This window comes from Cynocephalus volans, chromosome 4 (genome assembly GCF_027409185.1).
Source record: "Cynocephalus volans isolate mCynVol1 chromosome 4, mCynVol1.pri, whole genome shotgun sequence".
Classification (NCBI taxonomy): Eukaryota; Metazoa; Chordata; class Mammalia; order Dermoptera; family Cynocephalidae; genus Cynocephalus; species Cynocephalus volans.
This window is the reverse complement of record NC_084463.1, coordinates 57,171,395-57,243,483: the sequence shown is the minus strand read 5'-3', so window position 1 is coordinate 57,243,483 and position 72,089 is coordinate 57,171,395. Positions and strand designations below refer to the sequence as shown.

Below are 72,089 nucleotides of genomic sequence, written 5' to 3'. Positions count from 1 at the left end.
AGGGGTCTGGTGACCCAGCCTGGCGTGGAGGGGTCTGGGGACCCAGCCTGGCGTGTGAAGGATTTGTGACTCAGTCTGTGAATGGGCTTGAGGGGTCTGGGAGCTCCAGACCCAGCCCTAGTTCGACCATCGGCCCAGTGGGTGCAGGATGACCGGCAGGTAAAAGAGCCCCGACAACTAGCGTGGTCACCTTGCTTTATTGGCGTCATGAACAGGATTAAGAGCTAGACAATTGGTGCTGTGAGCAGGATTCGAGACATTAGCCTCGCAGTAGCCTTTGTTGTAGCAAGACAGCAGGGAATGTGTTATTTCAAATTTATACCTTGAAAAATGTAGGAAGTTAAATCTTGTCTCTATCCTGAACATGAAGTCAAGCTCACCCTGTAGGAAGACACCACCTACTGGTGAAGATTGATAATTGCACATTTTTAGAATACTGTCAAAAAAGTGTAGCAAACTTTTTTTGAGATATCAATGTGGATTTTGAGTCATTAAAACATGCTATTTCCTAAGCATTCTGACTGTATGATAAAAATAGAAAAAAAATATTTAATAAAATCTAAGTGGTAAAAATAATTTAAAAGATACAAATCACAGCCTCAAAATATTTATACTCTTCCTGACACCAGCCGAAATCTTTCTTGTAAAAGCTTCAGCCATATCTACAGGAGCACAGGATTTTTTTTCAGAGAAAATTGAAGTTGAAAGGGCTTCACATAATACCTGGAGTATATCAGAAGTCAAATAAATATTTACAGCATGACTGGAAGTCAATGGAATAAATATTAACCTTGCATATTTTAACTTTACAGGTAATGCTCTATTCCACAAAGCCAAAAATACATGCAGGTAAAATTACTTTACAAGGGACCTAATAAATATTCTGTTCTGGAACTTTCTGCCTCACTTTTATTATGATTTGATATGAAGTAGATCATTATTATATAGTGAAGATAAATGTGAAAAGTATACCCTACTGTACAAGCTCAAAGGGCATTTAAATGAGGTTAGCTTTGTAAACTATTTTAGAAATCATAATAGAATCATGATAGAAATAAAACATGTTTTGAGTTTGGCTTCAAGTATATCTACTTATCCCAGGAAATAGATAAATTAATTTTGACAATTGACATTAAATGGCTCTAAATAGCTCAAAACAAAACAAACAAACAAAAAAACCCTTAGTTCTATAGAGACAAGAGATTTTTACTGTTGATTTTTGAATGAGGATATGTTGCTTCAGATTTTTTGGAAAAAAAGTATTTTCTCACTAGACTCACTTGTTATCTTTACATGCTTAACAGTTAAGTCCTAACTGTTATAATATTGTGAAAATTTTTACTTTAGCAAATTATCTACCTCTGCCAACTCAGGAGAACCAAGAAGACCAAATTCTTCTACATCCCAGCTTGCAAACAAAATTGTTCTTCTAGGCCTCTATCCTAAAATATATGGGTGTATATGTAAATGCTGAAAAAAGCCATACTATACCCAAGATATCTCTAAGCCAAATTGGAAAAACAACAACAGCAACAACAACAAAAAAAAACTCTTTAGTGGTTGTTTGGGAAGAGCAAATTGTGGTAAGAATTTTTAATCATATAATTTCTTTTTGCAAGATTTTAAAGCCGATTTGACAGAACAAAACAGCGCAGTTAGATTAGAAGGGGAAAATGCAGACATAGTAAAAATCCTGCAAGTTTTATAAAATATTCTAACAGGCTTATAATGATTGGCTATGCATAGGAAGTCATTGGTGGTCTACAGCTACCTAGAATGAAAGAAAAAAAATGTGAGATGCAGTCAGTGTTGTGAGAGTAGATATAAATGAGAGAAAATCCTTTAGAACTCTTCCCTATTGTTCTGACATCACATGAACAGTTGTTCAAGCTCAGCTGGTTGAGTGATTTCACTCCATTCTCTGCCAGAACTGATCAACAGGGACTCAGTTAAATAGCAATGTCTGCTGCTGCTGCTGAAAACTATGTTAAGTCAATAGTGAGGGCGTAGGGTTTGAGGTTATAAACACTAACTTTGGAGTTAAAGAAAGATCTGGTTTCAAACCCTGGTTCTCTAACTTAGCACAAATGTGACTGAGAGAAAGTTATTCAAACTTATTTCTTCCATTTCTTCATCTCTATTCCTTGTGTACAGGGAATAACAGAGTAAAGATGAAGACACCACTTGATTATTGGGAGGATTAAATAAAATAATGTTTATAAATCACTTAGTCAGTGCTCCAAAAATTGTAAGTTGTCATTATTTTAGTAAATAGTTTATGTGTGCTTATTAAGACCATGTATCTTATAGCTGTTGACTCCAGTGTTCTATTTTTGCCTGGTTTAATAGTATTATTCAAATTTCCTATTCATTATTATTTATTATACCATTATTTTGTCATACTCTATAATTGTCACATGGATGTTTTGTATTTTCCACAGGAATTTTCTTGCAGAATCATAAAACTTTTTGTAATAAGTTTAAACACTACGTATTTCATGAACTATGTACATTCAGGTCTCCATTGTTTTGTTTTCTTAAGTATAAGATAGCTGTGGGGGAAAAAAATGAACACCTTTGCATTTTATTTTAAATGAACACATCATGCTTTGGTGGACTGGTAGCCAGAAATTTGAGTTTGGCCCTAATTCTCTTATTTCGCTACAGACTAGCTGTATACCCTTGAGCGAATAACTTGGTTCTCTAAACCATGGCTAATTTATCTATTAAATGAGAACAGCAATAACAAGGGAAACTTCTCACTGGTTGCTATGAGTTCAAAAGAGGTAACATATATGAAAAGACTGTTTCTTTGAGAAAATAAGTACCATGCAAACTTTACATTCTTTTACCATTGTTTTTATTGTTGCTAAAAATATATGGACTACGTTTTATAGCCTCCAGACACCTTGTTTGCAAGGCCAGCAAAGGGAATGGACTTTCTGTTCTCAATGTGTAACGATTATTTTAAAAACAACTGTTTGAACTAAATTTTGTTTTGGTTTTCATATAAAGATTCTAAAGTGACTAAAGTGATGATGCTAAGAGTATAAACCTAATTTCTTGAGAACAAACCAGGGTTGGGGGTGTGTGAACAGAGATACCAAACTTCTGACAGAATCTCACTGGACAACAAGATCAATATTTTTCTGAGTAGAGCACTTATCTCTTCAGTTACTTAGTACACTTGACCTGAGGTGTGAGGCTGGAAGAGCCTGAGGAACTTCTGCTTACAGTTCTCTAACTAGGAAGCTTTAAGTCCACTCTATCCTTTCCAGTGAGGAAACCTGTCTTCATCTCCTTAGTTGCCAAGAGCAACCAATAACAGTATAATTCCTTTAACATAGGTTAAAATTTAATATATAAATATCAATAATTAAATACTGTATAAATAAATACAAAAATAAATATGCAATATAATGAACTAACCAACATAAGTCATAGAGCCACTATTTACTGAAAACTACTTTGTGCTACAAAGTACTCGATCTACTAAAACGATATGGTTTACATGTTCTCTCAGTTGACCATTTACGCAGACCTATAAGGTAGTATTTTTACGCTCACTTTGCAGAAGACTAAACTAAGACTGAGAAGTTGGCCTTCTTACACTTCACATATATTGCCTTCCTTTTACAGTGTCCCAAAGCTCCTCACAATTTCATGAACAATATGCTAAAGAAAGAGCTCAATGCTAAAGAAAGAGCTCAATGTTGAACTCTATGACATTTTCCATTTTATTATTTCAAACACTGATAAATATATTACCACATATGTCTATGGTCATCCTTTACAAAACACTTTCACATCCATCTATTAGAAAGAGAGGAAGAGCAGAGGAAAGGATTTCACTTCAACTGACAGAAACTAACAACTTCATGCTATATATATGTTTATGTATTTACACACATATATATGTAAATATATATGCAAGACTCTGAATATATATGATATATATATCAATATATAGAATATATATTAAATATATAACTATAATATATACAGATATAATAATATATATATCAATGTATAGAATATTTATTAAACATATAACTATATAATATATACAAGTACAATTTATATATATACACACACACACACACACACTCACATACACACAGACATATACACATGCAAGACTCTAAAAGGTGGGGAGAAGAAAATAAATCAGCTAGGAACCTTAGGGCACAAGGAATGACACAGTAGTGAGTTCCCTGGGTTGTCTTTTGGCCCATATGTCTAGACTTGAAACTGATAAAGCAATCCAAAACTGCCAAGTGGCACATTTAGAACATTCTACCCAATGACAGACAAATCCATATTCTCAAGTGTGCATGGAACATTTGCACTAATACAGGATAGACCCTATATTAGGCCTTAAAACAAGTTTGAATATATTTAAAAGATTGAAATAATACAATCCCTCAATAAAAGGAGAAATCACAAGTGCAATTAAAAAATACTTTGAAATGAATGAAAATGGAGATACAATGTACCAAAACTTATGGGATGCATCTAAAGCAGTGCTTAGAAGGAAATATATAGTTGTAAACATCTATATTAGAAAAGCAGAAGGATCTCAAATCAATGAACTAATTTGTTACGTTAAGAAACTGGACAAAGAAGAGAAAGCTAAACCCATGAAGCATAAGAAAGGAAATAATAAAGATGTAAGAGAAATAATAATATATAAGACAAGGAAATAATGATATATAAGAGAAATAATCAAATAGATAATAGAAAAATAAAAGAGAGAAAATCAGTGAAACCAAAGTTGGTTCTTTAAAAAAGATTAATAAAATTGACAAACGATTAGTTACTGACCAAGTTAAAAAGATAAGATGTATTGCTAAAATCAAGAACGCAAGAGGAGATATTACTACTGATTGCACAGAAATAAAAAGGATTATAAAGGCATACTATAAACAATTATATATCAACAAATTAGATAACCTATGTGAAATGGATAAATTCCTAGAATGACACAAACTATCAAAATTGACTCAAGAAGAGAAAATGTGAGCAGATTATAATAAGCAAAGAGATTTAATAAGTAATAGAAACTTCTCAAAAAGACAAGGGAGAACAGTACCACATGGCTTCACTGTTTGAATTCTACCAAACATTTAAAGAATAAACATCAATCCTTTACACATTTTTCCAAAAAACAGAAGAGGAAACATTTTCAAACTATTCTATGTGGCAAACATTATCTTGATACCAAAATCAGATTAAAAACAAAATCCTAAGAAAATAGAACTACAGGCTAATATCCCTCATGAACATTGATGCAAAAATGTTCAACACAATATTAGCAAATGAAATCTGACAGCATATTAAAAGGATTGTACACCATGACCAAGTGGGATTTCATCTCAAGAATGCAAGGCTAGTACAACATACAAAAATCAATCAATCTAATATTCCATATTAAGAGGAGAAAGATGAAAACACACATGATATTAATTGATGCAATAAGTAAACAACAAAAAATTAACAAAATTCAACACCCATTTATGAAAATAACTGTAAGATAACTAGGAATACTGATAGAAAATACAAAATTATTCTTATATTTTGTGATGTCAGAACATAAGGAACTGCTTATAAAAGTGTTGGGAGAACTTATATTATTTGTATATTGCTAGTAGGATGTAAAATGGTACAACCACCGCAGAAATGGTGCTTGTCAGCATCTTATAAAAGTAAACATGCTATTATCATATTATCCAGCAACAGCACTCCAAAGAAATGAAGACCTATGCTTACACAGAAATCTGTCTACCATTATCCACAGCAGCTTTATTCATAACAATCACAATTTAGATACAATTCAGCTGTCCTTCAACTGTTAAATGGTTAAACAAACTGTGGTACCACCACACAATGTAATACTACTTGGCAATAAAAACAAGCAATTTACACACACAGCAACTTGAACAAATCTCCAGAGAATTATGCTGAGTAAAAAACTGCAACAAAAAAAGTCCGGGAAAGTTGATACATTATTCCATTTATATAACATTCTTGAAACGACAAAATTATAAAAACAGTGAACAGACTAGTAGTAGCTAGGGGATAATTCAGAGTATATAAATGGGGGGGTACAGGAGAGAAGTGGGTATGACTATAAAAGGGCAACATGAGAGATTCTCCTGGTGATGGAAAAGTTTTGTATAGTGACTGTATCAATATCAATCAATACCTTGGTTGTGATATTGCACTATATTTTGCAAGATGTTACCATTGGGGGAAACTTGGTAAATGGAATATGTAAACTTTCTGTATTATTTTTTGCAGCTGCATGTGAATCTGCAATTATTTCAAAATAATAAGTTTAAGATTTTGAAAAAGGATGTTGGAGCTAGATGGTGAAGGGCATACAATGATGTGCTAGAATTTTGCTATTTATCATGTAACCTCCATTAAGTCTGTGCTAAGTTGTGAGGCCCTTGAGAACAAAGCCTACATGCAACTCATACTTTTACTTCAGTGCTTGAAAGTCATTCCATGAATGCACCTTGAGTGAATGGGATCTGGGAAGCCATTAAAGGTCTCCAGTGCAGAGGCAAAAAATGAGACAATGCCATGACTGGCAGAGGTTCCTACTAAATGCTTGTGTTGTTGAGTAGAAAATAGGCAATGTTTAACAAAGCTGTCATTTGCATTGGTCCCAGCTCTATCACTGACTCTCCGAAATTTGGTTTCCTTATTTGTAAAATTAATATCACAATACTAACTCCTATCATTGTTTTATAGGTTAATTGAGAAAATGCATGTAAAGCATTTAGTATAATAGTAAGTGCTAGAACATAATTAGCTCTCCATGCATGATAGATGCTGTTACTAGTGCCATTGTTGCTACCGCTATTGTACCAAGTGTTACTCCAATAGGCAAATAAAAACCATATAATCACACTTCCTTCATTACAGATATAAAGAATATGAAAGAACATACATGGCATTCCCTTTTTCTTTCACCCAAGTCAACATGAAGTTTTATTTTACTATAACTCATCTTTTCTCAACTTTTTATTTATGTTCTCAGCATTCTTGGGCCATTGTCTGACTTTATATCTCTCCTCTTCATCTCACGTATTTATTAGGAAACTTTCATTTCATGGTATATCCAATTCATAAAACACTGTTAATTTTCTAATTAACACACAATGTTAAACTGCTAACTATTAGTGGGAATCTGAGATACAAAATATCCCATCTTCTCACATGGCTGCCTTGCGAATAATCCTTTTTTTTTTTTTTAATTAATACTCCAAAGACTGGTACTTTGGCAATTAGCTTTTGTTTTGCACAGGCAAGCAAACTCTACTTTGTTCAGTAACAGATGCTTGTCCTGGGCCGAGCCCGTGGCGCACTCGGGAGAGTGCGGCGCTGGGAGCTCAGCAACGCTCCCGCGGCGGGTTCGGATCCTATATAGGAATGGCCGGTGCACTCACTGGCTGAGAACCGGTCATGAAAAAGATTTAAAAAAAAAGAAAAAAAAAAAAGCAGATGCTTGTCCTGAAATCTGAAAAATGAACAGGATAAAGAGGATGGAGTCCTGTGGGGGAGAAGAGACAAGGGAATTTTAGGAAAAAAGAAGCAAACTAGTAAAGAACTTATTCTGTATCAGTCTCTGAGCAGTGAATACAAGGATGTGGGTGAGGGGGCAATACCAGGAAGAGTAAAATGCCTGTACAGAAGATTAAAATCCCCATGCTGACCTTGCCATGTCTAATTCCTATTTTTACACTTGAGAAAATGGAAACTCAATCTGAAATGTATCCTTGAGCATCTATCTTACTTAAGAATCACAATAACCCTAGGTGGTTACTAATAACCACACATGTTAGTTATGAGCTGAGTGTGTGACTCAAATGTCTTTTAATGATGTCAAGGTCATACAGCAAATTAGTAGAAGAGACTGAATTTGAGAAGACCAGCTGGTCCATGCCCTGGTCTTCTAAATCCCAGAGAGGGGATCTAGAAATCAGAGCAGGAGTGCACTACCCGGACTTACCTTAGGTTGATCCTGTGTATTAAAGTCCAATCAGGAGCATCTCCTCACCAAGAAGAAATAAAGTGCTAAATACCCCAGTACAGTGCCAGGAGCTGTACATGCTATTTCATTTGCTATTTCTAATAAGTTGCAGATAATATTATCTTCATCATAAAGACAGGGAAACTGAACTGAGACTTGGTAACTTGCTCAAGGCCACTGAGAAATGGCTAAATTTGCCCGTGCTGCTCTGATTTTCCAAGACAGTTGGGTTAAGTCTGCAAATCACTACACAGAGAACACAAAACACCTGCTGATAAAAATCTGGTAAGAGACTGACAATAATTCACCCAGTTCCCAAATGTGCCTGTTATTCTCAAGGAGTTAGGAACGGGAAGGGAAAAAGACTCCCTTTCAGCAATACCCTGAATTCTACCATACGCCTGAAGCAGCCCCAGGTACTGTCAACGACTAGATAAAAACCCCACGCAGGTAAGAGAGGCTTTTTGCAAAGCTCCCTGGGCGACCTGGTTTAACAGCCCGCAGGGATCTGCCGCTTGTACCGAAAGTGCAGTGTTTGGCAGCGTTCGAGGGGGCGAAACCTTTCTAAGTCCAGTTTCAGGTTCTCTCCATTCTACGCCTTGACCTGGGTGACGCCGTCCTACAAGCAGCCGGTGTAGAGCTCAACCCTGCACCGCCCCCCAGGCAACGCTGGCACCACCTAACTCGCGGGGGCTCCTCCCCAGCGGCCCGCGCCCAAAGCGCCGCCCCTCGGGGAGATCAGCTGCAGGACCGCGTCGGCAGCCGGCCCGCGAGTCCCAGGGCCGCGGAGCTGCTGGGGAGGCGCCGAGGACCGCGGGGAGCGCGCCCCTACCGCAGAGGAAGCCGAGGCTGAAGAGGCCACCGGCCAGCACCAGGGCCCCAGCGCAGAGCTGCCGCGGGCGGCGCCCGGCGACCGCGGCCGAGTCGGTCTCGGGCAGCAGGTTCCACATCCCGGCGCCCACCGAGCCTCCCGCGACCCGCGCCTCGCTGCGGCCCCACGGCGCGCCCTGGACCCGCGGCAACGTTCGCTCCAGCCCTGGGCTCTGGTTCCTCCGCTCTGATAGTCTTTCTAGCGGACTCTGAACCAATCCGAGAGAGAGAGGGAGGCAACATCTGCCCCCAGGAGAAAAGAACCCGGCCCATTTCGAGAGGCGCTTCCAAAAAAAGTTATTCTTGAAAACGTCTAGCTCTTGAGTACTTAAAAATGAGTACAGAAAGGGACAGAGAGAGGGACAGAGAGCGCGCTACTCTCATCTCTCCACTCCTGTAAATTAATAGAACGCTCCTCCTCTGTCTTCCTGGGAAAATACATAAGGACCCGGCGGAAGGCTAGTTAGGAAAATAGACTAAACCGTCTCTCAAAAACTTTTCTTCAGCTCTGAAATCCTATAAAATACAGTACTGTAAAATCGAACAGAAAAAGGTGGTGTTCAGCCCTACACTGTTTTGGATACTAAGGGAGGCTGGCATCAGTGTGAATTTCCATCATGTTCTTTCTCCTAATAAATATTATTGTTGTTCAAACAAACAAAAAATATGTAGGGTATTATCCTCTATTTACATAACAAAACTATTTTTAAAGGAATAATATTGGAACTTGTGGAAAGCAGACTCCATTTTCATATTTAAGCTGTGTTTGGCCTCTGTCTTCATAATAGATATAAAATCAATCTTTGTTGAATTAGTGAGAAGAATCAATCACACATAATTCTATCCCTGTTATAAATTCTTAATAATAATAACAAAGATATCTAGAGGGAGAGCATAATTATATGCTTTATCAAATCAAACGTGTTCTTACATCCATGAGGGGGACCATGCACTGACTAGGAGTGCTTTATGGAAGCAGTGATTTTGACAAGACAATGAAGTGCAGGTAGGATTTCAACCAGTGGAGATGTGCAGAAACATTAGGGGCTGTGGGCAAGCAGGGTAGACCAAGGCCCCAAACTCAGAGTATATTCACAGAAGAGCAAATAGTTTGCTTTGGGTAAGGGACAGAGCAAAATGAGAGTGGATAAAGATGGGTTATATTGCAGAGAGGCTTGGGTACTTTGATAAAGAATTTCTGAAAAAAGTGAAGAAATGTAGGAAAATTAGTGTCAGCAATAAACCAACACAACTCCTAGATGACCTGCGACAGGGAAAAAGGGAGTTTCTTAATTCTCTTCTAACAAAATTCTGTATTTATTATATCTTTTCCAGTGTTCCTATTTTCAAATCTAACCAAGAATGGCAGAATAATAATAAATGGCTAACATATATTGAGCTCTTATTATGATTTATGCTTTTATATATATTATCTCATTTAATCATTAATGGAACACTTCAGAGTTTGTATTATCACTCTTCCCATTTTGCACATGGAAATACTGAAGTTCAGTGAGATTAAGTAAATCATACAAAGTCACAAATATTATACATCTGCCTTACTATGTACCAATACGCAGCCTCCACTGAGCACAAGGTACATTTACTGATCTTGCTTATAGTATTGGAAGAAGCACTGGTCTTGGAGTCAGAAGACTCTCACTTAAATTTTGGATCTAGTCCTGTCCAAGCTGCATACCCTTGGTTGCCAAGCATTCAATTTACCTAGATATATATCCTCTTTTGTAAAAATATAAGATCACCTGATACCATTACCTGGTACAATTGGTTAATGTAAATGTTTTGAAGATCATATGAGACTATAAATGAAGCAAATTTTATTTAAAAATAAGGAAGAATGTTTGAGCAATGGTGGAATTATTTAATAATTGAATTAATAAACCTCTATGGTGAAGAGGATGCATTTGAAGAACTCAGAGAATGAACGTCTGTCAGATAGTGTAAACCTCGTGGAACTTACAGCTTAGAGGGAAAGGTATACCTTTAATAAGTAACCAATAACTAGTACTGTGAGCATTTTCTATATGATAGATACTATGCTATGTGCTTTATATGCATTATTGCATTTGATTCTCAGGACTTATCCTGAAAGAATTAAAAATATTTAACAAGAGATTATGCAAGCCACACTAGGTATTTTTGTTGTCACATTTATTATTATTTACCTTTTACAGGTAAGAATATAAAGGTTTAGAGAAATCGATTAACCTTCTGAAAAAAATAACTGGCAGATGTTTGTTTGCCAATTCTCCCCCACCCCCATACATATTAGGCCACACTATACTCCTACTTTAACTCCTGGGGAAAGATTGAAGATGGGTCTTTCTTCATATCACGATTGGCAGAAGTAAACATTAGCTAAATCAAAATATTACACTCATCAATATGGTCTATTCTTGGAAAAAATTAAAATAACTTAAGCTCCTCTTATTTCCAGCCTCTAACATGATATTTGCTTTTCAAAAATATTTTAACTTAGTCAAGAAATAAAAACATACTTTACTATTCCCTGGCTGCTTCTTAATCTGTAAACACAACATTCCTGAACTCGAAACTACACACTAAATAGCATAGCTCTAGAAAACAAGAATTCTAACTATCTTCTCCAAGTGATTTCATTTTTTTAATTATAATAATTTTAAATTGGGGGTGATTACATAAGCATATGCACTTATTGAACTCTTTGAGCTGTACCTTTAAAATCTGAGCATTTTATTGTATATGTTATAAATCAAGAAAATTGATGCAAATGAAAAGATAGAGACATAGATAAATGAGAATGTTCCTCAATGATATGTCTAACTTCTCTTTCAAAGTAATTAGTTGTCATTCTTCTTATGCTAACTTGACCTTTGTGGAGGAAATCTTCACAGACAAGCTTATTTGATTTGGAATTCTGAGAAATTGAAAACTTAGCAATATTCTTCCAATTTGATGATAGGATGGGATAATAAAAGGACATATTTTAAGGAAAAAATATGTAAAGTTTAGTAAAATGTACATTTTTTTCTATGTTAATTATTATTACTAAAATAAAAATCACTTATTATTTTTAAAAAACACATATAGAAGTATAGTAAGTAAGAAGCTCATGTACCATTTTACACTTTTTGTCCTTTTTCATACCATTATTACCTTCCACAGGTAAATACTGTAAATATGTTGGTACTAATTTTTCCAACTGATGATAGATTATGTTGGTTGTCACATTACAGTGGTGGAGTGGTTAGCTAACTGTTCTGGGTCTATCTAGTCCCAGGTTGGAGTCTTCCTGGCAGGGCAGGAACCAGTTGAGAAACTAGAGCCATTTGCTTACAGGGGGCACCGTGCGCCTGTGTAATTTGGGTCAAAGTCTCTTGGGTTCAGTTGGTTTCAATTTCTGGTTGGTGTGAGTTTAAAATTTCAAGGTGTTAGGTCAGCAAGATTCTGGTGGGGTCTCTTGCAGACATCTGTTAAAACAGGCTAGAATGATCTTAAAGAGGAGCCCAATGCTTAGTTATTATGAGGAGGATTATTAAAACTGCAAGACAGATGTACAAGGAAAACAATGCCAGAAGCAGCCAGCTGAAATATCTGGGAACTTGAAGTCTAACCAGGTGAAAGAGCCCTTTGAGGGTATTCCTTTTAGAGACTCAGCCAATTTAAAATTTTTGGAAGTTTCCAATTCAAACTGGCTGGAGGAATTTTACCCAAGTACAGCACGAGGTACTGGTGATGGAGCATATTCCTCTTTGGGTAGGAAGAGATAATCTAAAGCTATGTGGTTGTAGCAGTAGGGGTGAGATTCCTCATCCTCCTTTGATCAACTTCTCGCCCAACAGGGACTGGCCAAAATTAAGGGCAAGGGCAATGAAACCATTTTCTGTGACCATTGGAATGGATCTGCTTGATTTCAGTATAGAATTCACAATTTTACAATGTCAAATTATAGGGTTCATGTTTTACATTTTTGTAATTTCAATCATGAGACCTTATGATGTAAAAATGCAGTTGCATGTGTGCATTTAGTACTCTTAGATGAATACAACATAATGTCAAGACACTGAAATACATTTTTATCAAGAGTCTCCATAAATTAAATCAATCAAGATTGAAAAATGTAAAGTTCAGGCACTAAAGATAGTGCAACAGTGTCTGAGTTCCTTTGGTCATAGTCCTTGGTGATTGAGTACCATAGTACACTAAAAAGTGGCCCTATCTAAAGAGGTATTCAATTTTGCAGTTAGATTGATGATACAAGTCATAGTGATCTGCAGACCCACTTCAAGAAATGTAAAGATTAGGAAAGCTTGGAACAGTCAGGCTCACCATCTGTCATTCAGGATGCCCGCAAACCAACCACTAGCTGTTCCTGTGAACACATCATGTGTTCCTTTATGGAATAATTTTCTTAATGTGTTTTGAAATGGCCGTGTCTATAGAAATGCCAGTATCAGCAACTCTTTAATTAAGCTCTCCACAGTAATAAAATCAGTGATGTAATATTAGCAGTTCCTTTTATTCACATAAATAGCTCCCGTGTCTGAAATGTGTTTTACCTGGAAACATAATATACCTTGTGCAGGCATCAACCAAATAGGTTTTCTATATCTGACAGTAATTAGGCTACCAATTGGAAAGATTAGTGCATTACTTCCACCAAATGTAGGAAATTGATAAATGGTGAAGTTTAACATATCAAGGATAACTTCCTAGTCTCCCTTTGGGATTTCAGGGTATCTCTCATTGGGAGCAAAGACAGGTATTGGCATTAATGGAATGGTCTCTTGATTTTTTACATTAGCACACAATAACTCTGATTTCTTGCTAGAGCATTAGCTTATGTTGAAGCCATCTACAGATTATGGTACCATGGGGTTTTTCCTGTGAGGAAAGGGAAATGGTTATCATTGCAGGAAATGGGAAATAGAAAAGGAATAAGACTTTCATCATAGCAGAGAAATCTTGATTCACAATCTTGGGAAAGCTGTCTACATCTTAGGATGCCTCCTGTTTCTGGGGAAACTTTTTTCTGGTTAGCTTTACTTTAAAGTCTCCAACAGGTGTACAGTTAGTTTCAAGACCCCAGAGGTGTTCTTTTAAGTTGTAAGGAAGGACCAAGTTCCAAGGCCTGATGTTCCACTGTAGTATGGGTGTCGAGAAGAACTTGGTATGGTCTTCCCAACATGATTCAAGGGCAGTCTTTTTCTGATGTTCTCAAAAGACCTGTTTTAGTCCATTTGTGTTGCTATAACAGAATTACCTTAGACTGGGTACTTTATAAAAGAAAGAGGTTTATTTGGCTTACGATTCTGGGACAGCTGCATCTGGCACAGGCCTCAGGCTGCTTCTACTCGTGGTGGAAAAGCAGCAGGCAGCTGGCAGGTACGAGCAGATCACACAGTGAGAGAGGAAGCAAGAGAGAGAGAGAGGAGGTGCCAGGGTCTTATAAACAACAAGCTCTCGTGGGAACTAATAGAGTGAGAACTCACTCATTACTTCCCTCTCCCCCAGGGAGAGTATTAATCCATTCATAAGGGATCTGCCCCTGTGACTCAATCAGTTTCCAACACTGCCACATTGGGGATCAAATTTCCACGTGAGTTTTGAAGGGGACAATACATCCAAACTCCATCAAGACCCCATCTCTAGGTTTTAAATTGTGAAATGTTTGGCTGTCCTTGGTTGATTGATCATGGAAAGCCTCTTTTGCCTGATGGACATAAACTTGGCATAATGCATGAAAGCCTTATAATTTGTCCAGTAAAATGGGTTTGTTTCTCTATCACTGGGCATTTCTCCAGAGATATATCATAAAGAAAAAAAATTCTTAATAATTTCTGTCATAGCATCAGTTTTCTTATTTGGAAAAACTTCTGTTCAACCAGAAAACATATAAACTATCAGAAATATATACTGGTACGCTATTGAGTATGGCAACTGAATTAAGTTCGTCTATCAATGTTTAGACAGCAATTTAAAAACAGACACCCCACCAACATTTCTTTAAAAATAATTTGGATCATCTTGCTCAGTCACCGATGAATTATAGAGTGCAAGGCTTTTAACAATGGAAGCTTCAAAGACTCAGGGAGGATCAAGCAACTATCCAGCCCATCCATGAGTCCACACTTACATTGGATATGTATTCTATTAAATTCCAATTTTATTTTCCAATTCAAGTGCATAGCACTGTTTATAGAACATGCAATCGTAAGAAAGTTGGCCTTGAACAATCTTATAGAGTTCATTCAAATTGTGTATTTTAACACTTTCAGTACTGGTTGGCTTAGCATGAAAACTTCTCAAAGCATTTTCTTGGTATTCAATTAATTCTTGTTCTGCTCGATGTTGTGACGGCAGCTTTATAGAACCAATAAGTTTTTTATTAGAGTTCTGAGAATTCTTGCCTAGTCCAAGGGTATAATCAGATTTCTAGAAATTTTATCATAAGTGTACTTTTGATATTAATGCTCAATTTCTTAGAAAAACTTATAAATAATTTTCTTCCCATCTTAGCCAGTTTTTTCATACATAAATTTCCTTCTATAAACTTTGGATTTTGCAAGACTTTTACAACTTTATTACGCATTCAGTTTTGTCCTATTCTTTTCTTTACATTATGGGACAATCCAGTCATTCTACTTTGGAACAAAACTTTCTTTTCTTTTTCCCTTAAAACAAAATATCCTCAAACATTTAGCCTTTTCTTACTACAAACACATTTACCTTCATTGTATACTTGTACGTCATTCTAGTTACTCATATTAATTGGAATTCTTAACCCATAGTGAACTTTTGTGACCAGTCTGTCAAACTAGCAATCTTGTAGATTGGCAAATTTATGAATTATAATTTCTGGAGGTATGTGCTTTTTGTAGTACAATTTGTCAATGTGGCATATAACATCTTTATTAATGGTTCATCAGATACCGTTAGTCTCTCTGTAATAACTAATTTTAGAGGAGACAAATTTTTTTCTCTACCCCTTTAGGTTTTCCTTAATAAATTGTTTATATTCATTTCCCTCAATCCCAACTTTTTTTCTTGATAATAATGTTAAAACCTTCTAATATAGGAAGAACATCTTTTACATGGGAATTTTATCTTACATCTATTTAACCGTCGTGTTCTTAATAAGTCTGGATTATTTGTAAAGATAAGACATTAAACAGCTAGCCATCAAGTTAAGTCATTCTTCCTATTAACAACTTTTTGTAATATAGAGATAACATAGGCTTTTTTTAAATCAATAAACCTAGGTAAGAAAAGTGGCATACTAGTATTAGATATAATGCTGAAAATGTTGGAGTGAGCAGGACTGAAGCCATTTTGGGACCTAATACACAGGGGCTCTAAAGATTTTTAAAAGGGCACAGTTTTTTTTCTTGGCATGCATTTCTCTGAGTTCCCTCTTTTCTCGTGGTTATTTGATATATTGAACCTTGGTTATGGGGTAAGATGACATTATTTACATAAATGTGAAGTTGTTTTCCATCCAGTCTGAAATTACAAACTTGCAGATCCTGAGAAACTAAGAAAGACATCAGTAAAGCTATGCTGATTCCATCCCTTCAGCAGGATCGAGAGACAATGAGACCTTCCTGAGATCCACATGCCACTGCTCAACTCCTTCCTCTGCTTCTCTCTCCACAAACCTGGGATCTGAGTTTCTCTTTCTTGTGCTCAAGTGCAGATGCACAGTATCTATGCAGGAAAGCCCGAGCTACCTGCTGCAGCTAGGGCTGCCCTGACCTGAGTCAGGCAGAAGTTCTGTAAAATAAAGATGGCATAAGATTATGATAAAATAATTTCTCAGTCCATCATGCAGAAAGCACCATGGTGTATTCTTTCATTATTATTTTTTCTTTTTTCTTTTTTAAAAATTATACTTCAGGTATGAAAGAATGATGTGTGGAAAATTAGCTTACTAATTTAAAAAGTGTATATGAAGATTGCCTTGAATTTTTTTTAAAGCATAACCTTCATGTGAGAGTAAGCCTTCTGAGGTGACAGCATTCATAATGATAAAAATTTACAATGGATTCAGTTGAACCATTAAGTTCAGCAATATCCATATGTATTTATCTCTATTTCTATCTTAATCTGTATTTCAAAGGTTGTGCCTAAGCACCTTTTGCTAGTTAGATTTTTGCCCTTTAGTATTCATGTGTGTGTGGTTTGGAGACAGCTTTCATGATTCAGGAAGTTTACAATTAAGTCCCGCACTCAGTCATGGACTAGTAGCTAGGAGGTTCCCTGTCTGGTTACTTCTGAAACAGTGCATGGGCAAGTCTTACAGATCACAAAATATGACTGTCATTTAATTTTTAATCCCAGCTCTAGGCATCATCCCATGGAACAGAGTAGCTTATTGCTCACCCTGTGTTCACTCAGAAGTTGTGCTTTAGCTCTTACAGCCATTAGGAGTCAAGGCTTTTTGATGATGGATCAGTGGGTGGATAAATGAATATTTTCAAATCTGTCCACATCCCACTTTGATTGCTCTTGAGTGGGTGTAGCCTAGCACAGATGTAGTCTCCAAGGTCACCAGGAATGAATGAGATTCCAGGAGGGCTTTTCTTGGCTATATCTTTACCTGGTACTCTCTGTTAAAACTTCTGGCTGATCAGACATTTCACTTGTTCCTGCTACCCAAAAATGGAGATTCTAGGTTCCTCTTAGGTGCCTGTAACTGGGATCCTCATTATTTTTGACAATGCCCTTAAGAGTGCACTTCACCATGCTCCATTCAAAATCAGCCATTACTCTCAGGCAGTGAGCACAGCTCTCAGTGTTCATGACCTGCCACTTCTCCTTAACAGAATCCCTGTATCGTTGCACTGGAGTATATGGTGGGACAGTGGCCTGCTTCTCCAGCAGTCAAACACACTCTACAAGTCTGCATTGGGAGAAAGGGATGGTATCTCCTTGTCTTTTGTTTTATCCCTTGAAGCATGGAAGATACAAAACCTTAACCCTAGACTGGGAGTTGACGTTATTAGGAGACCCTGTCTTTGCCTCACAACTTAGAGAAAAGCTTCCATAATGTGGAGTTGTGGCTGACGGGAGCTGGTCATGGATCAAATGTCACACACTCTGTATCCTTGAGTTTTGCTATCGTTAGTTGAATAAATATTTCTTCATTTGCTATATGCCCTTATGATATGACAGTAGGGTTTTTTTGTTGTTGTTGTTTGTTTGTTTGTTTTTTACCTTGGCTGGCTGAGAAATCAAGTGAAAAGAAAAGACACAGCATAAATATTGCACAGTATTCTCAGAGAGAGATTATTTTTATTTAAAGAAAATTGAAACATTTATGCACTTAACAATATCAACACTTTTAAAAAGAGTAGAATCAATACATTTTATAAGGGTAGATGACACTGAAGACCATCAAGTAGGCACCAAGTCAGCTTTCTCAGGAGCTGGCATTCCAGATACATGTCGTCAGGTTTCAGACCTGTCTCTGATCATGTGGTTCCAGCGCAAAAGAAAGGTCGCAGAGAAGAAGAGAAGGAACAGGAGAAGAGACTACAGATGAGGGAACTATGGGCCGCATTAACAAAGCTCAGTGTACCACATTCATAATCCAGGAACACCCCTACGGGGCCGAGAGGCCTTTCCACGTAGTGAGGCAGGAGTGAGGAGGAGGTAAAGAGACGGCAGCAAGTCTCCTCCTTGACACAGAAAAGTAGAAAAATCCCCTCGGAGTTAACCATCATGTCATTCCTCTTTGTCCAGGAATCATTACAAAATCCAATGATCCAGTTCCCACACCCCCCCACATCCACCTCCCAGTAATGTCGGCCAGAAGTGAACGGCTGGGCTCCCCATGCGAGGAAACACTTTGACCTTGTTGGATTATGGACAACATCGAGAAGAGCAGGAGTAGAGCGCAAATGTCTCAGATCTTCAAACAGGGGCACGTGACAAGCGGCTATTTCATCTTCCCAGGAAATATATACTGCAGGAAGAAGAAAACAGAAATGGTAAAAAATAATGTTATAACTTCCTGGTAAACATGGGCTCTGTGAAATTTCTAGATGTGCTAGGTTATGAGTGGAAATATGAGTCAGGACAGCAAGAGAACTGTGGAAATTACTGATGTTCGTACTAGTCAGTATTTATAACAAGCGAATCCTTAATGAGACAAATGGAAAAAATTCATAAATATTCTTGGAATATGTGAAGAACAGGGATGTTGCCAAGCTTTTTTTCCTGGAACGTTGAAAATTGTGTGATTATTAATCATGCAAAGTCAGTAACAAAAGCAGCCTGCCCCTCTACTCAGAAAATTAGTAGTAATAATAATAATTCTTACTTAAAGAGTGATTACTTTGCCTCAGATTTAAGTATTTATTGCTAAAGCATGCACAGGTAAAATAAACTAAAAGAAACTTTACATATGCTTTTTTAAGGAAGATTTCACTGTGAGAATTTTCCACTAGAAGATCTTTTGAGAATGGGATAAATCCAGTGAAATAAAGTTGACAGTTTACTTTGTAGCTATTGTTTATTAATATTCATTTCATGCTTTTAATTAGATTGAAGATTATATGAGGTATATATATGTTATGTGAATAAAATATTCAGGGCAATAAATACATGTGAAAAACAAAAGTTAAAACACTTTATTAGTTATTAATATCCATGAGATAAGCATCTCACAATCCAACAATCAGCATTAACTAAAAGTTGAACTGAACAAAGATGGAAATTTTTGTGTTTCATAGGAACAGTTAACACTATATTGCAGCATGCTTCAGCCCATACAACCCTTTTTCCATTGTTACCTGTCTACAGTGTATGTGTATGTTACAGTGTATGTGTGTTATATAATATTTGGCTTTTATACAGGTTTCTGTTCATTTATTTTTACCTGTTTTCCTATTATGGCAAATGGGACATAAAAGTTATTGGGGGAAAAAAAACAGATTGTGCAGTGAGGAAACATTTCCCATAGGAGGACACCCATGAAGGGGGATTTACAGGTGTCCTGCCAAAGATCTGCCTGTTACCTTGGAATTGGTTGAGCCTGTCTATCAGTCCAGTGATGGGCCAGGAACTGAGCTCTGGGTTCACAGGCTGGGGCATGTTAAGCTGCACAGACTCACTCCTGCAAAGAAGAAGGCTCAGTTATTCTTTCCTGGCCCAAAGTTTTTATCACAATGATTATTCCTATGTTCCTCTGAAGATGTTTCATCAAAATCTTCAAAATTACGTGCAGGGGTATGAATGTAATTTCACGAACCAGGAAATGCATCCATTTATTTTATGGAAATCAAATTCAACCTAATCCCACCTCCTAACACTTTCATCCTGGCTCACAATTTCAACAAGCACAGCTGTATCTATTTCCTCTCTCCTCATCCCAGAGTTGTGCAAAATGGCCTGTATGCAAGGAAGATGTTCAATGACACTGGTTTCTAACCTACATCAATCACCACTGAAAAACTCAGTGTCTATAACCACTAGCTAGGGCTTGAGGATCTTAGCTTAGGCAGGGATCCTGCTTCTTGTACCCAGCTGCCCTAAGTGCACCATACAGCCTTTCCATTTGAAGTTGGAGGCTGCCATCTGCTACACTTGCAAGTCCAAAACCCTCAAGTGTCCTCCCTCTGATTCTGAACACCCTGCTTCCACTACACACTTGTTTGAAATACTTAACCTTCCCACATGAGTCTTGGAATAACTTTGGGCCATTATGTCAATTTCTTTATACACTTTGAATATTAAAATCAGGAAAGGTAATTTTCTTCATGAACTTCCACATAATCCCTTGCAAATAATACCCCTGCCCAAGTCCATCTTACACTGGATAACGAAAATCCCTTCCCAGAAGGGAAAAAATATACCACGAAAGAGGTCATATTATTATAATACATAAATTATGCTTTCATTTCAGCATCAATAGACTGATCATTGTTACAGTTCTCAAACCTTGAATGTAGAGCCAAGCTTACCTTTTCAACGTGGTTCCAAAATGCTGTAAAGACAAAAAGAGAAAGTCTTAGTATTCATCACAATATTCATAGTGGAGACTTCACTTCTTTGATTTCGAAGGATAGGTATTGCAATTGTTGTCAAAGTCATGGCAAGTCAGGCAATATATCACAAAATTTATTTTATATTCCCAGAATTCTAATTATCAAGATATGTTCAAATACAAATATCTTCCAAAAAACATTTCTGTTACATTTTTTCAGTAACTGGCCAGGCACAGAAAGAGAAATACGGAATGTCCTGACTCATGAATGGGAGGAAAGAAAGAAAGAGAGAAAGGAGGAAAGGAAGGAAGGAAGGAAGGAAGAAACTGAATTAAATTTTAGGAGAAAATTTCTCCTGGGGTAGCTACTCCTGTTTTCTCCAAAAAAGGTTGTTTTTTTTTTTTTTGCTCTTGGATGAGGTCATTATTTTCAAGCCGACCCTTGACTCTCCTTTCCTTGCTCCTTACCTGGAGCAGCTCCATGTCTGGTTTATGGCACATTTCCTTCAGTTCCTCATACATTCCTCTTAGGAGTTTCCCCTTTAGGGCCATACAGTCTTCACTTTCCATGAGTTGTTGAAAAATCTCTTTTCTTTCCTTTTCCAGTCTCTCTAAATAGTGTTGCTCTTCCCCATAGAGCAATTGGCACACTTTCCAGTACTCAGCACGAATCATCTTCCTCCGTAGATTCACGTAATCCTGAAGAAACAATGGAGTAATCGGAACACGTAGTAGGCTGTTCTCATTTATGTCTTTTTATGTATTGTGTTATCTTCTGATATTTACCAGTTTGTTACTATCATTGAACAAGAAATTTGCCGGCTTCTTTCTTTCTTTCTTTTTTTTTCTTCTCTCTTTTTCCCTCTTTTCCATTTATTTATTTGCACCAGAAGTCAAAATTATACTTCCAATACAGAAATAAGAATATTTTTCTTAAATATTCACATTTTTAAAAGAGTAATTTAGAATTTATTAATTGTCATATATAAAAACTTCCTTATGACTAGTCTCCTTTATCCTCAGCAGTCTTACCTACAGACTTTCTCATCAATTCCCAGGAAAAATAGCAGACATCTCTTCACAGAATAAAATAAGGGCTTTCTAAAGTTTTTACATTTAGCAGGTCCACAAACTACATGCAAACCACGACCTCTGTGTACCTAGAGGCCTCTTTGAGTGCAGCTTGTCTCTTTTGGTCTGAGGATTCTCACTGCACTTATCGGCTGACTTCCTCACTGTCCTTAAAGATACTGTTCAAGAGGTAACCTCCTTCCATTATCAATTCCCTCTGCCTCTTTTTCTCTCTTTGCTTTCTCTCTCTCTCTTAATTTCTTTAAATTTTTAGACATGGCTTATTTATCCCCATCATTTTGAAATAATCTAAACATCCACCATTCACACAATATCTTCACTTGATTTTCATGCCATCGCTTTTGCCCCCTAACAATGCATATTTCTTGACCACATAGTACACTCACTGTACTCATTTGTGAAACTCTAACTCTTCATGAGCGCAATGAAGTCTCTTCCATCGCCACCACCCAACTGAAACTACATTCTTCATCACAGTAAAAACACCCATTGAACTACATTCTTCTCTCACCAAAAACTTCCTTTGGTAAACACATATATTTTTATTCCTATTATCACTAATCCTTCCTTACATAAAATTCATAATCTTGACTTCAAAGATCCTCTCTCTTCTGTTTTCCTTCTGTCAACTCATCTGTACCAGTTCCTCTTCCCCAGTCTGACCCATTACCACAGGGATTCCACATCATATTTTATTTTCACCTAAAAGGTTTATTTTTTTTCTAAAAACTCTAACTTTATACTACCATATATTCCAATACCTAGAATATGCTGACAGTTAGGAAAATCTGTGTCCAGAACAAATTGTTCCCATAAGCTCCAACCACATTCATCCAATTGCCTACTGCATATTTCCACTTACATATCTCACAGGAACTTAAAACACAACCTGTCTCAAACTAAATTTATTATTTGTTTTACCCCAAACCAGCTTTATCACCAGCCTCAGGGATGCCCCAATTTCAAAACAGAATGTGTGCCTCATTCATGATTGTATCCTTTTAATATTCCACATAAAGCAATCAGTATTTTCTGATATTCCTCTATCATTAACAATACATATCTTGAATGTTTCTACATCCATTTATCTTTGATCGGGTTAATTCTGGTCTTTCTTTTAATGATAGCTACAACTACATCCTACTCACTTCCTGATAAGTAAGAACTACATACTTTTTAAATTTTAAGCTTCGAATCAAATTTGTCTGTAAACTAAAAGAGTGGATAACTTTTACTTCACCTCTTCTACCTTTGGTGTTCAATTTATATCTATAAATCAATATGTGATAAAATTCACATTCCTCAATTGTGCTGCCCTTGTGACATTTTCATCTCTTAGCACTGCTTCCCTCTCTGAGAATACATAATTTATCTAATACCAACTACGTGCAATCCTCAGCAATCTCCTGGTTTCTCTCAGTTTCTAGCCTTTACCTCCAACAAATTTACCCACCTGAGATGCCCATGAACTCCCAAATGCAATGGTTTTTTTAGGATCAAATGATTTTTAATTTATCTGAAAATTCTTTCCTGAAAATTCAGATGGCTCAACTTCTATAAAACCTGTATTTATTCCATAAACGAATAGTTTTCCTCCACGGGTTTGGTGTATTTTCCCATACCTGTGGATGCTTTTTGGTCTTATCTGGGAAATAAAATCTTTTAGCTGGATATTTTGATTTTACTAAGAAATAGTAATGAAAGGCCATATTTTTCTGTGTGCAAACAGATGGAATCTTTTTCCTTTTGCTCAGCCTGCTCATAGGAGCCCACAGACAGTATAAGTTTAGTTCAAATTCTCATTGCATAATCACCATGTGTCCCAATGTGGTGCTAAGGGAAACAGAGTCTTTTACTTACCATCCACATTTGAATTACGCTGGTTTCTCGGTTTAGATTTCTCTGATTTTCTTGTGTCTTTTCCCACACAGACCTCATTTGCTTCAGGAGCTTTTGCTGCAGAAACAGTGAATGTAAGCAAAAAGGAAACCTATATTAAAGTTTTAGATCCTGACAAATGGAGCAGGGCAGAGAATGTGAGATAAATAAGCACTAAAGAGGGAAGTGCATTTTCATTATAAAAACTTATTGTACAATTTGGGAGACATTTATAATCATAAAATAAATATCCTATAATTGAGAGGATGTTTCACTAACGAGAAAACTGGTCATTGAATCTTGTTTCCACACCAATTTTCTTGATTGAATCTTGTCTTAGAATTAAACTGTCAATATGTTAGTTCATATTATAGCTATAAGACAGTGTTTTTAAACTGACTATAAGATTATGCATTTTGCAATTATGATTACAGGGCCAATGACTGTCAATGAAATTAACAGATTTGCCCAGATTGGTCTTACACTAAATTATCACAATTTCCATGATTAACAACATCACCACCAACACTACAAGGTGTAAGATTTATAACTGTAAGAATGTAAGATCTGTGAGATTGAGAACATTCTGTCTTAAATAATTTATCCTAGTGTCCTGGCACATAGTGCTCAGTAAATATGAACTTTACAGGTGACATGAAAGAATCAGAATTTTCTTTACTTTCTCTTTCATAATCTGGCAGACAGTAGGTCTCCCAGGTTCAAATTTCTGTCACAGTCATTGCTTACCCTGTATTCCTCAGCAGTCCAATCAACGGAACAGTGTCGGTGACCCACATGCTCCTTAGACTTACAGCACAGTGAACAGAGCACGTCCTTGACAACCTCACAGAAGAAGTTCTTAGTTTTTCTGTGTATCCCACAGATGTCTTCTGCAGAACTGGGTAATTGGTATGGTCTTGCCCGTCTGGCAAGAAACACCCGTGTCTTCAATACGATGTTGGTTTTCAAGATTATTTCATGTGATGTTGTCCTGCACACAGGGCAGCTAGGAGGATGTGGGGCTTCCTCCCAGCAGATACAGAGACAAGGCCTACAAAAGCTGTGCCCACATCCTATGGTGACCGGGTCTATAAAGTAATTCATGCAAACGGAACAAATGAATTCATTCTGGAAGGTATTGGAATCCATGTTTCTGGAGAGAGAAAAATGAAGAAAGAGAAATTTTTTTGTTGTGGGCCTTAAAAGAAGATAATTTCAAAATCCAAAACAATATGACTGGGCAAGAGAATTCTTTTATTCCTGTTCTTACTAATATACTAGTTTATATAGCAGGACACGTCATGAATTGCCTATGACAAAAGAATGCTAAGAAAGAGAGTTCACTTGGTCTTCTCCTGGCATGTTGATTTGTCAGCTATGGCCCTTCCCACCTTGGTTCCAGCTTTCTAAACAATGTCAATTTTGTTCATTTATGTCATCTCCTATAAATGGACATTGGAATAAGTAGTTCAGATCTAATCTCAGCCACAGAAAGTGGGTAATATTTCACATAAAAGAATCATAATTGTTGGGTATATACCCAGAGGAATGGAAATCATCAAGTCGAAGGTATACCTGTTTCCCAATGTTTATCGCAGCACTCTTTACAATAGCCAAGAGTTGGAACCAGCCCAAATGCCCATCATCGGATGAGTGGATACGGAAAATGTGGTACATCTACACAATGGAATACTACTCAGCTATAAAAACGAATGAAATACTGCCATTTGCAACAACATGGATGGACCTTGAGAGAATTATATTAAGTGAAACAAGTCAGGCACAGAAAGAGAAATACCACATGTTCTCACTTATTGGTGGGAGCTAAAAATTAATATATAAATTCACACACACACACACACACACACACACACACACACACACAAACCGGGGGGGGGGGAGAAGATATAACAACCACAATTATTTGAAGTTGATACGACAAGCAAACAGAAAGGACATTGTTGGGGGGGAGGGGGGGAGGCAGAAGGGAGGGAGGTTTTGGTGATGGGGAGCAATAATCAGCCACAATGTATATCGACAAAATAAAATTTAAAAAAAAAAAAAAAAGAATCATAATTGCCCCATTTTTAGTGATTCCTTATAATTAGCATTTGACCCTATTTTAGTCAATGAGGCATTCAAGTGATACCACTGGAATTCCATGAAAGGTTTCCTTACTTCTGCAAAAACAACAACAACAAATAAAATAAAATAAAATAAAGACACAACTACAGTCATTTTGTGAACACAATGTGCCATAGCTTAGAGACAAAAGCAAATACCCTGAGGATCACAGAGAAATGGAAGACCTGAGTCTTTGACAATGACATTGAGATAGTAAAATAACAAACTCTGAGTCTGACAATCAATAAATGTAAGAGGAATTAAGGAAATAGAAACTCATTTTACAGCCACAATAATTAATAATATATTCAGGCAAGAATCATCAATGGATGTGAAAGCCATTGGGTGAAAAGTATCACTCTAAAGATTATTCGTTAACAAGAGGCTTACTTTCAACCACTATCACATAATATATTAAACTTACTTATTTGAATAAAGAAATATGTTATATTGTTGTAAATAAACGTAGAATTGTTGACTAAAAGTTTTGTTTTAATTATCTAGTTCTCATCATATCCCCTAGTTTATAAGAACTTGAGTAGATGGGGCTGAATATTCCCAGAGCTGAAAACTTATTGTTTGGTTCCAAGTAAATGTAAACAATTGCTCCATTTAATAACTATAAACCTAGCTTTAAAACACCTTTTTGAAAAACAGATTGCATTAAACTGCAGATGCCTATAGATATATTTACAAATGAAAGTTTGTGAGAGGGAATTATATGGACTTCTGGTAACCACAAAATTTTTAGTGATATGGGACATCAATTCATTTAATTAGAATGTGCTGAAAATGGAGAGACAGCTTGAGGGACTATGAAAAATTTGAGATTAGTCTTCTGTAAATTGGGTAAGTTACTGAAAAATAATTCATTATGAAAGCAAACATTTCTAGATTGATAACATTAATAATAATTTTCAAATGATGATAGTAGAAGATAATATTTGTTTACTAATTCTAGGTATTAGATTAATCCTTTTTAATTGGACTACCTTTTATTTTTAACAACAATACTATTAACTTATTTTCTATTCTCACCAAGACTTTTTAATAAGGAAACTTGATGTAGTATAAATAAGTTACTTGTCTAAAGTCACACATTAAATAAATTATTTGGTCAGACTTCTTGTTTAAAATTTCCTCATATTTAAGAGTATTAGTTTTTTGTAGCTTTCTCTAGTTTCCAAAATCCAAGTTTGAAGTTGACTTGAAAATATGAAACTTTCACACTTTAAAATGCAAGTCTGGGGTTGGTCAGTTAGGTCAGTTGGTTAGAGCGTGGTGCTGATAACTCCAAGGTCCAGGGTTGGATACCTGTCTGGCCAGCCATCAAAAAAATTTAAAAAGATAAAAAAATCAAGTCTGAAAACTCAAAACTAAAGGATGTCATTTTAAACACTCAATCTAACAATGAGTATTTTTTGAGAAATTCAACACATTAAGTATAACAGCATTATACACAGAAATGCAAACATATACATATATGTATATATATAAACAGCATAATATGAATAATTTGATAGTCATGAATAGGTACCTAGAGCAAAAAAAATACGATTATCATGTTTATTGTACACATAAATAATTACAAGCTCCATTGTGGCAATCATCTTCTAAACTCTCCTATTATACATGATTAATAAAATTATACAAAAATTAATGAAGCAAAACTAAAATATTTTCATGAAATACATAGAAAGAAAAAAGAGACTACATATGTGTAATGTAGTAAGTTTAAAGTAATGGAGGAATTTTTAACTAAGAACTTTATGTGGGAATAATCTAAGCAGACACACAAAAAGAATGATAGAGACAGAAGTTTCTACTTAAAAAAAAAAAGTGGGGCTGGCTGGTGAGCTCACTTTGTTAGAGTGCAGTGTTATAACATCAAGGTCAAGGGTTGGGATTCCCTGCATCAGTCCCCGCCAAAAGAAAAAAATAAATAAATAAAATAAATAAAATAAAATGCTGCTTAAAAAAGTAGCAGAAATTCCTTTTGAGTAAATTGTGTACTTACCTGTGGGTACTGTTAATGGGTTTTTCCATTTTCGTTCTGTTAAATTCAGTTCAGATACTCAACTAGTGTTTGCAGTAAATTTCAGAAGTCTCCACCGTACTGCCAACTTCAAACACAGTAGTTCTGGAGAATAATGAACTTGGTCCTTTGCTTGATGTTTTATAGTCTCCAACATCACACCCATTTTCTCAAACTGTTTAAGTTTCCAAACCTTTTGAAAGGTGTAGATGTACATGAGTGGATTATAGGACACACCCTAATACCAATGATTGAATCGAAACCCTTAATCTATTCAGTCAAATGACCACATCCAATCTCTAATAGGAAACTATCCCATAAATTAGTCTATGTAGATTATAGTTATTTTAAAAATAAATATTCAAAATAAGGGTTCATTGTCTGTTTTCCAGAAATTACATTTTAATCCCAATTACCTGACTCTGTTACTATTCGCAGTATTTTGGAATATTATCTGTGTGAACCTACATCCATTCTTTCCTTAATATTGCTTCAGAAAACTCGTGACAATTGATAATTGAATGCTTGTATAAGGGGAAGTGTTGCATCAAACATCAATGAGAATAAACATTTCTTAATCTCTGCAATCTCATAGTTTACAGATAGTATCCGATAGCTTAAATTTGCTGTTTTACATTTCTGATGAGACTGAATATGTTTTCTTAAGTTTAATGGGAGTTCAGTTTCAATTGTAGGGATTTTGTTAAATTCCCTTTGATGCAGTTTGGATGTGCTGTCCCCTCCAAAACTCATGTGGAAATTTGATCTCCAATGTGGCAGTGTCAGAAACTGATTGAGTCATGGAGGCGGATCCCTCGTGAATGGATTAATGCTCTCCCTGGGGGAGGGGGGATTAATGAGTGAGTTCTCGCTCTATTAGTTCCCTTGAGAGCTCATTGCTTAAAAAGACCCTGGCACCTTCTCTTTCTCTCTTGCTTCCTCTTGTCATGTGATTTGCTTGTACCTGCCAGCTGCCTGCCACTTTCCACCATGAGTAGAAGCAGCCTGAGGCCCAAGCCAGATGCAACTGTCCCAGAATCGAAAGCCAAATAAGCCTCTTTTCCTTATAAATTACTCAGTCTCAGGTATTTCTGTTATAGCAACACAAAATATTTTCTGTTTTAGTCCGTTTTGTGTTGCTATAACACTCTTCTTTTTGGACATGGCCTAATAGGGGGACTAGTGGCCCTGTCACAGTTTTGTTTCACCGCTCCTGAGGCTTCAACCATTCCAGTTGCCTGTTACGTTACTTCCCTTTCTTTTCTCTTCTCTTCTCTCACTTCAGTTCAAAAACAAGAACCAGTCATAATTTGGGCTAGGGAATTGATCCACATGCGGAGAGTACCAATATGCTCACCCTGCAGCGTATCTGTGCTTGGCCCTAACAGAAATCGTACTGCTGTACTTCTGCGAGCCAAAAGGACAGCTAGGGTGAAGCATAACAAGTGTTAGAAATGGGACAATTCTAACCTACAGTGAGATCTGAATAAGCTGTCTGTATAAAGACCGTTCCCTGCCCTGGCCCCTGATGCTACCAGGGTGTGAACCTCCTTCAGGAAATAAAAAATTAACTCCAGAGATTATAGGAAGTATTGTATTAAATATTGCTCTTCTGTATGGCAAGTCTTCCTCTCCTCTTCTCCAATAGAGATCTTCACAGAAATGCTAATACTTAGAAAAATGGTAAAACTGAAAGTACTCATGTTGATGAGAATATGGAAAATGTTGGCTTGTAATATATGCTAGTGATATGTTCATTGCTACAATGACTTTGAAATGTAGTTTAATAGTGCCTACTGTGGCTGAACACATGCAAGTCTTATGACCCATCTAGATATCGAATCAACAGAAATGTGAACGTGTATACAATGACGTGTGCAAAAATATTCATAGTAGCATTCTCTGTAATGGCCCCAAACTGGAAACAACCCAAATGCCCAGCAAGAGGAAAATTAAAATGTGAGATATTCATATTATAAGATACAGCAATGAGAATTAACTACTACATGCATTATAAATATAAATTTAAGAGATAGAACTTTCATAAACAAAGATAGCATAACCAAGTATTTCATTTTATATAAGGTCAGAAGCACACATATGGTGAAAGAAGTGAGGAAAAAGGGCACATTTGAGAAGGAATTCCTGGAGGGAACAAGGGATGTTTCCCCACGTTCCGGCAATGTTCTGTTTCTTGAGCATGGTGGTGATTACACAGCAGTTTTCATTTTTACAACATCTTTGAGTGGTGCTACAATTTTTTCATTTTAATTGATGTATGTTATAAAAAAGAAAACATTGTTTATTATCAACATTTTTGAAGAGCACAGTTGGTCTAGATAGAGCAGAAATGGTAAAGGTGAACACCTCAAGTCTGAAGTCTGGGCCAGAGCTCAGTGCTGTCAGGTGGGAGGGCAGGAGGGTCGGGCCTGGACCCTGTATTTTCTCCTCTCACTCAGGTACCACTCAAGGTCCTTTGGGGGCTTAGTTCTGGTCCAGGGAGGCAAGAGGGAGTCCAGGCCCCTGAAAATCAAGCTTTTGGAGTTCAAAGTACAGGTCAGGGGAACTTGAAAGTTTGCACAAGTAAGTGCCTTAAGCTAAAGTCTCTTCTTCTAGAAGAAATCACTGCCTTCTCACCTAGGCTTTGGGAACCAGCAGAGGATCCCATTTACCCTCTTTCTGGTTGTGGGAATCTGGAGTCCAGAGTGAGATCCTCTCGAACATAGTACCAATCTCAGGATAGTGTGGGGAAAATGCTTCCGTGCTCCTCTGTGCTGTTCATTGCACACGAGTCCTCAGGACCCCGAGTTGCTTTCAAAGTGTTAAGAGATCTTCTGGCCAACAAGTGAGGCCACTCCATCTTTCCAGTATGTGGTGGATGCCTGTGGAGCTTTCAGACTTTGTCCAGTTACCTCTGGTGATTGAGCAAGAAGGGGTAATAGGACCAAGGGACTTGACAGAGGCTTGGCCTGTGTTGTGCAGCCAGGGCCAGCAGGGGCCTAAGCCCAGTGTCCATCAATGATACAGTCCCAAATCCCATGGAGCCAGCAACCCAAGGCTCCTGCTGCTCCCAGGATCTGTGTCTGGATCCTTCTCATAGGTTGAGAGTGGTAGTTTCAGGTCCACATGGGTGTGTGGATCTCAGTTGGCACTAACTACACAGTATTTCACCTGCAGAGAAGAGCCATGAATCTGAGGTTGGAAAGATGGAGAAGACCCAGGAAGGGCCCCTTCAATGAATCCAGAAGTGCATGTGAGACCTTTGGCTATGACTGAGGAGTCTTTGCTTGACCAGTGCCTACTCTGTTTTTCTGCCCCTCTTTTTCCATTCTATCCTCACTTTTCCCCTTTGCTTTCCTATTCTCTCTCATTTTTCTTCAAAGAATATAGGAATTTGAAAAGAAAAATAATGTACAGAATTGTGTAATTCTGCACTGTCCAATAGCATAGCTTCTAGCCACTAGTCACTGCTGAGCACTTGAGATGTGACTAGTATGAATTAAGATGTGTGATCATTGTAAAATACACGCTGATCTCTGAGACTTAGTCTAAAAAAAGATAGTAAAATGTCACGTTAATAGTTTCTATACTATTTTGAATAGAGCTGCTGCAAATACGGGAGTGCAGGTATCTCTTCAACATGTTTATACCAGCTGTATTCACAATAACCCAAATGTCCATCAAGAGATGATTGGATAAAGAAAATGTGGTAGATAAACACCATGGAATACTACTCAGCCACAAAAAAGCAACAAAATTCCATCATTCACAGCAATGTAGATGAGCTTGGAGAAAATTATGTTAAATGAAAGTAGCCAGACACAGAAAGAGAAATACTGCATATTCTCACATATGTGGGAACTAAAAAACAGAAGAAAACAAAACTAAACAAAAAACAGATAAATAACAAAAATTCACCTGTTAAAAGGAGAGAGAAGAACTGTGGCTACTAGAGGTGGGAGGGGGACGAGAGAGTGGGAATAGTAGAGGCTGGTTAATGGACACAAAATTAGAGTCAGATGGGAAACATAAATCCAATCAGTGTACAACCGACCCAGCAATCTGTAATTAACAATGACTTACTGCATGTTATCAGATAACTAAAAGAGAGGAGATCAAATGTGCACATCATAAAGAAATGATTGGGCTTGGCAAGGATGAATATGCTGATTGCCCTGAATGGATCATCACACATTGTACATGTGCACTGAGATATAACCCTGGAGCCAATAAATATGCACAGGAAATATGTTTCAAAAAAAATTTTTTTTAAGTTTCTATAATAGTTACACATTTAACTTATAACATTTTGGATATATTGGGTTAAATAATATATATGTAATTTTACCTGCTTATTTTTATGCTTCTTAATGTGGCTACTAGAAAATTTTATTTTATTTGTTTATCATTCAAAAAATATTTTTTGGACCATGTCTTTGTTTAAAATTTATTTATTTTTTATTTTAATTTATCAATATACAATGTAGTGGATTTTCATGTTCCTTTATGGATTCCTCTTTCTCCCCTGCCTTTCCCCTCTCCTACCCATCAACATCATATCTGTTCACTTGTGTTAACAAGTTCAAGGAATTGTTGTGATTGTTATGTCTTCTTCTCCTCCCCCCACTTGTTTGTATGTTTATTTACTTATTTATTTTAAGCTACCACAAATAAGTGAGAACATGTGGTATTTCTCTTTCTGTGCCTGACTTATTTCACTTATGATTTTTTCTAAGTCCATACATGTTGCTGTGAATGGCAGAATTTCATTCTTTTTTAAAGCAGAGTAGTATTCCATTGTGTAGATGGACCACAGTATCCTTATCCTCTCATCTGATGATGGACATTTGGGCTGGTTACAATTCTTGGCTATTGTAAATAGTGCTGCAATAAACACTGGAGTACAGGTATCCCTTCAACATGATGATTTCCTTTCCTCTGGGTATATTCTATGCAGTGGAATAGCTGGATCACAGGGTAGATCTATCTGTAATTGTTTGAGGAAACTCCATACCATTTTCCCTAAAAGCTGCACCATTTTGCAGTCTCACCAACAGTGTGTGAGGGTTCCTTTTTCTCTGTAACCTCACCAGCATTTATCATTCTCAGTCTTTTGGATATTAGCCATCCTAACTGGAGTGAGATGGTATCTCAGTGTAGTTTTGATTTGTATTTCTCAAGTGCTGAGTGACGTTGAGCATGTGTCTATTCACCATTTGCATATCTTCCTTTGAAAAATGCCTATCCAGCTCCTTTGCCCATTTTTTAATTGGATTACTTTTTTTTTTTTTTTTTTTTTTTTTTTTTTTGCTGTAAAGTTGTTTGAGTTCTTTGTATATTTTGGATATTAATCTTTTGTCAGATGTATATTTTGAAAATATTCTCTCCCACTCTGTTGGTTGTCTTTTCACTCTGTTAATTGTTTCTTTGGCTGTGCAGAAGCTTTTTAATTTGATATAATCCCATTTGTTTATTTTTCCTTTGGTTGCTTCTGCTTTTGGGGTAGTATTCATGAAGTCTGTACCCAATCCTACTACCTGGAGTGTTTCCCCTATGTTTTCTGTAAGGAGTTTCATTGTTTCAGGGTGTATATTTAATTATTTAATCCATTTTGAGTTGATTTTGGTACATGGTGAGAGGTACGGGTCCAGTTTCATTCTCCTGCATATGGATATCCAGTTTTCTCGGCACCATTTGCTGAAGAGGCAGTCTCTTCCCCACTGTGTAGACTTAATTGTTTGTAAAAGATCAGATGGCTGTAGGTGGCTGTAGGTGTATGGGTTACTAGAAAATTTTCATGTACACTGTGACTTGGTGATGTTGTGAAATATAGGTTTGGTCTTTGATGCCTCCTGTCCCTTTCCTGGCATATAACGCATAAAATCCTTTGAATGCCCTAAGTGTTGTTTTTGTTTATGCTAATGAATTGGCAGCCCCTAGACCACTTCAGGATGGGGGCTGGTCACAGAAAAGACCAGGACAGGACTTTCAGCCCCACCTTCAAACATCCAGGAGGGGAGAGGGGCTGAAGGTTAAGTTACTCTCCAATAGGGAGTGATTTAATCCATCATGCCTATGTAATGAAACTTGCATAAAACCCCAAGAGAACTGGGTTAGGAAAAGCTCTGGACAGCTAACATGTGGAGGGTTTTCACCTCTACTTGAAGGGAGGGTGTTGCACCCCAACTCCACAGGGACAGGAGCTCTTGCACTCCTTCCAAACCTCACAGGTATGTATCTTCATCTGGCTATTTATTTGTATCCTTTAAAATATATTCTCTAATAAACAGGCAAACATAAGTGTTTCCCTCAGTTCATGAGCCACTGAGCAAATTAATTCAACCCAAGGATAAAGTTTTGGAAAACCCAGTTTACAGCCAGTCCGTCAAAAGCATGGAAAAACAACCTGTAACTTGAGACTGGCATCAGAAGGAAGGGGGGTGGAGTCTCCGGGACTGAACCCTTAACCTGTGGGATCTGACACTATCTCCACGTATATAGTATCAGAATTGAATTGGAGAGCACACAGCTGGTGTTGGTTACAGCATGGCTTAGGGTGTGTGGGGTAAAACCCACACATTTGGTCACAGGGTTCTGTTTTCTGTGTTATTGCCTGTTGTGGTGTGAGAGGATAGAAAAAATGGTCTGTTTCCACTCCACTCAGGTTCCCATTATATTTATATCAGATTGCTGTGGTTTAATCAATGCATGTTCACTGCCTTCTTTCTCTCCATAGCTCCGCTATGCCACAAGCGAGAATTATCTTTTTGTCCTTTTATTTTTTCTCATTTATTAGTGACTTAGGTCTTCAGAAAATGCCACGTGTTGGTGCACATTTCCTCTCCTTCCAGGGCGTGACTGCACCTGTGTCTTCCTCCCTATGTGGCTGCTAACCTTCTCCAAAGCCGCCTCCCAGGAGCTGTGGTGCTGGGGCTTTGGGGGCCGCACAAGGATTCTCAGATAATGATTACAGAATCGGGAGCCTCAAGCAGCATCACGGCACACCCCTCTAACTCGATCTGAGAATAATTAATTAACACGGCGGAGCTATTGTCTTTTTTACTGGCTAAGATTTCCAGGGGAAGCCCAGCACTCAATGACAAATCTTAAATTCATTTCTTCCATTCCAAGGCTATGGTGAAAGTGCCGTCTGGAAAGGATGTGGCAAAAGTGAGGAAGGTAGAGGAAAGCAGTTTCTAGTCTCATTCAGCCACTTTTCCCATCCTGTCATTTCCTCACCCCCAACACTAGGCTTCAGGCAGATGGAATCTGGGGCATCAGAAGTCTGGAGCTCTGAATTCTAGTCCTGCTTCTGCCACCCCCATTCTCTATAATGAAACAACCCACTTCCTGACTCGAGACTCAAACTGTGAAACACCTGGGAGAGTGAGAATCCCTTTAAGAGCTGGTCTACTTTAGGGTCACAAAATCTTTATCAAGTCCAGAGCAGGAGGTAAAGTTGGATTTGGGCCAGTGCAACACAATTTGTAGGTAAACAACCCCTCAAACTGCCTGGAAATTGGAGCCTTCCCTCAGCACTCACTGCTTCTCTTTTTGTCCAGGAAAGATAATTTTCTGGACTTGAGGCTCCCTGTTTCTGTTCTAGTGCCTCACAAACCTACCTTTACAGGCTTTTCATCAAACTGTAATTCTGTATCTGGTAATATGGTACCTAATTCCCTCCCTAGTCTAGCTTCTACTATGGTAATGAACCACATGATGACATTTTGGTCAATGACTGACCACACGTGCAGTGGTGGTTCCATAAGATTTTAATGGATCTGAAAAATGTCTACTGCCTAGTGACGTCATGGCCATTTTAATGTTGCAGTGCAATGCACACTCACGTGTGTGTGTGTGATGCTGGCTACGAGCAATAGGCTATACCATATGGCCTACATGTGTAGTAGGCTATGCCAGCTAGGTTTGTAAGTACACTCTGTGATGTGCACAGAACAACGAAATCGCCTAACAATGCATTACTCGGAACACATCGTCATTAGGAGATGCATGACAGCACTTGTAAATCCAGGCCCTTGTACAACGCTTAGTATTATAGGTGTTTGGGAAATGTTGGATTGAAAAATTGATAAAAGCTTAGAATTTCTGGTTTAGTGAACTGTCTCTGCTTCCTTGATATTTTCAGAAAAATGCTTTTCTTTCATTCCTGAAATATTGAAAATATACTATGGAAGAATAGTTCTATGATCAATACCATTTTAAAGCCAATACTTATCACTTCTTTGACATTGTAGTTGCCTACTTGTTTTATTTGCTCAAATAAAGAGACGACTTCAAAGTTTTTTTTCTGTGCTAGTAGAAATTCACTTATTTTATAATAAATTTTACTTTGCCTCTTGGACTTTAAATGTCTCATGTTATTTTTTCCTCTTTGAGTGCCATTCAATTTTCTTCTCTTCCATTTCACCTCTATTATTGTCTACTTTTCTATAAACCCTGGCCGGTTTCTTCTCAAACCCCTTTCAATAGGATATTTTTGTGATGTAGAGGTGGCTTTGGGAAAGGAAGAGAAAAATGAAAGAGGGTGACTACGGTGTGCCGGGCACTTGTTCTTCCATGCTGTAGTGGATTACCCCCAAAAGTCACTGAAGCTTGAATTGTGTCCCCCAAGTTTTATGTATTAGGAAGTTGGCTGCACTGTGACTGTTAAGAGGGTGGGAAACCCTATTATGGTAATTGAAATGTGGAGCCTTGAAGAGGTGATTAGATTGTAGGACCATGCCATAGTAAATGGATTAATAATGGTGGTAAGGGGTGTGGTTCTAGCGGCTTTAAAAGAAGAGCATGTGAGAGGTTAGTCTCTCTGATGATGCTTCCTCCATTTTGCAAAGTGATACCTGGCTGTCACTGAAGTCACCACCAAGAAGGCCTTCACCAGATATGTTTCGTAGACTTTGGACTTCCCAGCTTCTGAAACTGTGAGCAATAAATTTCATATTCTTTCTAAAGTATCCAGTGCCATTTATTTTGTTTTAAGCAACAGAAATAGACTAATACAGAAAACCGGTATGAGAGAAGTGGAGTATTGCTTATAACAAATATTTGAAAATGTAGAAATGGCTTTGGAATTTGGTGTTGAGAAGAGTCTAAAGGAATTAGGAGGAACAGGCTTGAAAAAGCCTAGATGGTGGTGAAAATTTAGAAGACAAGAAAACCAGGGAAAGTTTGGAATGGTTTAGAGACTGGTTAAATGGTGGTGACCAGAATGTTTATGGAACTTTGGACTGTAAAGACCATTCTAAGGAGGTCTCAGATAGAAATAAGAAGGAATTTATTGGAAACTGGGGCAAAGATCAACTTTGCTATGAACTGGCAAGGAACTTGGCTGAATTGTGTTCTTGTCCTATGACTTTGTGGAAGTTGGAACTCAAGAATTATGAACCAGAGTATTGGTGAAAGCAATTTCTAAGGAGCAAAACATTCTGGAAACTGCATGGTTACTTTTTATAGCCTATTCTGAGTTATGGTGGCAAAGGCATAACATAAAGCCAGAACTCAGAAGGAAAAGAGAGTCTAAAGATTTGGAAAATCTGCAGCCTGGCCATGTGGTAGAGAAGCAGAGAGCATTTTCAGAAGAAAAATGCAGGCCGAGCCCGTGGCGCACTCGGTAGAGTGCGGCGCTGGGAGCGCAGCGACGCTCCCGCCGCGGGTTCGGATCCTATATAGGAATGACTGGTGCACGCACTGGCTGAGTGCCGGTCACGAAAACGACAAAAAAAAAAAAAAAAAAAGAAGAAAAATGCAATGGTGGCTAAGAAGATGAGTACAAAAGAAAGGGATTATCAAGAGAAGGAGGAAAAGGCCCTGAAGGCATTTCAGAAGCCTCTGGGGCCAAACCTTCCATTTGCAGCCCAGAGACCTAGGGAGACAGAATGGTCTCAGGGAACAGGCCTGAGGCACCCTCCACAAGCTTGCTGCCCAGGGCCACCTCGGGATGCTGCTCACCACACAAATACCCTAGCTGCTTTGGCTGCTCCAGCTATGGCTAAATTGGTCCCAGGTGTGGCTGGACCTGCAGCTTTGGAAAATACAAGCTGGAAGCCTTGGCAGTGTCCATGTGATGTTAGGTCTATAGGCTCACAGAATGCCTGAGCTCTAAAGGCTTGAGAACCTCCACCCCAATTTCAAAGCATGTATGGAAAACCCTGGGGACCCAAGAAGAGACCTGTTGCAGGGGGAGATTCACCACCTAGAGTCTTCACTAGAGCAATGCCTAGTGGAAATGTGGGGTTGTAGTTGCAGCAATGAAACCCCATCAGCACCATGCTTCACCAAGCACAGGAGTGGGACAGCCATGGAGATCACAGACTTGTGAAGCTACCAGAATGGAACACCAACCTGGGAGAACTGAAGTGTGGCCTGAGAACAGGAAAGCTATAAGAGTAGAGCTGCCTGAGGACTTGGGACCCAATCCCCCCACCAAGGTGTGGAGGATGCCAACTTGGAGTCAAGGTACATAATTTGCCAGCTTTGAGATTTAATGCTTGCCTTTCTGGGTTTTGGACTTGTTTGGGATCTATTACACCATTCTTTTGGACTATTTCTCCCTTTTGAAATGGGAATATGTAGCCTATGTTTGTCCCACCATTGTATCTTGGAAGTAGATGACTTTTATTGATTTCACAGATGGGACTTAGAACTTTGGACTTTTGAGTTGAAACGAGTTAAGACTTTGGGGATGAAATTACTGTATTTGGATGTGAAAAAGACATGAGTTTTGAGGGGCCAGGGGCAGAATGTAGTGGACAATTATATCCTCCCCAAACTCACTGAAGCTTGAATGGTGTCCCCCAAGTTTTGTGTATTAGAAACTTGGCCCCACTGTGACTGTTAAGAGGGTGGGGAATCCTATTATGGTAATTGAAAGATGGAGCCTTGAAGAGATGATTGGATTGTAGGACCATGCAGTAGTGAATGGATTAAAAATGGTGGTCAGTAGCGTGGTTCTGGGAAGGTGAACGAGGTGATTGGTCTCTCTGCTCTCTGCCATTTCGCAATGTGACACTCTGCTGTCACTGAAGTCATCACCAAAGAAAACCTTCACCAGATGTGTTCCCTGGACTTTGGACTTTCTAGCCTCTGAAACTGTAAGCAATGAATTTCATTTTCTTATGAATTACCCAGTTCCCTGTATTTTGTTGTAAGCAACAAAAACAGACTAATACACACACATTGCTCTTAATCCTCACAGAAAACCTACAAATTACGATACTGTCTCAGCTTTATATACGAGCAACTTGAAGCTAATATGGGTTAAATAGTTCCTTTATTGTCTTATCCCAAATATAGATAAAAGCCTGGAATTGACCCCATGTTCTGGGTTTTTTAAATGCCCAATTATAAATGTTGATTTATATTTAATGGCTTACCTAGAACCAATGAAGCACATTTCCTTTCAGCTGATGTTCTGCCTATCTCCTACTATTGATTTCTCTCATTCATGAATTAAAACTGGATCTTAAACACATAGTATATGCCAGGCAGGCTGCAAAAAAAAAAAAAAGAACCAGGTGGAACACTTTCCTCTACAGAAATAAACAAACAAGCAGTTACAAAACAGTGGCATAGGTGATAAGTTTCAAAGCATTATCTTAGCACAGAGATAATCTGTGAACAACCATGGATTTTTTTTTCACTTCATTCTCTGAATTCAGAAATCAAAAGCCCTCTCCTCACTTCTTCTCATACATTCAAGTCGGTGTCTTCTTCTCTATCAGTGGATTACCAAAGTTGGATCTTTAAAAAACACCTGAATGCCACCCCTCTACCTCATAACAGTGCAGTGAAACGAGGATGGTAGAGAGAATCTCTCATCTTTCTTGACGTCCACCAAGCTAACTGTGAGTGCTTTAAAGCTGCATGTCATTGCAGCCTCTTCTCACAACTGTAACCCATGTTCTGGACTAGGTGTAAGTGTTGTACACAGAAAATCCAAGGAGTAGTGCAGGAAGCAATGTCAGCACCTGTGTAGCTGTTATTTCCTCTAAGCACAAAAGGAAAAATGGATGGAGAGGTTTCTGAAACTTAGAAAGAGAGTCAAATAAATTAGTCCCCTTAATAGGAATTGTGACCTTCTATTAAGGGAAACTTACCTACCCAAGTTACTTTACAGAGAATAATCAAGGAAAATAGCCTGGCCTTTTACTCCTTTATCCCACCTGTCTCTCTCTCTGGGGTTCTCCAAACATCTATCACAATTATAAGCCAGAGATAAAAGGAAATCTAATGATATAATCATAATAGGTCAGCCTTCAGGGTTTAGAGACTATGGTTGAGAAGTGTAGTGAGTGAACTGAAGTGATCTATCTATAACTCTGGCAGGCTAAATTGTTATCGTGTAAGCAGAGTAAACTTTATAGCTTTCATTTGTTCCTGGCAATCTCATTTAAACCAGTGGTTGGGATAATTTAAAAAAAGAAAGAAAAGACTATTGTTTAAGAATATACACCAATTTTAGTTCACTTAATTTGATGGTAACATTAGTTAAAGCTGGTGTTTCAGATTTATTATCTTTAGTGCCATTAATTGACTGTAATACTAGTTTGAGCTCCTTTATTATTTGCTCTCATAGTGTCTGGTACTGCTTTTTTGCAACACTCCTCACAGTCAGAGACCTTGTTCAGCGTCTGCTGTCCTCAGTAGATTGTAGACTTCACTTCATGGATGAGCTTTACCTGTCCACAATTGTATTCATATTGTTTAGCATTGTACAAAGCACATACTAGGAATTAAAACATTTTGGAAATGAATAAATAAAAGCACACAGGCTATTTCCATGGGCTGATATTTAGGTCCCTTCCCCCTCCCCCCAAATTTATATGTTGAAGGCTAATCCCTAAAGTGATTGTATTTGGAGATGGGGTATTTGGAAGTCTGGAGAGTGGAGCCCTCATGAATGGGATTAATGCCCTTAAGAGAAGATATGAGAGAGTTTGCTTTCTTTCTCTGCTCTCTACCATGTGAAGATACAAGAAGATGGCCATCTGCAAACCAGGAATACATCCCTCAGCAGACACTCGATCTGCTAGCACTTGTACCTTGGACTTTCCAGCCTCCAGAACTGTGAGAAATAAAAGTTTGTAGTTTAAGCCATCTAAACTTTGATATATTTGTTATAGCAGTCTGAACTGACTAAGACACAGATCAACAAGAAAGTTGATTGAGTTAATATGTTTAATTGAACACAGGTATTTACATCAGACCCTGATCTGTGTTACGTGCTATAACATTCAAGACACTACAAAAACATAGGAAAAGGATAGCTTAATGCAGATGATCAAGATAAATTTTTCAGGAAGTGATTCCTGAAATAAGATTTAAATCAGAAATAAATGAGATTTAAATCAGATACAGCATAACAGGGGAGTCAGTAAGCAGCAAGCCACTAAAATGAGTGTTAACGCCAGAGATAGCTCTCTTTTGCTCAAAAATTAATCAGACAATAGGAAATGGTAACAGATGAGGACTAGAAAGTCACCAGAGACCCAGTCATGAAAATGGTCATATAATGAGCTACGGAACTGAGAATTTATGATATCAGATTTGGAAACCCTTTGAAGGATTTTTAGTATAAAAAATAATATGATTATTTTTAGATGAATTTCTCTTTTGGCCAACTTTTGAAAGATGGATCAGCTGATTACCATAATAAAGGTATGACAAGTTTAGAGGCTCTTGTAATAACAGAGATGAGAATCAACAGAGTCTCAGCTAAGTCTCTAGCAGCAGGAAGGAAAATAAAAGCTTGAGGAGTATTAAGGCATAAAATTTCAAGGGTATTGTATCTTTCTTTCTTTCCCTGCCTTTTGCTTGAGAGCTTGCATCAAAAAAGTTGCCAGAGACACACTGCCTGATAAAACTTGCTGAGAGAGCAAACCCCCTTGGCTCCAACTAAGCTTCCCCTGTTACGTAATATAAAATTCTTGAGATTGATTGATTGATATTTACTGCATTGCAGCCAGTTGTATGCAAGTTCAGAAGTCTAGACTCTTTGTCTCTTATGCTTTTATGTTCATTTGTTGTTTTTTGTTGTAATGTGTGAGTGTTTTAACAGAAAGCTTTTGATTTTATTTTAGATAGCTGGCTATTTAGAATTTTCAAAGATAAATTGAGGGCCGACCCCATGGCTCACTCGGGAGAGTGCAGCGCTGAGAGCGCAGTGGCGCTCCGGCCGCGGGTTCGAATCCTATATAGGGATGGCCGGTGCGCTCCCTGGCTGAGCGCAGGAGGGTTGCGATCCCCTTACCGGTCACCAAAAAAAAAAAAAGATAAATTGATTTTCTTTTAAATTATATCTGTGCTGTTTTTGTAGGAGTTTCACATATTAATATGTGTATCTACTAACCCAGCAGTCTATCATCAACCCAGTATCTGGAATCAATGGTTCAATGGAACCAGGAAGAGGGGAAATCCTTCCAAAGGTGATGCACTTTTTTCTGTAAAATCTAAGGAGTAGAATTACTATAGGAGAAATTTACTATCTGGAGTGGGATGAGGATGGCAGGAAGCACACTGCCCTTTCTTACAAAAGTCTTAGAAATTTTGAATAAAGGCAACTATTGGGATTGCAAGCCTACTCCAGAGGTCTGAGTGGGTTTGGATTCTCTTTCTGAGTTATGCCCAATCGGGTTTCCTCTCATGATCTCCTATGTATGGCTCCTTACTAAATTCACATCTTTTGATCCATCCCAGGCACATTTTGGGATTCCAAGTCAATCATCATCATCCTCATCATCTTCACCATACATATCATCATCATAGTCATCCAAGAAAGGCCCCTCCTCCAGTTGGGCAGGCTGGGGTGGGACCCACCTGTTACACTTCTCACTGTGTAATGGATAATCAAAAAAGGATTACTCAAAGCAATATGAATGCACTGAGAAGCCCGAAGGGACTGCACCTCAGCAAATCCTCTGTTAGAAGGGGAAACTGGGTACAGACATGATTCAAAGTTAGCTTCTGTTTTTTATTGTAAAGACAAGGAAGTTTCACAAGAAAACTCAGTTGATTCAATCATTTCAAAAGGACACAAATACATGGGCAATGTGACAAAAATTATCTATGGCTAAGTGTAGCTTAAGCAATAGAAACTAGTAATATCATTTAAATCTAAGTACAATTGTCTCTAAAGTTTCCACCAACAAAAAACTTGCCTTGGGCAAACATTTTTTCACATTTTTCCCTATAGCAATTCTTTAAAATCTCCTAACAGAATCAGTATGTCAACCACCTATTAGCTGTAAAATCTTCAAAGTATACAATCCCATATTTAAACAGTGATTAGAGTTGATTAGAAGGGCTGTTGCTCAGCTAGCTGGGGGCTTTTGCCCCATACATGCATTACCTAAAAAACTGATGTTAAAAATCAAATGAGAATTAAAATTTCTAACCCTCTATACTGCCTCTGGCTGTGAAAGTTGCAGTGAACCAGTGCAGGTCTCCCCGAGGTGGGAAATGCTGGAGACCCCTCTTTATTCCCCAAATTCCTCCCACCCTCACTCTAGCTCATTTGCTCTAGGGCTCCTGTTTTTTTTTAATCCCTCATTTTCTCCCAAACTCCTGAGATGTGAGCCATGGTCCTCTCCCCTCTTGGCCACTACACAGGCCTTTGCTTTCCCCTTTTTCATTTTGTGCACCCCCAAACAGCCTGATGTATACACCCCTTGTCCCCCACCCCCCAGTATCGCATCCCCATATCCCAGTCATTAGGGAGAACTAGCACCAGAGAGCCCTCACGGACAACATTTGGTTCAGTTCCTGTGGACTCCTGGGCACTGCTGCCTTCTTGGGTGCCCTGGGACAGGAGGAGGTGGTGGTTCATGTTCCTTCCTGGCCCAAATCTACAGCCAAGTTCAAATCTTTGTGTATTAGGGGAAGGAGCACTGATTTAGGGACCATGACCCTGCAGGCTGTTTTCTCACCCTGGCAAGTTTCAGGGAGTCTGTGAGCTCCACTGCCGGCTTTGCACTTCCCTGATTAAATGGGAAGCCCAGACACTGGGGACAGTGGGACTCCCTGAGTATAGGGAGGAGTCCTGCAGCTTCTTGTGTAGGTCTCTGTGGTGGTTCAATTGACCTTTGGGAAAATTACACAGTCTTTTCAGATCACTAATTTTTAACCCACCCACCTCCTTTTCATAGATATAATGGAGGTGTGCAGAGTGAAGACAGAGTTCTCTTTTTATCCTGGAGCTGTGGACAACACAGAAGGAGACTGTCTCATCCCTGAAGACATCACAGTCCCTCCTTTCAGTCCCTGCAGCTCCTCCCGCCTCATCCCCAAGAGCTTTAGTGCTCATGATTTATCCACTTCATATAGAAACTCTTCCCAGTAGCCAAAATTCCCCACCATTATTAACATGACAGAAAAAGGGAAGGACTCCAACCAGAGAAAGACAACCACCTCAAATATCCCCTCACTTCGACTGCTCCACTGATAATAAGTAGTTAAGATCGATCCTCAACCCTTTTTGTGCATACTCCCAACCTTCATCTCCCAAGGATGGATGACTTATTTCCTAAAACCGAAGACTTCCACTTGAATTTACATATGAGATACTGAAGTCCCCTTGTAGTTTCCATATTGATATTGTGTCATGCAGAAAAGGAATCAGCCTGTGAGAGCTGGAGGTGGCAGCTGCCTATAATTAGGGAGGCTGTGCCCTCCAGATGTGCACATCTCTGTCTCTCTCATATGCATGTGTATATACAGATAGATACATAGATACATATAAGTATAGGTATAGGTAGATACATACATATACACATATATGAATAAAATGAATTATTGCACAAGGTATTATTGAACAAGGACAGGCAAAAAACAAACAAACAAACAAACAAAAACCTCTTAGAATCTTGGAGAAACAAAGAGTGGAGGTTTGAGGCGAGGATCAGGAAACACTGCAGCAATTGACCGTCAGGAAGAGCTTGAGGTGACCAGGCTGTTGGAGCTGGAGCCAGTGAGGGGAATGCTATGAGACTGAGGAGCTGTGGATCTGCAGAACAGTTTGCTAGAGAGAACCCCTCAGAGGCACTTCTCTCAGGGTTGGGGATGCAGGCGGCAGGCTCACTGAAGCCCCAACACTAACGTTCTAGGAATTCTAGAGGTCACTTTCTGAACAGTCACTAAGGTCTTTTGTTTTTGGAAAGGTAGTTTCTTCCCCCCAGACTCTCCTTAAATATGAAGCAAAAAGTATTTATTCTTCCTGTCTAAGCTAAGGATTGGCCGTGATAGCTTTTCCTGGCTCTAGAGATCGCCTGTTGATTTCATAAGGTGTACAATAATACGTTCCCTTACTTTCTGTGTTCTGCTGGTTCTGCTTTTCTCACCACTTATGTTATGGGATCTTCTCTTCCTTTGATCTTATTGTCCTGGCCTCGCTTAATACACATTTTACTTCAGTATATTCTCCTCAGTGTGGAGCTGAATCCTGGAAAGGCTTTTGGGCTAGTATTGCATGAGAATTGTAAAAACCATATGGTCCCAGTCCCTGCACACCTTATGCAAACCCCCACCCTACCCAGTTTCTGCAGCTGTTTATAATTTGGCCTTCCACACTTTCCAATGAATCCTTGCTGCTAAATTTTGGGGTTCACAAATCCACTAAATATTCTGTTCTCTCCCTCTGCTTTATCCTGGATGGATTCTCAGACCTCGTGGATCTTGTAGTTGTCCCCAGTTTGTCTATGCCTGCTTGTGTTTTGGGGTTTGGGGGTACTTTGTTACTCAGTTTTGTTGTAGATAGTGTTCATGGGTTTTGATTGTTATTCTAATTTATCTTTCTTTTTATTTATATATTTGGGAGTACTCTAAAACATACTGCACCTTTCTACTTTCCAGAATTCTCGAGTGTAACTTTTAGAAATATATAAACAAAAATTGCCTCCGACCCAGATCTCAATGTTTTTAATGCTTTTAGCAGTTTCTATGAGTTACGTGTAAGAGAGGACCAGGACAAATAAATAATAGAAGTATTTCTCCAAAGGCATCACATGCTTCTTTACTTTAATTTTGGGGTATTCTATTCCCTCTGTCTGGACATCACTTCTAAAACCTCTTCTACTGATCACTATTTTTATCAAAAAACAAATGCTGCTTTAGTGGCCTTTCAGAAAAGTTTTTACATTTTTAAAAATGTACTGCATTTCTATCAATTGACATTGTAGCTGAGGGTCTCCCACCATTAGCATGTACAAATATATACTACAACAGCACTATTGAAAAAATAATATTTGAATTGATAGTTTAGGTCAAAATTGAGACCAAATTCTAGCAGATTGTAGTCTTTGTGGCATGTGGACTGCAAAAAAAAAAAATCATTAATTGTATTTTCATTTGTGTTAATGTAATTCAACTTGTTATATAATATATATCACCTAAAGGTTGCTTTTCTTGATATTAAGTAAAGGGGAAATATGGGTGATGGATGAAATTGAGAAAAAAAGGGAGATAGAAATCAACCTCACATTTTTTGTGAATCTGCTGTTAGACACTTATAACCATTAAGTCTAATCTTCATTTATATAAAATCTAGCTGTAATTTTATTCTAAATACATGAATATGTAGATAAGAAAACACATAAGAGATAATTATTTTAACTAATGCTATCTTTCCAATTTCAGTATTTGTGTTTTTTTGTTCAAGTTACACTGCCTTTTACTATGAGTGTCATCAAGTGAAGAATTGAGACTTTCATCTTTGTATCCCACCGAGTGAGGAGAAGACTTAGAAAACAGTAGGTAGATGCAAAGTTAACTTAAAAATGCATTATTTAAAATCATAAGCAGAGCCCCAATTGAATCTGTACATCTCACTACCTAGTCTGGGCTACAGGACTCACTGCCTCCTAGTGGCAAATGTGACTATGATATCTTCAGATCTTGAGGTAAAAAGAATCAGGTCTTTAAAGCTAGTTTTGCAAATTTAATATAATGGAGGGAAACAAAGGACATAACCTGCAACAATGTTTTTCAAATAAATTCAACACATCAGCCAACTAGACTTCATATAAAAATAGCTAAATCCCCAGAAGCTATAAAAAAAGCATATATTTACACTTAACATACCACTGAAACTGCCTATAAAACTCTAAAGGTAATAAAAATGTTAGCCCTTTTTTGAGCCCAAACTGCCTTGTTCATTAGTTCCTTTTCTGTTTATTAGGTAAAAACTGAAAATAGGCTTTAATAAGAAATTGTTGTAACAAAATAAAACATGGAAACATATTTAAGAGTCTGCTCTATATATATTCATAAAATACATAATATGGATATAATTTTATATATATATATATATATATACACATATACACAGAGCTAGGATAAAACTTTCAAAGACCTTTATATGTTAAATTAAATTTTTTTCTCTTAATTGTTAAATATTTCTAAACTGTCAATTGTTAAATTATATTTTCTCCTTCATTAATGTAACTTCTCTCCTTATTTTGTGTTTAGCCACCAGCAAAGCTAATAAAAACTTAATTATCAAGAAAATTTATTAAAATTTTACTAGAGCTTGGAAGGTCCCATGTCATCCCTTTTGGGGCTCACATTTATGATCGTGTGTTGAGAGGGTCGATCACCTTCACTGGGATGGTGGGGAGGAAACAAGGGAACATCAATGAATGTAAAATAAAAAAGACAGGAGCAATTGGGTGATTGGCGGGATCATTGCCAAAGGAGAGCATGTTTAAGGAAGGAAGGAAGATGTTTGGAAGTAAGATGAATACTGAATTTCTGACATTTCTAGACTGTTGTTCCAGAGCAAAATTGTGATGAAAATGTCAATGAGATATCACTTTGCGACCCAAACTTTTGAGGATATATTTGGACTTTATATCAATTTGGGACTTATTATCTCTAATAAGATTGATAGATAAAAGCACAGAACATAATGAGTTCATGCTGGAAAGGAGCATAGACTAAGATGAGAATAAGCAGATCCTCATGAAAGAGAAAGCAGCAAAGGAAACTGAGAAGGCCATGTTGGAAAACCAGGAATTTATGATACAAGAAAAAAAAAGGGAAAGTCTGATGAGTGAGAGCTAGTTAATGAGTGTGAAAAATACGTAAAGTAATTAACCTGAAAATCTCATTTCTCCTCTTCGACATATTAGCTCCTCGAATATTCAGCTCAAGCATCAAGTTAAGAAGGAATACCCACCCTTGCTCTGGTCTTTCATGATACCATGCACATTACAGAATGTAGTTAACCCCTTCTATATTTACCATTCAATTTTTCTCCAATTTTCTGCAACGTTAAAGAGAGTAAATATTAACCCAATTTATTCTGTGTGTCTAGAACAGTAATGTGACTGATTTCCCCCTTTAGTTGCTTTCCCCCATCTACGTTTTCTTTCAATTTTCTAGGGAAGAAAGTGAGAGAATTCCTTGGACTTTAAATATATAGTGTTCTGTTTCCTGTACCTCTAAAGTCTTATTAGTCAGGAGGAAAATGAACAATGCAAACCTAGACTACGCAATGTGAAAACTTAGGGGTAACAAATTTTCTAAATATATTCAGAAGCGCTGCACAAGTATAACATATCTGATATAAGAATGGTTGAAGGAATTGCATAAACTTTAGTCATATTTTCAATACAGCATAGCCACGTACGTTTATTTCTGAAAAGTGACAAGGGCTCAGTATTAGGTAATTCTTTAGCTCAGTTATTCTTTCTATTAACATAACTAAGTGTGATGGTTAATTTCATGTGTTAGTTTGAATTGGTGGACTCAGTAGATTGTCCTCCCCAACAGAGTTGTAAATCATACAACCTTTTGAGGGCCTATACAGAACAAAATGCAGAGGATAAGAGTTTGCCTCTTTCTTTCCTGCCTCACTGCTTCAGCTGGAACATTTCATCTTATTTTCTCCTGCCCTTGGACTGAGATTTATACTATCAGTCCGCTAGTTCTCAGGCCTTCAGACTCATACCAAATTACACTAATAACCTTCTCAGGTATCCAGGTGGCAGACACCAGATTATGGAACTTCTCAATCCCATAACTTTGTGAGCCAATTGTTCATAATAAATCTCTCTCTCTCTTCCTCTGTGTTCTTTCTGTTTCTCTGGAGAACCCTAACTAACATACAAAGGAAAAATTACATTGATATATGGTAACAGGGATTTGATAAAAAATAATATACAAATATGACTCTTAAAGCCAATTAATAATATAAATAAATAGGCATCTTCTTAATATGCTGTAATTTTTTTCAAATGCATATGTCAGCCTCATTTCCATGGTTACAAATCCTATAAGCATCAGCTTCAAAGTCAGAAGCAAGACACGAACATATCACTGTTATTAGCTAACATAGTTCTGGATATTCCATTTGACACATTTAGAAAGAGAAAGAAATAGAGGTATAAAAATTGTGAATATTGCTATTATTTTCCAAAACTTATTGTTTACCTAGGAAAACTCCTATAAATCATAGCTCAATAAAATATGTAGGAGCAAAATAAACACTCAATCCTTAATGGTGTTCATATCAAAAGGATACAACTACTCATGTAATGCTAATATTCTTGAGAAAAAAATATAACAATAGCTAGGCATTTTCAGACAGAAAAGTCTCATGAGAATGCAGTAGCCTTCAGTAGATTTTCAAACATACAGGAAAACCAAAATAACTAAATCAATGATACTGGTGCATGAATTCAGACAGACCAGATACTGTAACAGAATATTGTACTATCTATCTACATCTGTACATTTCTATGTATCTCTCTGTTTATCCTGAATGCTAAAGATGACATTTATTTACATCTGTAGAAGCAGGAAGGATTTGGAGCTTCTGCCCAGAATAAATGCAAACTTCACTTAGAACCAGTGCCTAAAGCCATGATGCATTGCTCCTATGCAGAACCTCACTTAAACGTTATATGTAAGGTTTTTTGGGTTTTTTTACCTTACATTTTTTTGATTAGTAAGAACTGTCTCATTGAGCACTAAAACATACATATAAAAGTATTGCTGCTTCTATGACTCTGCCCACTTCCAGGTGTGGGAATGGCCGACTACTGACTTCAAGAAGTGGAGAGAGAGATACCAGGTGTATGACAATTTTCTTAAGGCACCTACCTTACCTCTAATCAAATACTCCCCACTCTGGATTTAGTGCAGAGCCCTGAGGGACAGTCCACAAAGAAGGGACGGGTCACAGACTCATGGGTGACCCCTACCACCTCTGGCAGGATAAAAATGAGCAAACTAAAATTTCTCACTTCAGGAATATTCAGTCTAATCCAGGGTGTCCCCCACAGCCCAAGCATCTCTTTGTTTATTCTGAGAGCCTTAACTGCATAAAGTTCCTCCAGGGGTGGTATTGGAGGGATGGAGCGGGGGGCAACTGACTCATAGTTATATTCATTCTCCACGTAGGTTCTCACCTCCCAGGTTTATGGACCCGATATAGAGAGTATTGCTCCAAGTTGCCTTCTTCCCACCTTGTCCTATGTTATACTGAGGAAGAGAAGAGGGAAGGAATGAAGCAAGGAAGTAAAAAGGAGCAGAAGAGTTCTCTCCCCTTGACACGGATGCCCTGAACTTTTGCTGGAAAGTTCCCTGTTCAACCCTTAGTGTATGAACAAAGCTCAGGTGGAGTCTGAATCTGAGGAGTCCCCTGAGGAAGATGAGCTGGAGCCACTGCCCTCAGATTCATCCTCTTCATCTTCATCTCCACTGCCATCGGCCTCATCCCCGTCTTCCTTCTTATTCTCTTCTGATCCCCATGAGGGATGATAATTGACTTGAAAATTCTCTGTTGATTCTGTCCCTTGAACCTCCAGTCCCTGCTCCTTTCCAAGTCCTTCCTGAAGACTCTTTGCTGGTAAGGACTGCAGATCTGTTCGTCTAAACTTGGGGTTTGGGCCTCCTGTCGTGGGCCTGTTCTTACACTTAGTATAGGTTGCCTCTTTGTACGCAGCATATTCCTCGGGAGACAGACTCTTGAGCCAGAGATCCAGGTCCACTTTGTACTGTTTCTGCAGCTCCTCAGCCTGGCTGCTGTAATGTTCCTTCAGGCCCCGTGGGATGTGCTGCCAGTGTCTGCCAATCTCCACCATCTGCTCTCTCAGGGTCAAATGTTGCAGCTCCCTACTCGACCATGAATCTTGGTGAAACTTGTGGTATCCATTCATAGGGGGCTTCCTGGGCTCTCCATGGAATTTCATCTTCTTGGAAAATTCATCAGTTTCTGGAGGAGACCTCACTTCTTTCACATTTCTCTGAAACTTCTGTTGGGTTTTGATATGGCTCCTCTTGGGGACACCGGATTTCTTGGAGTCCTCAACTAGATCAGGGTGGTCTTTTCCGAACTGAGCCAGTTTTTCCTCAAACTCTTGCTTCCTCTTTTGGAAATCCTCATATTTCTGCTTTATCTGCTTTGGGAGCGCCTTGTACTTCTCAGACAGCAACTTGTTCAGCTCCCGGTTGGTCGGCTCAGGGTTCCTTTGAGTACTGAGGCCAGTTCTCCTTGACAAAGCGGTTATATGCAGTTAGGGGCTTCTTTGGGAAGTCTGGATGTTTCTTGCAGTTTTTGCTTTTGTAGGTATTTTTAATGTGCTCCTTAGCTTCCAGGACTAATTCTTTCAAAGCATGGAACTTCAAGTTAACAGAAAACTCTAACCACTTGAGCTTACACATTTCTCCAGAAAAATCTTTAAAAGCTACTTTTTCCCAGTCTTGATGTGATAGGGTTGTTTTAAACAAATGACTGTTATTGGACAGGAGATTATTCTCCATGGATTCCAGTAGCCTCAGGATGTCTTCATTGGACCAGCAGTCTTGTCCTCTGTGCAGTACCATTTCTCGGTCTTCGGGTTGCTTATTAAATCCTAGTCCTTCAGATATCTCAGCAGGAGCTCAAACTTCACTCTCAAGATTCGGCAGATGATTTATTTCTGGAATTTCTGCAGTATGTGTGATTCTATGTTTCTGAGGAGAAAGAGAAAAAAACGTTACTCACTGTTTATGGTATGAATGAGAAAAATTACACCCCACTTGTAATATACTCATTCTATCATTAATTTACCATTAACAATATACAGTAAATGAAGAATCGCCTACTTCTAAATAGAAATTTATATTTTCCTTTCATATGCTACATTTGAAATGTTGAAAATATGCACCAAAACCCCCTACTCCAGTCTGCCTTTTGCCAAATTTCACCAGAGCCTATCTTCAAGCGAACTGAAGAAGTCAAACACCAGGCCACTCAGTCAAGAAACTTCAGATAACAGTAAAGCCCTGGAGACTGAGAGCAAAACATTAAAATGAAAACAGAATGACTAAAAGGGAAAGAATATTCACTTTGTAGTGCCCTGATAATGGCCACTTGCTAATTGCAGACCAGATACCCACAACTAAAGTTGCAAATGAGGAGCTGGAACTAGAATGAGACAAGGTAATGATCTCCTCACCATATGCATCACCTGTGGTCTCTTTATGGGTGGCACATAAATCTGTAGTAAATGACTGATTGATAAAGTTTTTTGGAATGAATGCTTTCTGGTGAACCATACTGCTTCTCCTTTCTAGAAAAAAATTAATGAGTATTATAAAAGGTTTCCAATTCTACCTGGTTAATTCTTCCTCACATTTAAGTCTTAGGAGAAGTTTTACCTCCTCTAGAAAATCCCTCCCATATGCTTGGCACTTACAAGAACTTGAACATGGGACAAATCTGTCGGCTATTATTTTCTAATCAAATTTTTCTTCTAGTGTAACATCTCTGTGCATGTTTCTCAGATCACTTCCCAAATTCTCATGACCCTTTTAATAGTCTTTTCAGAATATCCTATTCTAAGCTAAGGCTCACATATGCCAATTTGCATACAAATACAGTGCATAAAACATTAGATAATACCATATATTTTGTGAATGACACAGGAGCAAGAGAAATATAACATGCACCTTCAGAAAAAGAATGCACGAGATGGCAAAGAAAACTTCAGACTTCAAAAGAAAGGGGAATTTCTGAGAATGAGCTTCTTAATATCAGAGAAGATGATTTGAGAACTATTTTTAATTCTCAGTGAGTCTAAAAGGTTTTGAACGCCGTCTAAAAATTTACTGGAAGATTGAAGATCCTAATTACAATAATATCACATAACTAATGCATGTGTCTGAAAATAATAGATTAAAATATTCTAAAAGAGCTCCCGCGAGCACCACTGGCCGAACCCTCGTGTGAAATGTGAGATCCGTAACCTGGAGTGGTGCAGAGGCCGGCCGACACCCTGCTCCTGACCTCTGGCGCTGTGCGGCCGCCTCAGGATCAGACATGGCCCAGACCGTGAAGGACTTACAGGGATGGCTGCCCACCGGGTCCCGGGGCATGGGCAGGCGCCGCGGTCTGTAGTGACCGCGAATCCGTGTTCACCACGAAAGGCGGGCACAGAGCCATCTTTAATGGGATTGGTGCTTGCAGCAGGACACCATCCTGGCCGAGGGCCTTCACTTTAGGATTTCCTGGTTCTAGTACCCCATTATCTAGGACATTCGAGCCAGACCCAGGAAAATCTCCTCCCCTACAGGCTCCAAAGACCTGCAGATGGTGAACATCTCTCTGCAAATGCTGTCTGGGCTCAATGTCCAGGAGCTTCCCAGCATGTACCAGCGCTCAGGGCTAGACTACCAGGAGCGAGCGTTGCTGTCCATTGTCAATGAAATGCTCAAGAGTGTGGTGGCCAAGTTCAATGCCTCACAGCTGATCACCCAACGTGCCCAGGTATCCCTGTTGATCCTATGGGAGCTGACCGAGAGGGCCAAGGACTTCAGCCTTACCCTGGATGATGTAGCCATCACCGAGCTAGGCTTTAGCCGAGAGTACACAGCTGTTGTAGAAGCCAAACACGTGGCCCAGCAGGAGGCCCGGTGGGCCCAGTTCTTTGTAGAAAAAGCAAAGCAAGAACAGCAGCAGAAGATCGTGCAGGCCGAGGGAGAGGCTGAGGCCGCCAAAATGCTTGGAGAAGCACTGAGCAAGAACACTGGCTACATCGATCTTCTTAAGATCCAGACAGCCCAGAACATCTCCAAGACGATCGCCACATCACAGAATCACACCTATCTCACTGCTGACAAGGTCATGCTGAACTCACAGGATGAAAGTTTCACCTGGGGAGGTGACAGCCTCATCAAGGGTAAGAAATGAGCCTGGCAACCAGAACTCCACCCCCAGACAAGATGTGGATCTGTTTCTTCTCCACTGTTTGAAGAGCCAGCTAAGGGTCCAGCATACACCCACCACGGCCCCATTATCATGTGATGGTCCCCTGTGTACTCCTCCTCCCAACTCCTCTTGGATTAAGGAAGACTGGAGAGCAACTCTTTTTCAGGGGAATGACTTTCCTCCTTCTGTAGTGGCAGGGGATGTTGGGACCGTGTGTGATCTCTCAGTGATTTCCTTCAGTGTTGTTCTCTCCTGCAAGGTTGGGAAGCTATAACCACCATCCCAGGAATTAGTAATTTTTTATTACTTAAAAAAAATTCTAAAAAATTAAAAGAATAATTAAAGTTCGTATCTGAGATAGAATAGGGGATAAGTCATAGCCCATAATGTAAAAAATGTTTTTGGAAAATTCTTCTTAATGAATGAAGACATAAATAAAAATAATTAAGTCTTGCAAAAAAAATTGAAATAAATCAAGAGTGGAGGATCAAAATGAAAGTAAACTAAAAATTATTGACTTATTAATTTCAAATATCAGAAAAAGTCCTATTTCATCAATGTCAGAAAACTAAAAGTAAAAACAAACTAACAGAACAGAAAGACAGTAATAAGTAAAAGTAACATTCATATAAAAAAGTAGAAAAAGGAATGAATAAATAATTCCATACATTGTATTTATGGTCACAACTTACTTTCAAATAATTTAGATAAAAGAAATTGTCATAAACCTCCAACAGCAGTATTTTTAAGCGAGGATTACCAAAAATAATAAATAAATAAATATAAGATGTATTCTAACTCAAAAAAAAGGTAAATTATATAAATTGACATTGGAAAACAGATGCATAATATTTGAAATATGAATCTAAAAAAGAAGAATTGCTATTTTTCCAATTCTAAAAGTTATGATGATGTGTATAGAGCAATGGAAATGAAAATAGAGTTATGTTTTTGTTATGTGGCTCTTTTACGAGCCAGGCATTTTTCCAAATTTTCCTCAGTTGACTAGTGTCTCCCTAAAGTGTATGTCTAAGTCCCAACCCTGATACCTGAGAATGTGACCTTTTAGAAATAGGGTTTTTGCAGATGTAATTAACTTGATGATTTCCAGATGAAATCATTCTTGATTTAATGGGACCTATATCCAATACCTCGTGTTTTTATAAGAGAAAGAAGAGGAAGGTTTGAGACAAAGGCACAGAGAAGACCATGTGGAAACAGAGGCACAGTGGAGTTATGCCGCCACAAGACAATGAAAGGCACAGGTTGGCAGCAGCCACCTGAAGCAGGAGAGAGGCACTGGCTGGAGTTTCCCTCGGAGCCTCCAGAGGGAACCAACCCTGCTAACCCTTGCTTTTCAACTTCCGGCCTTCAGAACTGTGAAAGAATAAATTACTCTTGTAGGCTACTCAATTTGTGATAATTCATTATTGCAGCCCTATGTAAATAATACACAAGTGTTTTACAATTACTATCTCATTTTTCTCCTCACAATTCCATGAAGTGGGTTTACTACTATTATTCTATTACAGAGATGATGAAAATAGAAAATCTAAGAATTTATATAACTTTCCAAAGTTGTAGAATAGTTTAAAAATAATAATAATAATAATAACAGAAGACTGTTTAAAAGAACATTCAGAGAGCAAAATAGATTTTGTAAATTAAAAATACCATAACAAAAATAAAAACTTCAAAATAATATTAGAAATACAAAAGTGAGAAATTTGATTAACAACAGGAGATTGTAAAATTATGAGTTAGAAAAAATCAGAAAACAGACTCAGGTGGTTCAAGATAATGTAATGAAGGGACTACTAATAATGCTGTCACCAAGGTTAGGAGAACCATCAAGGTAAGGCTCTCAAGTCTAAAAATAGGGGGAAGCTGTTTCCACTCACAAACCTGAAAGGGAAAAAACAACCTCTAGATGAACAGGAGGGATCAGCTGGTGGGCATGTAAATCCTGAGAAGAGATTTTTAGTACAGAGAGTTTGAGGATGAGGTGGCAGGTTTAGCGAAAATTGGAAAAATTAATAAAAAAGAAATATAATAACAGTACATCTTATGGCTTAGCTGTGATTTCATTTTACAGAGAAACAATAATTGATAGAATAATTAAACCAAAACTCATGATGTAAGTGTTTTGGGAAAATAAGAGAAAGGAAAACAGTGTGTGTGTGTGTGTGTGTGTGTGTGTGAGAGAGAGAGAGTTTAAGGAGTTAAATAACTAAATTCCTCACTCCTTTTAAAGACAATAAACAATTTTCTGTATTAAGAAATATCAGAACAAGTATATTATTTAGAATTATATACAGTATAATTGGGACTGTTTTGTCAGGCATGTGAAGATGAAGAAAACAATCTCTCTCTCATCAGAAGCTCACATACACCAACAAATAAAATATCAACCAAAAATCACCATTGTGGAGAAATATGCAGGTGCTGTGTGAGATGACAGGAGGAAACCGTTCTCTGTGTTTCATGCATTTTGTCTTCTGCACTTATACATAGACATACTCTTCTTATTACCTGTGGGCAGAATGTGAGAAAAATGACTATACACAGACAGTCTAAAATTAGACACCCCCAAAATTTAAAAAAAACCAAAAACCATTCACCAAAATTAGTGAGCAAAATGAGTTACTTTTTATTACTATTATTATTATTTTATTACGGTGACAGAGCAGTACAGGGATTGAAATCTGGGCCCTCGTGTTATCAACACCACTCTCTAATCAACTGAACTAACCGGTCAGCCCCAAACTAGTCACTTTCAATACTTTATTTTATTTTATTTAAAAACCTCACCACATCTACCCTGGTACAAAATAATGGATTAGTATTGCATCAATCTTGGTTAGAACACAACCTTTTTTTCAATACTCTTGCATTTAAATAACCTTAATGTAAAGGGTAACCATTGTTGAGAACAGATCAACATACTCCACAATCATGTCAGACGTACTTTTCAAAGGTCATTCACATTTGGAAGTCTAATATATTGTGTTTTTAAAATAAATGACAGTAGGTTATCAGGATTACTACTTCTAGACCAGTGTAGGAATCATTCAGCAGAAAATCCTCTCAATTCTGGTACATAAGTGTGGTCCGCAATGCCACCTTTCCACATCTATCAATAATTTCTGGATCGTTACTGGGCACTTTAAAGACCAAGAATGAAGCCTGAAGTTCTAAATGAGAGCACCTTTCACATTCTACAATATTTTACAATTAATTTTAGGCCCCATGCCAAAAATAAAACCACAGATAGCTAGGCCTTCCCCTCCAGAATTTCACAATTTGTATATACGAGGAACGTAAAATAAAGGGGAAAAAAATCATTAATTTCAAAACAATGATAGAGACCAAAATTCTATAGCTCAAGAGTAAACTGAAAACAATTACATGATTTTTATTAACTAGGCTTCTGACAGTTTGGTTAAAAAAAATTAAGGGAAAGACACATGAATTCTTCTTCTCAGAATTCTGTACTCGCCTGAACTATGTATAATTGTTCTGATCAGTGCTTGCAAGAAAATCTACCCAATTGACAGGAGTTCTACGTACTCTGGGCTGTCTGGACGGCAGCTGTAACTTTCTCAGGTTTCCACAGTTCAACCAAATTCAAGGGCCTCTGAAGAGAACAAACCTTGCATTTAGAACTCTTTTATATTAGGCTACCTAAAGGCTCACCCTGATTAGGTTTTTGGAGTATCCAGTCAATACCTGAAGAGCGGAAGGATATACCTTCACCATTAATTGGATTAACTCTCTTACTAATTTCCATGAATAACCCACTTCAAACGCCCATCCCTAGTGCTGGTTTTTCTGGGCACTGGTTTTTATACACCCACAGGACAAATTCATGTCTGAGTTTCTGGGATCCTTCCCCGTACTCTCATTCCAGCCTCAACATCTGACAATATTTTAATATGACATTTGAATACACATCCTTCCCTTCTTTCATAATTTCTGCTCTTTCTTCACTGTGATCTAGGATTTTATATCATCTGCATTTCATCATGGCAATTTAAATCCCTTCGTTCCTGATCAATGTCTACAGTCTTTAGAATCAAAGATTAACATGTCAGTGATTATTGTGGGTGGTTTGAGAAAAAGAGTGAAAGAGTAGGGCTCAAATATCTGGTACTCCTGGCTGATTTAATTTTAAATTTAGGGAGACGAAATAGGCAGTGAGTAGGAGAAAAAAAAGGAAAAAAAAGCACATAATTTTTTTTTTAAATTTTACTTTGTCGATATACATTTTGGCTGATTATTGCTCCCCATCACCAAAACCTCCCTCCCTTCTCCCTCCCCCCCCCAACACTGTCCTTTCTGTTTGCTTGTCGTAACAACTTCAAGTAATTGTGGTTGTTATATCTTCTTCCTCCCCGCCCCGGTTTTGTGTGTGTGTGTGTGTGTGTGTGTGTGTGTGAATTTATATATTAATTTTTAGCTCCCACTAATCAGTGAGAACATGTGGTATTTCTCTTTCTGTGCCTGACTTGTTTCACTTAATATAATTCTCTCGAGGTCCATCCATGTGGTTGCAAATGGCAGTATTTCATTCGTTTTTATAGCTGAGTAGTATTCCATTGTGTAGATGTACCACATTTTCCGTATCCACTCCTCTGATGATGGACATTTGGGCTGGTTCCAACAAAAAGCACATAATTTTGTTGAAATCAATTTGATCAAATTCAAATTGGTCAAAAAGATACCTGGACTTAAATAATGACTTATTTGAATAAAGAATGTTTAGCAGTATCAGGCTTCATAAGTTATTTTAGAAATAGGCTTCCTTTGTTTAACATTTTTATATCTAGGGCCAGCCTGTGGCTCACTTGGGAGGGCGTGGTGCTGACAACACCAAGTCTAGGGTTAAGATCCTCTTACCGGTCATCTTTAAAAAAAAAAAAAAAAAAAAAAGTTATGTCTAAATGAGTTACCAACAAGTAATTAACTGAATATTTTGAACAATAGGATATTACTTTGAAACACCTAAATTAATGAAAATTTTAAATAGATAGTTTTACAAAACTGTAAATATTAGTTAATTTTGGAAATATTTTAAAATTATAAATATGCATAGACACAGACAAAAACATGTAGAGAAAAATATCACAATGGCTAAACTCCTTTTTGTTCATTTCAATGTAATAACTTCTTGACTCTCTTTTTAAAAAATTTATCATCTCTCTATATCTTACGATTTTTTGGTAATAAGAATAAAACTCCTGGGGGGGAAAAAGCTATTTTTGTAAGAATATATTAACAGATACAGATACATATCTCTCATATAAGTCACATTAATAGCTATTTAGGTGTCATTAGTTACAATTTTATATGGCATTTAATAATCAACAAAAATGATTTAAGAAAGTCAATAAATGTTGCATGTATATGTTTATAATACAAAATTCTGATTATTTAAATTTTAACATATTTACTATTACTGAAGATTATGAACATCCATGATATTAATGAAAAGCTATTTGTTTCCTCGAGAAAGCAATAAGTGAACTACAATTATAAAATTTTAAATTGGTCAATATTAAGAGATGATGATATAAAATATTGCTGATTATGAAATGTGTACTCTTCCATACTACTGATGTGTTTTATATGATGTTATTGGAGGATTTTTGCAAATATGCATTAAAATTCTTACTAATTTGCCTATGTAAAATTCTTACATATTATGGACCTGGTCATTCTAGATCTAGAAAAGAAACCTAAAGAAGTTTATGGGACAACTTGAAATTTGAAACTTTGCTTCAAAAATTTCTCTCCCTGGTATGTGTGATATACATACAGGGCAGAAGAAAAACTTTGTAAGCAAAGACTGAATTTTCTGGATTTTAGAAAAACTTTCTTTTATTTGTTAAATGATCTAGTAGCTTGAATTGTGTCCCCAATAAGGTATGTCCAAGTCCCAATGCCTGGTACCTCCCAATGTGACCTTATTTGAAAATTTGGTCTTTGCAAATGTAATAAGTTGAGGCTCTAGAGATGAGATTATGTGAGTTAAGGGTAGGTCGTAAATCCAGTGACTGATCCCTTTGTAAAAAAAAGAAGAGGAATATTTGAGAGTGAGACACAGGAAAAAAAGTCATTTAAAGAAGGAGACAGATATTGGAGTTATGTTGCCACAAGTTAAGCAACACCAGGAGTCATCAGAAGTTGGAAGAGACTAGGAAAAAGTGTTTATCCCCCTGGAGACTTGTGAGAAAGTGTGACTTAGCTGACACTGATTTCAAACATCTATCCTCAGGTTCTGTCAAAGAATAACTTGGATTAAGCTACCAAGTTTGTGGTAATTTGTTATAGAAGCCCTAAAAAACTAATACAATGATAACCAATATCAAGAGTGACCACCTCTTCCTTTCCTCCATATATTTTCTGTGCCTTTAATTATTACATGCAACACCTCAAACACAAAGGAGCGAGGCTATGAGAATTTTGCCTCTAACAGTAATAATAAAAAAGATAGCAACTGATATTTTAAATTATTTAAAGCAATGTGAACTCCTTTTATGCATTGCTACCTGCAGTGTAAGAGATTTATAGCCTAATAAACAAAAATACAAAAAAAAATTCAAAATAATAAGATTTTAAAAACATTTTATTGTAAATTGACAATTCATAATTATATATAATCATAGGGTACAAAATGATGTTATGAGTTATTAACACAATGAATAATAATTAAATCAAGCTAATTAACATATTTATCAATTCAAATACTTATTTTCTATAGTAAGAACATTTAAAGTGTGCTCTCTTAACAATTTGGAAGTACATTATTATTACAGTATATTATTAACTATTGTTAACTATGTTCGCCAGGCTATGCAATAGATCTCAAAACAAACCCCAAAAAACTTACTCTTTCTGTCTAACTGAGAATGACTATATGATCTGGAAATCTCACTTCTGTGTATTTACCAAAGGAATTTGAAATCAGTATTTTTAATGGATGCGTTCATTTTGTGGCTCTATTTGAAAGAGCCAAGTTATGGAAGAGACCACAGTGTCCATCAATGGATAAATGGATAAAGAAAATGTGGTTTATACACACAAGGAATACTATCCAGCCTTTAACATGGATAGAGGTGGAGAATATTTTTCTTTTTTTGAATAGTGCATATTTTCTTGCTATTGAAAAGAGTTCCAAAGTTACAATGAAATTTGAATAAGGATGTTTCTGAGTTTATATTTGATCTCTTTCTGGGTCTTTGATGTAAGAACACATTTTCTGAAGCTGCATTCTGCTAAGGCAATCTGGTATTTGACAATTTTATGTACCAGAGCACACATTTCATGAGGATGACTTCATCCTTGATATATGCTACCCCCAAAATTTCAATCTCAAGCGCATGCACAAAAGAAGCACCAGTTTTCAGTGACCGCCGTCACTGAACTGACTTTCCCATGCTTAACAGAGCCACTGTTAGTCACTTATTTATTTTCTTGTCAGCATGCTAGAGGAATGGAATCAGAACCTTAGCACACATTTTATGTAAGAACTCCATTTTGAGTTTCTGATTTTTTTCATTTTTTTTATTGAATCATAATTGATTGTACATATCTATGGGGTAAAGTATTGAAAATCCATACCTGTGTGCAATATGTGATGTGCAGATCAGGACACAATGTAGTAATCATTTTTTGTGACCCTTTACTAACTTCTCACTAACCCCTCTCCCAATTTCCCACCTCTGGTGGCCTTAGTTCAGTTATCTCCTTTTGAAAGTTCAGCAAATTATTATGGTGGTTGTATCTTTCTTCCTTTCTTTTTTTGTTTTTATTTTTATTTTTACTTTTAATTTCTCACTTATGAGTGAGGACATACGGTATTTCTCTTTATGTACCTAGCTTATTTGGCTCAAAATAATTTTCTCTAAATTCAAACATTTTGCTGCGAATGGCAGAATTTCACTATTTTTTATGGCATAGTAGTATTCCATTGTGTGTATATATACTACGTTTTCCTCATCCAGTCATCCGTCAATGGACATTTAGACTGGTTCCAACTCTTGGATATTGTATAGAGCTGCGATAAACATGGGGGTGCAGATATTCCATGGACATGATGATTTTCATTCCTTTGAGTATATACCCAGCAGTGGGGTTGCTGGATCCTATGTCAGTTCTATCGATAGTTGTTTGAGGAAACTCCATACTGTTTTCCATAATGGCTGTACTAATTTACAGTTGCATCAACAGTGTAGCAGTTTCACCTTTCTCTGCATCTTGGCCACCACTTGTTATTCTCTGTCTTTTTGATAATAACCACTCTAACTGGGTTGAGATGATATCTCAATGTGGTTTTGATTTGCATTTCCCTGATGCTTAGAGATGTTATTTTTTCATGTGTCTGTTGGTCATTTATGTATATTCCTTTGAGAAATGCCTATTTAGCTCCTTTGCCCATTTTTAAATAGGGTTACTTGCTATTTTACTGTTAAGTTGTTTTAGTTGCTTATATACTCTGGATATTAATCCTTTGTCAGATCCATAGTTTGTAAATATTTTCTCCCATTCTGTACATTGTTTTCTCACTCTTTTGTTTCTTTTGCTGTGTAGAAGATTTTTAGTTTGATATAATCCCATTGGTTTATTTTGTTGTTGTTGCCTGTGCTTTCAGGGTTTTATTCATAAAACCTTAGCCCAGTCCTACTTCCTGAAGTGTTTCCACTATGTTTTCTTTTAGGAATTTTATAGTTTCAAATCTTATATTTAAGTCTTCAATTCATTTTGAGTTTATTTTGGTGTATGGCAAGAGGTATGTGTATCAGTCCATTTGTGTTGCTATAACAGAAATACCTGAGACTGAGTGACTTATAAGGAAAAGAGGTTTATTTAGCTTAGGATTCTGGGACAGCTGCATCTGACATGGGCCTCAGGCTGCTTCTGCTCATGGCAGAAAGCAGCAGTCAGCCAGCTGGTACAGGAAGATCACATGGCTAGAGGAAGCGAGAGAGAGAGAGGAGGTGCCAGGGTCTTTTTAAACAATCATCTCTCTTAGGAACTAATAGAGTGAGAAATCACTCAAGCCCACCACCACCAGGTAGAGCATTAATCCATTCATGAGGGATTGGCCCCCATGACTCAATCAGTATCCAACACTGCCACATAGGGGATCAAATTTCCACATGAGTTTTGGAGGGGACAACACATCCCAACTCCATCAGTATGGGTCTAGTTTGATTCTCCACATATGGATGTCCAGTTTTCCCAACACCATTTATCAAAGAGGCAGTCTTCTCCCCAGTGTATGTTCTTGCCTTTGTCAAAGATTAGTTGGCTTTAAGTAGGTGGGTTGATTTCTGGGTTCTCTATTCTGTTCCACTGGTCTGAGTGTCTATTTTCATGCCAGTACCATATTGCTTTGGTTGCAGTAGCTCTGTAATATAATTTGAAGTCAAGTATTGTTATATCTCTGGTTTTATTTATTTATTGCTCAAGATTGCTTTGGCTATTTGGGTTTTTTTGCCATTCCATATAAATGTTAGGATTATTTTTTCCATTTCTGCGAAGAATGTCATTGGCATTTTGATGGGGATTGCACATGACTCTATAGATTGCTTTGGGTAGTAGGAGCATTTTCACAATGCTAATTCTTCCAATATAAGAGCATGGAATGTCTTTCCATCTTTTTGTGTCCTCTTTAATGTCTTTCAGCAGTGATTTGCAGTTCTTGTTCTACAGATCTTTTTCCTCCTTGGTTAAATTGATTCCTAGGTATTTCTTTTCTTTTTCTTTTTTTCTTTTTTCTTTCTTTTTTTTTTTTTTTTTTTGGTGACCATTGTAAATGGGCTTGCTTTCTTCATTTCTTCTTATTGTAATTTGTTATTGGAGTATAAGAACGCTACTGATTATTGCAAGTTAATTTTGTTTCCTGCAACTTTACTAAAATTGCTTATGAGCTCTAAGAGTTGTTAGTTTGTTTGTTTATTTGTTTTTGTTTTGTTTTTTGTAGTGTCTTGAGGTGTTTTGTGTAGATAGGATCATGCCATCTGCAAATAGGGACAGTTTGACTTTGTCTTTTCCAGCCTGGATGCACTTTATTTCTCTTGACTTATTCCTCTGGCAATTACTTCCAATACTATAATAAATAGGAGTGGTGAGAGTAGACATCCTTGTCTTGCTCCTGTTTTTAAGGGAGAAGCTTTCAGCTTTTTCCCATTCAGAATGATATTGGTGGTGGGTTTTGTCGTAAATGCTTTTATTGTGCTGAGATACTTTCCTTCTATTCCTAATTTGCTGAGAGTCTTTATCATAAAGTGATGTTGAATTTTGTCAAATGCTTTTTCTGCATCTGTTTAGATGATTATATAGTTTTTGTTCTTGATTTTGTTGATGCAATGTATCACATTTATTGACATATATTTTGAACCATCCTTGCATCACTGGGATGTTTCATTATATGGTCCATCTTAATATTTCTCATTGAAAATTAACGCTTTGTAAAGCACCATGTTGAGCTTAAATTATATCAGTCTATTATTATATTTAACTTTGTATTCTTCTGTAGTTAAAGTTTTCTTATCATATGCATATATTACTTTAATTTGAAAATCTTTCTAAAAAATGCAAAGACATTATGAGCACCTTTCTGTGTCAATATATGTGGAACGTCTTCACTTTTATAAATGGCTAAATATTCTGTATCACATTTAATAAAACTATTACATTATCACTAAATATATTCTATTTTTTTTCCTATTTGTAATTGAAAATAATGAAGTAATATTCATCTTTCTTCTTAGGTGTTTTAGTGAATGTTTCTATAGGCAAAATCTCCCAAAGTTGAAATTGTAAAATTTAAAGTATATGTGTAAACAGAAAGGAGATTGTTGGGAGGGAGGGGGGAGAGGAAGGAGGGAGGGAGGTTTTGGTAATGGGCCACAATAATCAACCACATTGTCTATTGACAAAATACAGTAAAATTTTTTTTAAAGTATATGTGTATTTAACATTGAGATGTACTTTCAAAGTGAAATAATTTTTTTATGAGAATAATATTCATTTATTGGTTCAGTTAAGTATGGCTTTCTGGCTTAGAGATAATGGGTCTACATTAGAAAATAATTTGTTGAGGGATAGGTTAGGGATAACTGAAATAATTGGCTAGACATTTTCTTTACAGTGTTTTTACTTTAGTCTCCTGTTATTTATGCTCCACACCAACAATAAAGCCTCCTTTCTATGGAAATTGTTTTAATCTCTTAGTCACTGCCTCTTCCTGCCTGCAGACTGTCTGTAATGCCACCAGCTGATCTGTTGTCATAACCGAACATTCAAATGAAGCTCCTATTTATTTTAAACTCTTCATTATGGCGCACTTGCTTCTCAGTGCTACACTTGGGCAGTCCTGCTGCTTCTTTTACCCAGAAGATACAGTCCTGTCAATAAAGCTAATATCATGAAGCCAGCCATGCAAATATATTTCATGTACGAATCTTGGAAAATCTTTTCTTCTCAATAGATCTCCTTATTTCAAAATGGAATTTAAACACTTCAGTATGGCATACTTATCATTCAAACTGAGGGCATAATTAATATGTTTCTCAAGTATACTAGGTTCAAAGGTTGCCACAAAATGACATATTTCAATAGCACTTATTGTGCTATTGAACAAATAAATTCAGAGGATGCAGAAAATATGGAAAGCAAGAATGACTGAATGCCTTGATAAAGCTTATTGCAGAGAAAAAAGATAACCAAAGATCAAAGCAAAAAATGAATGTGCATATATACATATGAATTAAAATTTATATTTTTGACAATAAGAGTATAATGGGTTTTGGTGAAAAGGGAATAGACATAAAATTGTGCTTATCTTGGTTGGGGGAATGATACAGTTATCTTTTTAAAAAACCACAAATTATATAGAAGAAAGTAACCTTAAAAATTAAAGTGGCAAAATGATTCCAAATATGTCAATAACTAAAATGAATAAAATGGATTAAAATTACCAGTTAAAAATGTATTTTTTCATTTCTTCAAAAAGAAGAAATGACAATCTATTGTTTAGAAGACACACTAAATTATTATGATAAGGGAAGTTTGAAAATAAGAGAACAGAAAATTCTAAGTGAAACAAAATTAATATTTCTGGTTTTCTCCCAGGCAAACCATTAAATAAAAAAGTTTAGTTTGTTTTAGAGGGACATTACAGAATAAAAATGTTCAGTTCAATAAGGTATATCAATTCTAAGCATTCTAGCCTGACAAATATCCTCAAAATTAAAAGCAAAAAATTGAAACAAAAATGGAGATACATTGACAAATCTACCATTGTTTTAGATAATGAATATATATCTCAATTATGGGTAATGCAAGAACATAAAAAATTCAGCAAGGACATCAGGTAATTGAACTACCTAGTTAACAAGATTAAGATGATAAGCAGACACAAAATTCAATGTTATGAAACACATTAATCTCAAATATACATTGATCATTTTCTAGATTTTAAAGCCAGTCTAAAGCAATGCAACATAATGTCACAATAAGAACATTTAGTAAACTATGAATAAAAGTTTTTTTTTAATCTGAGAAAGTATATGCTTAGAAGAAAAACATCCAATGCCATTGTACATGGGAAATTCTTAGATGTGTAGAAGCAGATATAAGAACAATGGCATTAACTATTACTGCTTTCACTGGGTACTGTACTGGAAGTCTTACCTTTTACAATTTATTGAAATGGTGGGGGAGGAATGGTAGGAGAGGAAAGAAGAAAAGAAAATTATAGGATTGAAAAGTAGAAAATAAAACTGTTGATATATTTATATCTGTAAAGGATGATTATCTTGTAGAAATAAAAAATATATATACCAAAATAATTAGAAAAAAATAGTAAACAGTTAACAAACTGTCCTTAAGATTAAAAGACTTTTTGAGGCCCATGAAACTCTGAATGCTCTGGCCCCTCTTACCTCACTCCACTTTTGTTTCTTGCTCCCTCCTAATTCAACGGCATTTCTCAGTTGCTTGAACTTCCTACCCACCACACCCTAGTTACCATTCAAGTGTCTTCAGATGCCACTTTCTTAGTCTACCCTAAGTTTATACTTCATTATATATTTCCTTAACTCCCTGGATTTTTTTCTTCATAGCATTAACCCAAATTGTAACTAAAATTACTGTAGTATGCATTCAATGCCTTGCTCCCTGAATATGTTAGCAAGACCAAGGCCAGCCACCTGGCCCAAATAAAAACCCTGGCTTGCTTTGCCAAAATCTGTTACCCCAGGTCATTTAGCTCCTGGCTTAGGCTCACCAAAATTTTGTTACTGAACCCAGGTCCAGCTTCCTGCCCCCGCAAAAAACCAAACACTCCCAAAGTCAAGTGTTGGTGAAAATGGAAGTCAGCATTTATGGAAGACCAGTGACTTGAGCAGAGATGTTAGGCTAACCCATTTCTCCAGTAAACCTGAAGGACCTTGGCCAGACTAAAACCATTTCAAAGACTCAAATTTACTGATGGGTTTTCAAAGATGAGATTGAAGGAATGGAATGTGGGAAATGAAAAACAGAAGGGAGATGGATATGAGCTGTGGGGGTTCCATACAAGGAGCCAAGTGCAGGTCTTGCCAAGCCTCCATCTGGTTTCTGTTCCCATCCTTGCTGTTATCTTAGGGTCCTGGAGGATTTTGATTTGCCTCGAGGTGGAGTCAGCATAGCTTTATTGATGTCTTCCTTGGTTTCTCAGGGTGTGGGTAATATGTGACTGGTGGCAAGTTTACAACCCCAGGCTGACTGGAAAGCAACTTTACATTCACATAAATAATGTCATGTTGTCCCCTAACCAAGGTTGAAAATAACAAATAACCTTGGGAAAAAAAAGAACTCAGAGAAATGCATGCTAATAAAAAACAAACAAACAAACAAACAAACAAACAGTGACCTTTTAAAATCTTTTAGAGCCCATAGGATTTGGGGTCCCAACATGACTTCAGTCCTGCTCATTCCAACATCTTCCACACTATCAATAGTTCCTTCCATTTCTGTGGAACAGAAACAACTCACCTTACTGCTTCTAGTTGAGTCAGGTTGAAGAAAGGGTTAATTTGGAATGGAACTATTTGACATGATGGAGGGCACAGTTCTTGGTACTGGACTGGAGTGGTGGAGGGATGAAGGACATTTGTTTATTGTCTTATTAATTGATTGGTAACAGGTACCTTACCCAGAATTACCAGACTATACATTAATTGGTACATCAATGATTTTTAACAAGTTACATGAATCCTTTGTTTAGAAACAGGATGTCTCATCAAAATTATGCCCCCACCACCTTCAAGGCTATGAGTACTTTTAAAGAACTGCTTGTGTAGATAAAACATCATTTCCCTCTTTTTGATCAAAACATTTCTCATGAAACCATTGATGATCAATTGCATGACTGAAAAAGTCTTACTTTTCTTTGTATTGATCCCTCAGTGCTGGGGAGGCTCATACGCAGGTAGACTGATCCCTTGGTCCTGGGAAAGCTTATTCCCAGGTAGTCATGTCCCACATTGGGGGGAAAGATGAAACAGCAGTTAGGCCAAATCAAGGCAACAGAAAGAGCAACAGAAAGTGGGGTCAGGCACTTAAAAGAGACATGCTATTCTACAACTGATGTTTTCCAATTGTATCCTATTACAAAGACAAAGCAAAATCTTATTGAACTTATGCAAATATTGCCATAAAAATCGCAAGGACACTCACAATCACTTTCCAAATTTTGGAGAAATTAAATAGGGAGAAAAGGCAAATGTTTCTATCTTTGTTCATATAAGTATAATTTACCAAATTGCTGTAAGTTATACATAGCTTAAGTGACAAAATTTCCTTAAATCTGGAAAACAAAACATTTAAGTAAAGAACCAACAATGAGAAATGCAAAACATTATGTTCATTAGTTATTTAACTGTATATAATTAATTTTTGCTTTGCTTGATCTTGATTAGCAGTTTTATATACTGATCACATTTCTTATTAGAGATCTGAAAAACTTTTCTTCTTGTTCTTAAAGATATTTGAAAGCTGTGTTTAAGAGTACTTGTTACAGTTCTTTCCATGAATCTAATTGAAGATGCCTTTAGAGAAAAATCAAAATATCTTGCAATTTTACTAAGAACAGATCAATTCTTCAAGAAAACCTTGTTCAAAGATAGGGGAAATTTAGTTCTGTATTAGTGTCTTGTAATATCAAAATAATTCTCTTCTAATTATAGCCAACTTAATCACACAAAATTATTTCATAAATTTCCCCTTCACAAACCATTACTAAGATGTACTCAGACATTTGCACCACATGCTTTTAGACTTTCAGTTCTGTCCTATAAGTCCTCTTTCCTAAATAACCCATCATTTTCCTTTAGGACAAAAGTTCACTACACAAGAAGCTTTCTTACACATAGCTTTCTTCACATCTCTCTTCTCCTACTTACTTGTTCCTTTCTAGCAACAATATTAAATTAGCCTCATTTATCTAAAAAGTGCATAATCAAAAATCATTCTGTTTTAGGCTGGGTTTATAACTTAAATTTTAAAAACCTCTAAAAGAGATGAATATAATCCTCTTTGACCAGTAAACCCAGGCAAAAATGTACGCTGATAATTCTGAAGACATTTGTCATAGCAGTCTGATTTAAAAAAAAAAAATAGCTTTCTAATCTTTTTTTTTTTCTTCAGTTTCTGTTTTTTTTACTCTTCTAATTTTTTTCTTCAGTTTCAGTTTCAAATGACTTTAGGGTTAAATTCTCAAGTATTTACATATAGCTAGGAGTGGGTGAATTGTATAAGAAAAACAAAGTATCCAAGTGGCCTTGATTCTTTTAATAGGTTTCTCTTAAACAGTAAGTTTCTGTCTTAACTCTTGCAGAACTGTGTGCACAGATAGACAAATTTTCTCCAGAGACTTAGCCAATTATAGCTGTCAAGATCATAGTTTGTTTCTCAAACTTGCCAAGAGAAACTCACAAAAAATAAAAATTCTTTTTAGTCATTGGATTTTTAATGATCAAATGGTACAAACGTAGTTAGTTATTCAAAACCAAACAGACAGAGCTTTCCCAAATAAACAAACAAAATGCTGGCTTCGGTATCCTCGAGTCATTTCTCACATCCAAAATGTTACCTTTAACAACAACAACAAAAATAGTGTAGAACTCCCAGTGAGACTTAGCAGCTCAGAGCCTGTCAATCCCTTACTAGAGCTGCCTTCCTTCACCAAACAAAAGGCAGGGAATTGGTGGTTAACACCACTGCTGCAAAATCAGAAGAAGTCTCAAAAAATCCCATCCATGGGGTTTCCCTACCACAGGCAGCTGGCACCCATGGGTGGACCCAGCCTCACTCCCACGGCATGAACAGGTAAGCCCTAGCTTGCTCCTGCTGCCAACTGCTCTATTCATTGTGGGGCTAGGCCACCGGGAGCACTCAGCTCCTGGCTTGGCTCACCAAAATTTGTTACCAGGAACAAGTCTGGCTGCTTCCCCCAAACAAAAATCCTGGCTTGGCTTGCCAAAATCTGTTACTCCAGGACATTCAGCTCCTGGTTGAGGCTCGCCAAAGTCTTGTTACCAAAACCAAGTCAGGTTTCCTGCACCCTAACAAAGCAAGCCACCTGAAAGTCAAATGTTGTGGAAAATGGTAGTCAGATTTTATTCAGGAATACCGGGGACCAGAGGAGAGATATTAGGCTAACCCGTCTCTCTGGTAAACCTGAAAAAGACCAGCCAGAGTAAAACAATCTGTTCTTAGTACCTAGCATGAATGATTAATAAATAAGCAATGAAATAATCCAAGAATGAATTCAGAATCATTATTCATAGTACTAAAAATATATTTGCAGACTGAAAGGCAGAACATCTCAAATCATGGTGGCAATCCTCACAAATTACCTTAAATATGTATAAATTTAAATTGGTCATCTAGAGTTATTTCAGGGAGTCCCATATGAAGCTTAGACCAAAAGTATTTTTTTGTCATTCTCAGCCTGCAATTTAGATAGGATTGCTACTGATTGCCTGTTCTCTACAGTAACTGGCTTATTTAGGTGTTATTATTATCATTAATTTATGTTGAGATTCTCTGATTCATAGTTAAGAACTGTTTACATTTGGGACTCATAATTCTTTGTTGGGGGTTGTGGGGGGGTGATGCTGGCTATGCCGTGTAGGATTTGAGCCAAATCCCTGTCTCTACCCTTAGATATCGGTACTAACTATCATTTGTGACAACCAAAACTGTTTCCAAACATCAATAAATATTCCCTGGAGGGAAAAATTACCCCCAGTTGAAATCTTTTCCATAGAATTGGAAAAAAATACATATGATATATTTATAAGATCCTTAAAGTAGTTTAGACATACTACCTGGTTCTTAAATTCTAAATGAACATAAAAGGCAGCAACATAAGATTCTCAGGAGATTTGTGTGTAAAAACATAAGCATACTGGTGAATAAGTAATATTGAGAAAGAAAAATACAAATAAATTAGTTAGTCACAGTCTAGCCAACCAATTTGTAGAAATAGATATGATTTTTTGATCTATGCAAAATTACAGAGAAGTGTTTAAGGATAGCATGTAAGGAAGAAATAACAGCCTCTACAATCTGTTCTTACCTGGTGCTTGAAGAAGGTTGTTACTACAGATTAAGTGAGGAATGATGTCTTTGTACTCTGAACATTTGCAGAGGCATTGCCTCCTTCACTTGATATGAGAAGCTTCCATGACCCACTCTAGCTTTCTGGAAACTGTGTCAATCTTCCAAGCACAAAACTACAAAAGTCACAAGACTTTTTCTCGATCATCATTTTCTGAGCCTTGCATCACATTTCTTTTCC

General features: G+C 37.2%; 1 protein-coding gene and 2 pseudogenes across 1 annotated transcript; 1 reads left to right on the top strand and 2 right to left on the bottom strand.

Moving 5' to 3' along the window:
* Window positions 1-18,384: 18,384 nt before the first annotated feature.
* Window positions 18,385-25,019, bottom strand: LOC134376147 (tripartite motif-containing protein 43-like). Its single transcript, XM_063094804.1, has 6 exons — window positions 24,618-25,019; window positions 23,853-23,948; window positions 21,369-21,599; window positions 20,878-20,900; window positions 19,933-20,030; window positions 18,385-18,878 (listed from the first exon to the last, which is right to left on the bottom strand). The coding sequence occupies exons 1-6, from the start codon at window positions 25,017-25,019 to the stop codon at window positions 18,385-18,387; spliced, it is 1,344 nt and encodes a 447-aa protein (XP_062950874.1).
* Window positions 25,020-50,654: 25,635 nt separating this feature from the next.
* On the bottom strand, window positions 50,655-51,867 carry LOC134376146 (upstream-binding factor 1-like protein 1; annotated as a pseudogene).
* Window positions 51,868-53,344: 1,477 nt separating this feature from the next.
* LOC134377030 (prohibitin-2-like) lies at window positions 53,345-54,235 on the top strand (annotated as a pseudogene).
* The last annotated feature ends 17,854 nt before the right edge of the window (window positions 54,236-72,089 follow it).

What these genes read in the sequence shown, in the direction of transcription:
- LOC134376147 (XM_063094804.1), bottom strand. Translation starts at nt 25,019, where the DNA reads ATGGATTCCAATACCTTCCAGAATGAATTCATTTGTTCCGTTTGCATG. An exon ending in GCGTAATTCAAATGTGGATG is followed by an intron (nt 21,600 to 23,852) that starts GTAAGTAAAAGA and finishes TTGTTTCTTCAG; the next exon opens with GATTACGTGAATCTACGGAG. An exon ending in CAGACATGGAGCTGCTCCAG is followed by an intron (nt 20,901 to 21,368) that starts GTAAGGAGCAAG and finishes TTGTCTTTACAG; the next exon opens with CATTTTGGAACCACGTTGAA.